We start from the raw sequence: 72,089 nt of genomic DNA, 5'->3' as shown, positions 1-72,089 counted from the left end.
ACTTCCGTTATGCGCAGGGTCCGGGGAAGATTCAGACAACAAGAAGTCTATTGTACGCAGGCTATTTTCACGGCTCAAACTTGTGACCTCCTGGTCACATAGCAACAACTTTACCAATTACACCAAGTTCCCCTTCAATTAAAAAAAAAATCTGATAGTAACAACAACCTAAAAATAGACTAAATTCAAATTCGTCTCGAAAAATCACACATTGAGGGATAAAGCGCTCGGCAACATGTTTGGTGGGAGTTAGTGAAAAAAACAGAAAAGCTAACAAGATCAGTCCATGAAGCTAAACCAAACTTGGTTTTAATGAATTAATTATAATTTTTGGGGGACAAGAAGAGTGGATTGAAGTGTAAATGAAAAAGAAAGAAGTAATGATCAAATTCGAAATTTGAAACATATCAATATGTGTGGGGGAAAGGTTGTTTTTGTCAGTGGTTATATGATTGGCCCTATCTGTTTAAATTTTCAAAACATTATTTCAAAAAATTCATTCAAAGGAGGCCCCATTTTTCTCTTTAATTGAAAATTTTCTTATAAAAATTCCTTTTTTTTCACCAGAAATTTTGTGAAAAGAAAATCAAAGCCTTTTTTTTTTTTTTTTTTCATTTTATAGTAGTTCTATAATTGTTGATGTCATGAGAAAGAGAAACATGCATGAATATTTTGGTGTATTTAGTGTTGCTATTTGTAACATTGTCATTTTTTTGAGATAAATTATTAAATAACATTAATATTTTCTTATAGGGGTGGCCAAAATTAATTGGCAGTGCACTTATTATGTTTGCTATCAGCTCAACTAAATTGGTCATTGAAATGATTATATTTGTTTCATTGCACTTTTGAAGACTAGAATTCAAAAGCTATTGATTTTATTGAGTGAAGTATACAAATAATCCTCACAGCGGATTTTTGAATAACCCTCCAATTTAACAAGTGTTGTCGTTCGTTTGCCTCGTAAAAAAGTGAATTCGGTACATAAAATATTTCATGTTCACGTAAGATCCGAGAAAGGATAACTTCCCACGAGGTGTGACTGTGATGGAGACAACCTACATTAATATCTCATAGGTAAGATATTTAATTTTTGACCTTAAAGTTATGTCCATGGGGCAAGCCGGTGTCAAAAGTTAAAGGCTACCTCAAAAAATATTACTATATTTTTGTAATATTTTGGATTTTAGTTTGGTTTTTGGAATATTTTCGGATAAATGTATTAGTTGGGCCTTATAGCCCAAGTTAGTGTGAAGAAGACGGACCGGGTCTACTAGGGCTGGACAGTGGCCCAAACTCGAGACAATTTGATGTATATGTCAAAATAATCAGCTAATTAGTAATAACATAATGGGTGAAAAATAAAAATATTCATATTTTCAATGTACTAGCAGGGTTATTTTCTAGAAATCAAAATAAAAACGCTGCTAACTTATATATATATATATAAGTATAAAAGATAAATCAATATAAACCGGCTAACTCTAATTCCTTGATCTGTTTCAATCGGACATATTTTATGTTTCACTAATAAATTTTGCATTTTTCCCCGCAAAAGTATCAGTTACGTCCATTTACAAGTAGCTTACTATAAAAATTGATAAATTCATTAAATATTACTAATATTAGTTAAATGTTATAAATATTAGCGAATTAACTATTTGTAGCTAAAAAATATCAAATCTTTGCTTTCTTTTGAGTGTTATTAGAATAGATTGGGTAGAAACATACAATTGGGAGAGGACCCACCGACACTCAGAAATTTTGACAAAAACTCCATGTATACTTGTAAATATCTTCAAGAAATAGTCAGATATTAGTATATAATCTCCCGTACCAATCTTTATGAGCAGTGATATAAATTTATCATGGTGCCCCGGCGAGTCTGCGACTGCCGAATTCTGGGTCCGCCTCTATTTCTGGTTCGAGCCTTAGGTATGAAAAAAGTCTATAAAAAGTGTTTTTTTCTTTAATGAGCCTTACGCAGCACGAATCCAAATTAATCGAGGCTTCAATGCGAGCATCGAATATCGAGTGAAAAACGAGAGAGAGCTTAGTTCTTGGATCCCTCTACCCTAATATCTCCCGTTAACTCCAAAAACAAGAAAATCATGGAAAAAGTGTCTACATTTCAATTCTCATGGTGGATATCATTATAGTAGGAACGTAAGAAGGCAGAACACAACAGGGTCGTTATCGCCGTCCAGCAGCTTGTCATTTACAAATGGTTCACAAATGCCATTAAGTTCAACGTGATGTGTTTCCAGAACCCAACAATTATTTATATATTATTATTATTATTATTATTATTATTATTATTATTATAAAAGTACTAGTCTCAAGATACACGCGATGCGCGTGTATTCTATTTCAATGAGTACTAATTTATTTAAAATTTGTGTTTAAACAATAAAATAAAAGAATAAGTTCCTAAAGATAATTATATATATTAAATGTGCATAATAACTAAATAAATAAAGAAGCTCTCGTAAAAATCCTTAATCATAAATCAATTATTCAACTTAAAATTTATTTCAGTTTAATAATATTATAACTTTAATTTCACAAGTTATCATGCTTCCCTTTTCAGTTTCACCAAGAACAAGTCCTTAAAAACCTTCTAACTTTAATTTCACAAGTTATCATGCTTTCTTTTTCAGTTTCAGCCAGAACAAATCCTTAAAAACCTAAATAGTGTTGAATGATAACTTAAAATATATAATCAGTTAGTACCGACTAGTCATGATCATATATATATATATATATATGTATATATATATATATAAAATCAAACAACTAATAATCTACAACTTTCATATGATCACAAAATCAAATTAAATAGCAATGAAAAAAATACATTTAAAAGGATACTAAAGCAAGCTTGTGAGAGAATTTATAATTGAAAGAAGACTTTTCCATGACATATAGAATTAAAAAAAAGGTAGTCCGATTGTCACGACCCTAAACCCGAACCCGGTCGTGATGGCACCTATCGTGAAGACAAGGTTTAAACCCAATTCACTTTTTAAACAGTTAAATAAGATAAAAACAGTCTAAAATATGATATAGCAATACTAAGTAGAGGATAATGTCAATAAAGTGCGGAAGTACAACCCAACACAGCCCTAATCGGGGTGTCACTAGTCATGAGCATCTATAAAACCCAATACAAGTCTGAAAGGTCTACAACTAGCAAAAGTCTGATATGAAATAGAAATGATAAAGAGGGAGAAACACGGGTCTGCGAACATCAAACAAATACTTCGTGAACTCCGAATGTCCGCCGGGAGCTCTCAACTCGCACTGGCAGGATCAGCAACGCCTGAATCTGCACACAGGGGTGCAAGGAGTAAAGTGAGTACTCCAACTCAGTGAGTAACAAATGTAAATAACGACTGAAAATAAGAAAACACGTAAGGCACAAGGCATTCTATAATGAAGCAGTAAAACCATTTAAAAGTAGTACAACAGTGGAAAGTCAAGTAAAATCCTCTTTCACAAATAAACAAGTAATTGACAGGTAATTAAGGTAGAGTAAACAAATGGAAGTTCGCCCCTCGGGCACAGTATCACCACATCCGCCCCTCGGGCAACATCTCAGAACAATAACAGCCCCTCGGGCTCAATCTCACATCACAATGGGTACCCGTGCTCACTGGGGGTGTGCAGACTCCTGGAGGGGCCCCTTACGGCCCAGGCGCAATAACAAGCCATCTCGTGACATCAACTAGGCCCTCGGCCTCATATCAATCAAGCCACCTCGTGGTGTACATATCTCAGGCCCTCAGCCTCATATCAGTATTTCCTCACAACTAGGCCCTCAACCTTACTTAATCAAAAATACTCACAAGACCCTCGGACAATAATAAAACAGTGTTTCTCAGCCCAAACATCATTTAAAATATCATTTAAGTCTTAAAACTGACTAAACATGGCTGAGTATGAAAACAATGAAAAATAACAGGACTGAGTTCAAGTGTAAAGTCAAAACAGTGAGGAAATATCAATAAAAATCCCCGAAGGGTTCAAATAGTTGGCACTAAGCCCAAATATAGCATTCAGCCTAAATAATGATGATAGCAAAAAGTTTTCAACCAAATGCGCAGTAAAATCATCAATCGGGACGGACCAAGTCACAATCCCCAATAGTGCACGACCCCACGCTCGTCATCAAACGTGTGTCTCACCTCAATATAGCACTATGATGTGCAATCCGGGGTTTCAAACCCTCAGAGTATCATTTGCAATTATTACTCACCTCGAACCGGCTAAATCTCTAGGTCGCTACACCTTTGCCCCTCGAATCGGCCTCCACGCGCGTCGAATCTATCCAAAATCAGAACGAGTACGTCAACATATGCTAAGGGAACAAAGCCCAAGCGAAACAATCAACAAAGGGCACAAATCCTGAAATTACCAAAACCCGACCGTTGGGCCCATGTCTCGAAATTCAAAATTTTTCACATCAGTAGATTCCTTATCTCCCCACGAGTTCATACATGTCAAAAGTTCTCAAATCCGACCCCAAATGGTCTTTCCAATCCACAATTGAAGGCCTAAATTCTCAAACTCTAGTTTCCCCAAATTTTAACCTTTGATTTCCATAATTTCTAGCCCTATCCATGAATTAATAGCATAAGAATGAGTTTTAGGTCCAAATTCCTTACCTCAATGAAGTTCTCTTGAAATCTCCTTCTCAAATCGCCCAAGAAGCTCCCAAGCCGAAGTTAAAAATGGTGAAATAGCTAAATCTCGCGAAATAAATAACTTATATGCTCTGCCCAGGATTTTCCACATCTGCGGTACTGCAAATGCATTCAAATCCTCCGCTTCTGCGGAATTCACTTACCCAGCCTACATCGCATCTACGACCCAACTTTCGCATCTGCGACATCGCAGATGCGGTCCCCATACCGCTTCTGCGGTCTCTGTTTATATGACCCTTTTTCGCTTCTGCGATAGATCATCCACACGTGCGGCACTGCACCTGTGGTCCCCAATCCATAGGTGCGAAAATACCAGAAGCAACAAATTCAGCTGCTGCAACAAAATTCCAACTTCTCCGTCAACCACCCGAAATCATCCCGATGCCCCCGGGACCTCAACCAAAAGCACAAGCATAACCCAATACCTTATTCAAACTTGTTCCAATTATCAAAACGCCTCAAATAACATCAAATCTACCAAATCACATCGGATTCAAGCCTAAGTTTCTAAAATTCTTCCGAAATACGCTTACGATCAAAAACCCAACCAAATCATGTCCGAATGACCCGAAATTTTACACACACATCCCAAATGACACGACGGAGCTACTACAACTCTCCGAATCCCATTCCGACCCCTATATCAAAATCTCCTCATCCCATTTTTTTCTCTTTGATCCCACGCTCTTATCTTCCATTCGTTCTCTGATCGCCTCAGGACGGATGGGAGAAGAATCATTTTTGGGCGATCAACCAACCCAACTCCAACACTGACTAGGCTCAGAGAGAGTTTGCGTATTAAGTAAATAGAACGAGAGTGCCTACCAACCGGAAATCGCCAAAATATCAACTTCGCCAATTCAAGCCTGAAACTACTCCAACCCTCCAAAACCCATTCCGATCACACTCCTAAGCCATAAATCACCTCCCGAAGCTGACCGAACCATCGAAACTCGCATCCGAGCCCTCTAACATATAAGTCAATATCCAGTTGACTTTTCCAACTTAACTTCCTTAAAAGAGACTAAGTGTCTCAAACCTTACCAAAATTATTCCGGGCTCGATCCGACCAACCCGATACCATAAAACACGGATAACGAAACATAAAGAAGTAGAAATGGGGGAAACAGAGTGGTAACTCATGAGACGACTGGCTGGGTCGTCACATCCTCCCCAACTTAAACAAATGTTCGTCCGCGAATGAATCAAGAAACGTACCTGAAGCCTCAAACAGGTGAGGGTATCTGTTACGCATCTCCCGCTCGGTCTCCCAGGTAGCCTTCTCCACTGGCCGACCTCTCCACTGCACTTTCACTGAAGCTATATCCTTTGACCTCAACTTTCAAACCTGACGATCCAAAATAGCTACTGGCTCCACATCGTAAGTCAAATCATCATCCAACGGAACCGTGCTGAAATCCAAAATATGAGACTGATCCCAATATACTTCCGGAGCATAGAAACATGAAATACTGGATGCACACTTGACAAGTTGGGTGGCAAAGTAAGCTCATAAGCCACCCCCAATCCTCCGGAGCACCTCAAAATGCCCAATGAACCACAGACTTAATTTCCCTTTCTTTACAAATCTCATAACACCCTTCGTGGGTGAAATCTTCAACAAAACCTTCTCGCCAACCATGTAGGACACATCTCGAACCTTCCTATTAGCATAACTTTTTTGCCTCGACTGTGCTGTACGAAGCCTCTCCTGAATCACTTTCACCTTCTCCAAAGCATCATGCACCAAGTCTATCCCTAATAGCCTAGCCTCACCGAGCTCGAACTAACCAACTAGAGATCTACACTGCCTCTCATACAAAGCCTCATATGGAGCCATCTGAAAACTCGACTGGTTGCTGTTGTTATAAGCAAACTCTGCAAGCGGTAGAAACTGATACCATGACCCTCCGAAATCAATGACACAAGCACACAACATGTCCTCCAATACCTGAATAGTATGCTCGGACTGCCCGTCTGTCTGAGGATGAAAAGCTGTTCTCAACTCCACCTGAGTACCCAACTCTCTCTACATGACCCTCTAAAACTGCAAAGTAAATTGAGTACCTCTATCTGAAATGATGGAAACTGGGACACCATGAAAGCGAACAATCTCTCGGAGATAGATCACTTCCAACCGCTCTGAAGAATAGGTAGTACACATTGGAATGAAGGGCGCGAACTTGGTCAGCCGATCCACAATCACCCAAATAGCATCGAACTTCTTCAAAGTCCGTGGAAGTCTGACAACAAAGTCCATAGTGATCCTCTCCCACTTCCACTCAAGAATATCCATCTGCTGTAGCAAACCACCATGTCTCTGATGCTCATATTTAACCTGCTGACAATTGAGACACCGAGCTACAAATCCCACAATATCTTTCTTCATTCTTCTCCACCAATAGTGCTGCCTCAAATCCTAATACATCTTCGCGGCACCCGGATGAATGGAATACCGCGAGCTATGTGCTTCCTCCAGGATCAACTCCCAAAGTCCATCCACATTGTGCACACAGATCCGGCCCTACATTTCTAACACCCCATCATCTCCAATGGTCACATCTCTAGCATCATCATGCTGAACTCTGTCCTTAAGGACAAGCAAATGCAGATCATCATATTGACGCTCTCTAATGCACTCATATAAGAAAGACCGAGAAACCACATAAGCCAATACCCGACTGGGCTCCGAAATATCCAATCTCACAAACTGATTGGCCAAGGCATGAACATCAACCGCAAGAGGTCTCTCACCAACTGGAATATATGCCAAACTCCCCATATTCACTGCCTTTCGTCTCAAAGCATCAGCTACCACGTTGGCCTTTCCCGGATGGTACAATATGGTGATATCATAATCCTTAAGCAACTCCAACCATCTCTACTGCCTCAAATTAAAATCCTTTTGCTTGAATAAATGCTGAAGACTGCGATGATCAGTGAACACCTCACAAGATACACCATACAAGTAATGCCTCCAAATCTTCAATGCGTGAACTATGGCAGCCAACTCCAAATCATGAACATGGTAGTTCTTCTTATGGAGCTTCAACTGAAGAGAAGCATAAGCAATAACTCTACCCTCCTGCATCAATACACAACCAATCCCAACTTTCGAAGAATCACAATACACGGTATATGAACCTGAAGCTGATGGCAAGACCAACACTGGAGCTGTAGTCAAAACTGTCTTGAGCTTTTGAAAGCTCTCCTCACACTCGTCCGACCATACAAATGGAGCACCCTTCCGAGTCAACTTGGTTAAGGGTGATAGGATAGATGAGAATCCCTGAACAAAACGGTGATAATAACCTGCCAAACCAAGAAAGCCACGAATCTCTGTGGTTGAGGACGGTCTAGGCCAACTCTGAACCGCCTCTATCTTCTTCGGATCAGCCTGAATACCCTCGCTGGACACCACGTGCCCCAAGAAAGCCACTGAACTGAGCCAAAACTCACACTTGGATAATTTTGCATAAAGCTTCTCCCCTCTCAATACGAGGCGAATGATACTTGTTCTTAATTGTTACCTTGTTCAATTGCCTATAATCAATGCATATTCTCATTGTGCCATCCTTCTTCTTCTTCACAAATAGAACCGGCGCATCCCTAGCTGACACACTGGGCCGAATGAACCCCTTATCTAGGAGTTCCTGAAGTTGCTCCTTCAATTCTTTTAACTCCGCTGGTGCCATACAATATGGCAGAATAAAAATGGGCTGAGTGCCCGGCACCAGGTCAATACCAAAATCAATATCCCTGTCCGGGGGCATGCCCGGTAGGTCTGCAGGAAACACATCGGGAAAATCCCTCACAACTAGGACATAATCAATACTGGGAGCCTCAGCTCCGACACCCCTCACAAACACTAGATATGAAAGACAACCCTTCCCAACCATACGCCGGGCTTTCAAGAATGAGATCACTCTACTAGGAACCTAATCAGTCACACCTCGCCACTCAATCCGTGGCACACTCGGCATAGCCAATGTGACTATCTTAGCGTGAAAGTCCTGAATAGCAAGGCACAGGGATAACCAATCCATGCCCAAAATGACATCAAAATCCACCATGCTCAATAGTAATAAATCCACTCAGGTTTCCAGACCCCCAATAGCCACCACACACGATCGGTACACACGATCTACAACGACAGTATCGCCTACCGGGGTAGATACATGTACAGGTAAAACAAGAAACTCATGGGGCATTCCCAAATAACGAGCAAAGTATGATGACACATAAGAAAAGGTAGAACTGGGATCAAATAATACAGAGGCATTTCTATGGTAGACTGAAGCAATACCTGTAATGACAGCATCTGAAGCAATGGTATCGGGTCTGCCGGGGAATGCATAGAAATGGGCCTAACCGCCCCTTGATCGACCTCCACCTCTGGGGTGACCCCTGGCTGACTAACCTCCACCCCTAGCTGGCGGAGCGGGTGGTAATGAAGCAACTGGCACTAAAGCCGATGACTGACCCCTCTGTTGGGATGAACTAGCAAAACGACGAGGACATTGCCTCCACATGTGACCCATCTCACCACACTCATAACAACTCCCAGGTGCTAGAGAAGGGGACTAAAGGGAACCCATCGCACCGGAGTGACTAGCAGATGCACTCGGCATAAAAGAGCCCTGAACTGATGGAGCACGGGATGAACTCTGAGTTGGAAGGGCACTAAGTGATGACCGGCTCTGCTGAGAACCATTATAACCATGACCCGAAGATGCCCCACGATAATCTGGGCGAGCTGACTGAGCAGGCCAGAATGAACGGCTTCTATTGTGCTAAAACTAGCTCCTCGGAGGAGCACCACTATAGTTGCCAGATCCTCGAGGCCTTTTGGCCTCCCTCTCCTCTCGCTCCTAACGACGAACAAACTCAATCTCACAAGCAATATCCACAACCTTTTTGAAAGTAGCACCCTCTCCCTGGGCATAAGAATACGGAGCTGATAAGTAAGACCATCAACAAACCTCCTAATCCTCGCTCTATCTGTCGGGACCAACCAGATGGCATGATGATCCAACTCAGAGAACCTCAACTCATACTACGACACGGTCATAATCCCCTGTCGCAACCACTCAAACTGCCTACGCAACTCCTCTCTACAGGACTACGACACATACTTCTCCATGAAGAGAACGGAGAACTGCTACCAGGAAAGGGGTGCTGCACCAACAGGCCTACGCCTCTCAAAATCCTCCCACCAAGTGAAAGCAGCTCCTGAAAACTGATAAGTGGTAAAAGCGACCCTGCTAGTCTCCAAAATACATGTTGTACGAAGCATACTCTAACACTTATCCAGAAAACCCTGGGCATCCTCACCCTCTACACCACTGAATAACAGAGGCTAAAGTCTACCAAACCTCTCCAACCTACGCTGCTCGTCCTTTATCATGGCAGGAACTACATAGTCCTGAGCAGCTACAACCGGTTGGGCTAGATGCGCCCCCGGCGCCTCGAGTTCCTGCACGACCTGCTCAGGTGTACGAGCGGCGGGAGTCTGATTGCCTCCCCCGGCCTGAGAAGTAGCTGTAGTTGTAGTGGATGAAACCGCCTGAGCCAGGCCAGTATAAACGGATAAGATATGTGCCAATGCCTCCTGAAGACCTGGAATCACGATGGACACAACTGGTGCTTGAACTGGTGCTGCTGGAGCATCCATAGCTGGAGCCTGATCCTGAGCTGGGGCAGCTGGTGGATCTACATGTGCTGCCCTCTCTACTCTGCCTCTGCCATGACCACGACCGCATCCTCGGCCTCTGGTGGCCACAACTGGTGGTATTGGGGGTCGTCCACCTCGACCAGTAGTGCGTGTCCTCACCATCTGTGAGAGAATAGAATAACAGAAGTTTAGTACCCGGATCAACAACTTCGCACGACAAGAATTTCAAGGATATGAAGTTTTTCCTAAAGGTTCTGCAGCCTCTTGAGGATAAATACAGACGTCTCCGTACCGATCCGCGAAACTCTACTATACCTGCTCATGACTTACGAGACCTATGTAACCTAGGCTCTGATACCAACTTGTCATGACCCTAAACCCGAACCCGGTTATGATGGCACCTCTCGTGAAGACAAGGCCAACCAGTTAAACTCAATTCACTTTTTAAACAGTTATATAACATAAAAGTAGTCTAAAACATGATATAACAATACTAAGTAGCGGATAATGTTAATAAAGTGCGGAAGTACAACCCAACACAACCCTAACCGGGGTGTCACTAGTCATGAGCATCTATAAAACCCAATAAAAGTCTGAAAGGTCTACAACTAGTACAAAAGTCTGATATGAGATAGAAATGATAAAGAGGGAGAAACACGGGTCTGTGGACGTCAAACAACTACCTCGTGAACTCCGAATGTCCGTCGGGAGCTCTCAACTCGCACTGGCAGGATCAACAACGCCTGAATCTGAACACAGGGGTGCAGGGAGTAAATGATTACTCCAACTCAATGAGTAACAAATATAAATAATGACTGAAAGTAAGAAAACACGTAACACACAAGACATTCTATAATGAAGCAGTAAAACCATTTAAAAGTAGTACAACAGTGGAAAGTCAAGTAAAATCCTCTTTTACAAATAAACAAGTAATTGACAGGTAATTAAGGTAGAGTAAACACATAGAAGTTCGCCCCTTCTGCCCCTCAGGCAAGATCTCAGAACAATAACAGCCCCTCGGTCTCAATCTCACATCACAATGGGTACTCGCGCTCACTGGGGGTGTGCAGACTCCTAGAGGGGCAAATTACTCGTGGCATCAACTAGGCCCTCGACCTTATATCAATCAAGCCACCTCGTGGCGTACATATCTCAGGCCCTCAGCCTCATATCAGTATCAGTGTTTTCTCACAACTAGGCCCTCGACCTTACTTAGTCAAAAATACCCACAAGCCCCTTGGGCAATAATAAAACAGTGTTTCTCAGCCCAAACATCATTTAAATCTTAAAACTGAGCAAACATGGCTGAGTATGAAAAGAGTGAAAAATAACAGGACTGAGTTCAAGTGTAAAGTCAAAATAGTGAGGAAATATCAATACAAATCCCCGAAGAGTTCAAATATTTGGCACTAAGCCCAAATATGGCATTCAGCCCAAATAATGATGATAGCAAGAGGTTTTCAATCAAATACGCGGTAAAATCATCAACTGGACGGACCAAGTTACAATCCCCAATAGTGCACGACCCCACGCTCGTCATCAAGCGTGTGTCTCACCTTAATACAGCACTACGATGTGCAATCCGGGGTTTCAAACCCTCAGAGCATCATTTGCAATCATTACTCACCTCAAACCGGCTAAATCTCTAGCTCGCGACATTTTTGTCCCTCGAAACGACCTCCACGCGCATCGAATCTATCCAAAATCAGAACGAGTACGTCAACATATGCTAAGGGAACAAATCCCAAGCGAAAAGAATCAACAAAGGGTACAAATCCCGAAATTACCAAAACTCGACCCCCTGGCCCACGTCTCGAAATTCAAAATTTTTCACATCAATAGATTGCTTATCTCCCCACGAGTTCATACATGTCAAAAATTCTCAAATCCGACCCCAAATGGTCTTTCCAATCCAAAATTAAAAGCCTAAGTTCTCAAGCCCTAATTTCCCCAAATTTTAACCTTTGATTTCCATAATTTCTAGCCCTAATCCATGAATTAATAGCATATGAACGAGTTTTAGGTCCAAATTCCCTACCTCAATGAAGTTCTCTTGAATTCCCCCTCTCAAATCGCCCAAGAAGCTCCCAAGCTGAAGTCAAAAATTGTGAAATAGCTAAATCTTACGAAATGAAATAACTTATATGCTCTGCCAGGTTTTTTCGCATCTGCAGTCCAAAACCCGCTTCTGCGGTACCGCATATGCAGTCAAATCTTCCGCTTCTGCGGAATTCACTTACCCAGCCTACTTCGCATCTGCGACCCAACTTCCGCATCTGCGACATCGCAGATGCAGTCCCCATACCGCTTCTACGGTCTCTATTCATCTGGCCCTTTTTCGCTTCTGCGATAGATCATCCATACGTGCGGCACCGCACCTGTGGTCCCCAATCCGTAGGTGCAAAAATACCAGAAGCAACAAATTCAGCTACTGCAACAAAATTCCAGCTTCTCTGTTAACCACCCGAAATCATCCCGAGGCCCTCGGGACCTCAACCAAAAGCACAAACATAACCCAATACCTTATTCAAACTTGTTCCAATCATCAAAACGCCTCAAACAACATCAAATCTACCAAATCACATCGGATTCAAGCCTAAGTTTCTAAAATTCTTTTGAAATACGCTTTCGATCAAAAACCCAACCAAACCACGTCCGAATGACCTGGAATTTTACACACACATCCCAAATGACACGATGGAGCTACTGCAACTCTCAGAATCCCATTCCGACCCCTGTATCAAAATCTCGCCTACCAATCGGAAATCGCCAAAATATCAACTTCGCCAATTCAAGCCTAAAACTACTCTAACCCTCCAAAACCCATTCCGATCACACTCCTAAGCCATAAATTACCTCCCGAAGCTGACCGAACCATCGAAACTCGCATCCGAGCTCTCTAACACATAAGTCAACATCTGGTTGACTTTTCCAACCTAACTTCCTTAAAAGAGACTAAGTGTCTCAAACCTTACCAAAATTATTCCGGACTCGTTCCGACCAACCTAATACCATAAACTACGGATAACGAAGCATAAGAAGCAAAAATGGGGGAAACGAAGCGGTAACTCAAGAGACGACTAGCCGGGTCGTCACACCGGTGTATAAGGTATCTCGCATAATTTAAGTGAATGATCTATATAAAGTAAAATTTTAATATTTTAAAGTTCTAAGTATTAGAAATTTTAGTCCAAATAATAAAAAAATTAATAAATAAATTTTTTATTAATTTTAAAATTCTAAAAAATATAAAAATAATTAAATAAAGTATTTTTTATATAATAATTAACATTAATTTGGAGGGACTTCAGATTTTCTTTTTTTCTTACAAAAATCAAGTTTAAAATGAAAAAAAACGTTAGTTTTAAATTTTAGTCTTTTATTGTAGGTATTTTATTAAATAATCTAGAATTGAAAATATAATAAGCACATTATCTCTTATTAATAAAAGAAATGGAAAACCAAACGTGATAAAAGTAAGTCCTATAAATTAGGATTCATACCTATTTTATACAAGGAACTATTTAATATACAAAATATAATTAATTTTAAGCCCTAAATTGAAGGCAAATAACTTAAATTACTATTTTATCCAATATATAATATATTTTGAAAGGGTAAAAAAGACGAATGACATTTTACTAAGGGCATTCGTGCTTTTAATATAGTATAGATAGATGAATAAAATGTTGGATTACAAAAATAAGCTTTTAATATTAAGCATAATAACTCACAATAAAAGGATATAATCGAAATTCGATCTAGACATTAGTCATATAATCCTATTAGTTTTAGGACATAATATTATACGTTAAGAATCTTACATGATTGCCTTTATGAATTAGATTTTATTCTTTTTATTTTAAAAAATTCAATATTTGTTACTACAAAAATTCATATATAAAGAATCGAATTTACACTGCGCAATGTCAGCACACTCCGTTTATGAAAAGTCCAAGAGTCTCCTTAACAAAACATTTAGTAAATGTCCAAAAGTCACTTTCTTTTATTTAAATATTATTAAATAATTAAATAAGGTACATTGCAATTATTTAGAAGGTTATTTCAATAATTTAACTTTTAATTTTTGGGGTTTTCACTTTTAAAATGACGCATGATGGTTTAAATATTTATTTATATGAATGAACAATAAAATTTAATTAATGAGAGAAATTTTATATATAATAATACAACAATCATCTAAAGCTAATAACTCACAATAAAAGGACATAACCAGAATTCTAGACATTAGCCTTGTAATCTTATTAGTTTTAGGACATAATACTACACGTTAGGAATCCTACATGATTACCTTTAGGAATCTCATTAGTATAATTATGTTCGGGCATAGATATATAATACTACATGTTAACATTTAAACCTAATACATTTAGCAACATGTTAAATTTTGTATTAATATAATTACTTTCCGGATATGGGCATATCTTTAGACATGTAATCCTATTACTTTTATGATATACTTCTTAAAAAATTTCTATTACTAATTTAATTAAAAACGTATTATATTGTCTAAATCCATTCAGAAACAGGAGTATATCATTATAAAAGCACAAATATAATATTTAATAGATCAAAATAGCCCTAAAATATTAAACAGATCAAAATAGCCCTAAAATATTAAACAGAAGAACTCACACAAAAAGGACATAGTTGTAATAACTTATTTTTTAAAACTACAATAACTTTTATATTAATTTTTTTAATATTTAAGATTTTAAAATTAATACAATCTTGTCTATTGAATTCTTATTAAAAATATGCAAGAAGGTTTCATAAAAAATAATTTCATAAGAATCCTCTATAGTGGTAATACATTACCACTCTATAATATTCAATACAAAAAAAATAAAAAAAATGTTAAATGGACTGCATAGAGCGTTGAAATTGAGAAAAAATCCATGCGATAATATATTATTATGTTATATCTGAACTGCTTTTCTACTCAAATAATATTTTTCTATTATTAATTTTTCATGTAATGTAGAAAATTCTTAAGAATATAAATGTGTGAGAGAAAAAAAGAAAAAGGTTACTAAGAGTCAACACTACTAATAATTTGCAAATCATATCCATATTTTTACTCTTTGAAAATAAATTTATGGTGGATAGAATTATAATTACGGTTAAATATTCAAACATGAGATGAATTAATATTAAGAATCTAAATCAACATAAAATAAATTATATTTTATGTTAAACCAAATAATCAAATCTTTCAATTAATTATTTGGCATGATAATCCAATTGAATTATTTTAAATTCTTCATACGAGTACAATTATTTTTCAAGATAAAAAAAGATCTTAGTGTACATAAATTTATTCCATAAAAAAAGTGTTAGAGGTTAAAAAAATAGATCACAAAGTTAATTATATAAAAAAGATTAGTATAATATTAAGAATGCCATACAAGTATTTGAAAAAGCACAGTCAAAGCTAAATCATGAACAAGAATAAGCTTTCAAGACTATATTATAAAAAATCGACTCTGGTATATCGAGATTATCCTTTGTAGATGCCTCCGGCAGAATCGAAATAATATTCTGTCATGATCCCAAATACTGATCGTGATGGCGCCTATCATATTACTAGGCAAGCCGGACCAACTATCAAACCACAACCCATTTTCACTTTTGATGAATCATTTGCTAACACAATTTAATTACCAATTATCATAATAAGTGTTTAAAACAACAAGATAGATATGCGGAAGTCAACAAGACATAGAAACTACACAACCCACACTGATCTGGTGTCACAAGTCTAGAGCCTATAATACAAGTCTGAACAACCTACTACATAGATAGTCTAGGAATGCGGAAAAGTAATAAGATAGAAAGGAGAAATCAGGGCTACGGACGCCATGCAGCTACATCGAAATCCCCGGCAATTGCTGAACGACTGAAAAGCTCTCACTCGGCCTCTGGGGCACCTGGATCTGCACGCGGGGTGGAGAGAGTAATGTGAGTACTTCTACCAAGTGAGTAATAAAGATAAATAATGACTGAAAGTAAGAAAACACGTATGCACAGGGTATTCTATAATGAAGCAATTAAATAGGTAATTTGTAAGCAGTAAACCAATGAAAAACAAAATAAAGTACTTCTACAACAAATAAACAGGTAATTAACAGACAGTTATGATAAAGTAACACATAGAGGTTCGCCCCTCGGGTATAGTACCAACAATTTCCGCCCCTCGGGATCAATCTCACACCACAATGGGTACCCGCCCTCACTGGGGTTGTGCAGACTCCGGGAGAGGCCCCTTACGGCCCAAGCGCAATATCAAGTCATCTCGTGGCATCAAATCTAGGCCCTCGGCCTCAAATCAATCAAGCCACCTCGTGGCGAATATATGTATCTCAGGCCCTCGGCCTCATATCAATATCAATGTTCCTCACAATATAGGCCCTCAGCCTTACTCAGTCCAAAAAAAATTATCACAAACCCCTCGGGCTATAGTAAAACAGTATTTTCAGCCCAACATCATTTAAAATATCATTTAAGTCTTGAAAAGTGAGAAAGAATGGATAAATAGTAAAAACAGTGGAAAAATATCATGACTGAGTTCCAATAACAAGTCAAAACAGTGAGAAAATATCACTAAATGACCCCGAAGGGTTTATTATAGTTGGCACTAGGCCCAATTATGGCATTCAACCCAAATAATGATGACAACACATAGTTTACAATCAAATACGCGGTAAAATCATCAATCGGGATGGACCAAGTCACAATCTCCAATAGTATACGACCCCACGCTCATCATCAAACGCGTGTCTCACCTCAATATAGCACTACGATGTGCAAATCCGGGGTTTCAAACCTTCAGGACATCATTTACAATCATTACTCACTCTCTAGCTCGCTTCGCCTTTGCCCCTCGAATCGGCCTCCACGCACGTTGAATCTATCCAAAATCAGAACGAATACGTCATAATATGCTAAGGGAACAAAGCCCAAGCGAAAACAAATCAAAAAATACTAAAAATCCCGAAATTAGCAAAACCTGAGCCCCGGGCCCACTTCTCGAAACTCAAAAATTTTTACATCATTAGATTCCTCGTCTCCCCACGAGTTCATACATATAAAAAATACAAGAATCGGAGTTCAAATGACCCCTTAAATTCTCAATTTAATCCATCTTGAACTCAAGCCATAAACCTCCATTTTTAGTCCTTTAATTCCTTAAATTTTAGTCTCAATCCATGAAATATTACCATAGAAGTGTGTTTTAAGTCCAAAATCCTTACCTCAACGAAGTCTCCTTGATTTCCCTCTTCAAAATCGCCCAAAGCTCCCAATTCCGAGTTCAAAAATGGTTAAACCCTTCAAAAATCGCGAAGGATGAAATATATACCTTATTCAAACTTGTTCCAATCATCAAAACACCTCAAACAACATGAAATTACCCAAATCTCATCGAATTCAAGCCTAAGTTTCTAAAATTTTCCGAAACACGCTTTTGATAAAAAACCCAACCAAACCACGTCCGAATGACCTGAAATTTTGCACACACATCTCAAATGATACAACAAATTTACTGAAACTCTCGGAATTCCATTCTGACCCCTATATCAAAATCTCACCTATCAACCGGAAATCGCCAAAATATCAACTTCGCCAATTCAAGCCTAAATCTACTATGGACCTCCAAAATCCATTCCGATCATGCTCCTAAGTCATAAATCACCCCCGAAGCTAACCGAACCATCAGAACTCACATCCGAGCCCTCTAATACATAAGTCAACATCCAGTTGACTTTTCCAACTTGAACCTTCTCAAAAGAGACTAAGTGCCTCATTTCTTACCAAATCCTCTCCGAACTCAAACTGATCAATCCGATCACATAAAACACGGATAACGAAGCATAAAGAAGTAGAAATGGGGGAAACGGAGCGGTAAATCATGAGATGACTAGCCGGGTCGTCACATCCTCCCCAACTTAAACAAATGTTCGTCCTCGAACGAGTCAAGAAACATATCTGAAGCCTCGAATAGGTGGGGATATCTGCTCCACATCTCCCGCTCGCTCTCCCAGGTAGCCTCTTCCACGGGCCGACCTCTCCACTGCACTTTCACTGAAGCTATATCCTTTGACCTCAACTTCCAAACCTGACGACCCAAAATAGTTACTGGCTCCACATCAAAGGTTAAATCATCATCCAACTGAACCGTGCTGAAGTCCAAAATATGAGACGGATCCCCAATATGAAACATGAAATATCGGATGCACACTCGACCAATTGGGTGGCAAAGCAAGTTCATAAGCCACCTCCCCAATCCTCCAAAGCACCTTAAAAGGCCCAATGAACCGAGGACTTAATTTCCCTTTCTTCCCAAATCTCATAACACCCTTCATGGGTGAAACCTTCAACAGAACCTTCTTGCCAACCATGTAGGACATCTCGAACGTTTCTATCAGCATAAATCTTTTGCCTCGACTGCGCCGTACGAAGCCTCTCCTGAATCATCTTCACCTTCTCCAAAGTATCCTGTACCAAATCAGTCCCCAATAGCCTAGCCTCACCGGGCTCGAACTAACCAACTGGAGATCTATACTGCCTCCCATACAAAGCCTCATATGGAGCCATCTGAATACTCGACTGGTAACTGTTGTTGTAGGCAAACTCTACAAGCAATAGAAACTCATCCCATGATCCTCCGAAATCAATGACACAAGCACGCAACATGTCCTCCAATATCTAAATAGTACGCTCGGACTGCCCGTCCGTCTAAGGATGAAAAGCTATGCTCAACTCCACCTGAGTACCCAACTCTCTCTGTATGACTCTCCAAAACTGCGAAGTAAACTGAGTACCTCTATCCGAAATGATTGAAACCGGAACACCATGCAAAAGAACAATTTCCTGGATATAAATCCTGCCAACCGCTCTGAAGAATAGGTAGTACACATAGGAATGAAGTGCGCGGACTTGGTCAGTCGATCCACAATCACCCAAATAGCGTCGAACTTCTTCATAGTCCATGGGAGTCCAACAACAAATTCCATAGTGATCCTCTCCCACTTCCACTCAGGAATAACCATCTACTGAAGCAAGCCACCCAGTCTCTGATGCTCATATTTCGTCTGACAATTGAGACACCGAGCTACAAATCCCACAATATCTTTCTTCATTCTTCTCTACCAATAGTGCTGCCTCAAATCCTAACATATCTTCGCGGCACCAGGATGAATGGAATGCCGCGAGCTATGGGCCTTCTCCAGGATCAACTCCCGAAGTCCATCCACATTGTGCACACAGATCCGGCCCTGCATTCTCAACACCCCATCATCTCCAATGGTCATATCTCTAGCATCATCATGCTGAACTCTGTCCTTAAGGACAAGCAAATGCGGATCATCATACTGGCGCTCTCTAATGCGCTCATATAAGGAAGATCGTGAAACCACACAAGCCAATACCCGACTGGGATCCGAAATATCCAACCTCACAAACTGATTGGCCTAGGCCTAAACATCAACCGCAAGAGGTCTCTCACCAACTGAAATATATGCCAAACTCCCCATACTCACTGCCTTTCGGCTCAAAGCATCGGCCACCACGTTGGCCTTTCCCGGATGGTACAATATGGTGATATCATAATCCTTAAGCAACTCTAACCATCTCCGCTGCCTCGAATTAAGATACTTTTGCTTGAACAAATACTGAAGGCTGCAATGATCGGCGAACACCTCACAAGATACGCCATACAAGTAATGCCTCTAAATCTTCAATGCATGAACTATGGCAGCCAATTCCAAATCATGAATGGGGTAGTTCTTCTCATGGGGCTTCAACTGACGAGAAGCATAAGCAATAACTCTACCCTTATGCATCAATACGCAACCAATCCCAACTCTCGAAGCATCATAATACATGATATATGAACCTGAAGCTGATGGCAAAACTAATACTGGAGTTGTGGTCAAAGCTGTCTTGAGCTTCTGAAAGCTCTCTTGATACTCGTCCGCCCATACAAATAAAACACCCTTCTGAGTCAACTTGGTCAAGGGCTATGCGATGGATGAGAATCCCTGAACAAACCGGCGATAATAGCCTGCCAAACCAATAAAGCTACGAATCTCTGTGGCTGAGGATGGTCTAGGCCAACTCTGAACCGCCTCTATCTTCTTCGGATCAACCTGAATACCCTCGCTGGACACCACGTGCCCCAAGAAAGCCACTGAACTGAGCCAAAACTCACACTTGGAGAATTTTGCATAAAGCTTCTCCTCCCTCAATCTCTGCAACACGACTCTCAAATGCTTTGCGTGCTCCTCCTGACTACGCGAGTACACCAGAATGTCATCAATGAATACTATGACGAATAAATCGAGATAAGGCCGGAACACGTTATTCATCAAATGCATGAACGCTGCTGGGGCATTGGTTAGCCCAAAAGAAATCACAAGGAACTCATAATGACCATATCTGGTCTTGAAAACAGTCTTAAGAATATCTGAATCCCTGATCTTCAACTGGTGATAACCTGAATGGAGATCAATCTTGGAGAACACCCTCGCTCTCTGAAGCTGGTCAAATAAATCATCAATGCGGGGCAAAGGATACTTGTTCTTAATTGTTACCTTGTTCAATTGCCTATAATCAATGCACATTCTCAATGTGCCATCCTTCTTCTTCACAAACAGAACCGGCGCACCCCAAGGTGACACACTAGGCCGAATGAACCCCTTATCTAGGAGTTCCTAAAGCTGATCCTTCAATTCCTTCAACTCCGCTGGTGCCATACGATACGGCGGAATAGAAATGGGCTGTGTGCCTGGCACCAGGTCAATACCAAAATCAACATCCCAGTCCAGCGGTATGCCCGACAGGTCTGCAGGAAACACATTGGGAAAATCCCTCACAATTGGGATAATATCAATATCAGGAGTCTCAGCTCCGACATCCTTCACAAACGCTAGATATGAAAGGCAACCCTTCCCAACCATACACCGGGCCTTCAAGAAAGATATCACTCTACTAGGGACATAATCAGTCACACCATGCCACTCGATCTGCGGCACACTCGGCATAGCCAAAGTAACTGTCTTAGCATGACAGTCCAAAATAGCACGACACGGAGATAACCAATCCATGCCCAAAATGACATCAAAATCCACCATGCTCAATAGCAATAGATCCACTTGGGTCTCCAGACCCCCAATAGTCACCACACTTGACTGGTACACACGGTTTACAACAATAGTATCGTCTACTGGGGTAGATACATGAAAAGGTAAAGCAAGAAACTCACAGGGCGTACCTAAATAATGAGAAAAGTATGATGACATATAAGAAAAGGTGGAATAGGGATCAAATAATACAGAGGCATCTCTGTGGCAGACTGAAGCAATACCTGTAATAACAGCATCTGAAACAATGGTATCGGGTCTGCTTGGGAGTGCATAGAAATGGGCCTAACCGCCCCCTGATCGACCTCCACCTCTGGGGCGACCCCTGGCTGACTGACCTCCACCCCTAGCGGGTGGAGCAGGTGGTGGTGAAGAAACTGGCACTGAAGCCGAAGACTGACCCCTCTGCTGGGACGAACTAGCAACCCGACGAGGACACTGCCTCCATATGTGGCCCATCTCGCCACACTCATAACAACTCCCAGGTACTGGAGAAGGGAACCCCTTGCACCGGAGTGAATAGCAGATGCGCTTGGCATAGAAAAAACCTGAGCCGTTGGGGTACGAGATGAACTCTGAGCTGGGAGGGCACTAAGTGATTACTAGCCTTGCTGAAATCCATATTGACCATGACCTGAGGATGCCCCACGATAACCTGGGCAGACGGATTGAACAGGCCTGAATGAACGACCTCTACCATACTAAAACTGGCCCCTCGAAGGAGCACCACTATAACCGCCTGATCATCGAGGCCTCTTGGCCTCCCTCTCCTCTCACTCCTGACGGCGAACAATCTCAATCTCCCGGGCGATATCAACAACCTCCTCGAAGGTAGCACCCATCACTCTCTCTGGTCATAAGAATACGGAGCTGATAAGTAAGACCATCAACAAACCTCCTGATCCTCTCTCGATCTGTCGGAACCATCCAGATGGCATGACGAGCCAACTCATAAAACCTCGACTCATATTGTGATACAGTCATATCCCTCTATCGCAACCACTCAAACTATCTACGTAGCTCCTCTCTGCGGGACTACGGTACATACTTCTCCAGGAAGAGAATGGAGAACTGCTGCCAAGTAAAGGGTGCTGCACCAACAGGCATACGCCTCTCATACGCCACCCACCAAGTGAAGGCAGCCTCGAGAATTGAAAGGTGGTAAATGTCACACCGCTAGACTCAAGAATCCCTATTGTACGAAGCATCCGCTAGCACTTACCCAAGAAAACCTGGGCATCCTCGCCCTCTGTTCCGCTAAAAGTCGGAGGCTTGAGTCTACCAAACCTCTCAAGTCGACGTTGCTCATCATCCGGCTTAACTGGCACAACAAACTCCTAAGCTGGTACAACCGGCTGGGCTGGAGGTTCCCCCGACGTCTGAAGTCCTTGCACTACCTGCTCAGGTGTGCGAGCAACGGGGGTCTGATTGCCTCCCCCCGCCTGTGAAGTAGCTGCGGCTGTAGTGGCTGAAACTGCCTGAGCAAGGCCAGTGCAAACTGATAAGATCTGTGCCAAGGCCTCCTGAAGACCCGGAATCTTGATGGGCACAGCTGGTGCCTAAACTGGTGCTGCTGAAGCATCTATAGCTGTAGCATGATCCTGAACTAGGGCAACTGGTGGGTCTACAAGTGCTGCCCTTGCTGCTCTGCCTCTGCCACGACCACGACCGCGTCCATAGCCTCTGGTGGCCTTCACTGGTGGCACTTGTGGTCGTCCACCCCATTCGGTAGCTCGTGTCCTCACCATCTGTGAGAGAATAGAATAATGGAAGTTCAGTACTCGGATCAACAAGTTCGCACGATAAGAATTTCAAGAATATGAAGTTTTTCCTAAAGGTTCTGTAGCCTCTCGAGGATAAATACAGACGTCTCCATACCGATCCGCGAGACTCTACTAAACCGGCTCACGACTCGCGAGACCTATGTAACCTATGCTCTGATACCAACTTGTCACGACCCCAAATACCGGTCGTGATGGCGCCTATCACATTACTAGGCAAGTCGTACCAACTATCAAACCACAACCTATTTTCACTTTTGATGAATCATTTCCTAACACAATTTAATTACCAATTATCATAATAAGTGTTTAAAATAGCAAGATAGATATGCGGAAGTTAACAAGACATAGAAACTACATAACCCACACTTATCTGGTGTCACAAGTCTAGAGCCTCTAATACAAGTCTGAACAACCTACTACATAGATAGTCTAGAAATGCAGAAAAGTAATAAGATAGAAGGGAGAATCAGGGCTACAGACGCCATACAACTACCTCGAAATCCCCGGCAATTGCTGAACGACTGAAAAGCTCTCACTCGGCCTATGGGGCACCTGGATCTGCACGCGGGGTGCAGGGAGTAATGTGAGTACTTCTACCCAGTGAGTAATAAAGATAAATAATGACTGAAAGTAAGAAAACGCGTATACACATGGTATTCTATAATGAAGCAATTAAATAGGTAATTTGTAAGCAGTAAACCAATGAAAAGCAAAATAAAGTACTTCTACAACAAATAAACAGGTAATTGACAGACAATTATGATAAAGTAACACATAGAGGTTCGCCCCTCGGGTACAGTACCAACAATTTTGGCCCCTCGGGCCCAATCTCACATCATAATGGGTACCCGCACTCATTGAGGATGTGCAGACTCTAAGAGGGGCCCCTTACGGCCCAAGCGCAATATCAAGTCATCTCGTGGCATCAAATCTAGGCCCTCATCCTCATATCATTCAATACAAAAAAAAAAATAAAAAAAATGTTAAATGGACTGCATAGAGCGTTGAAATTGAGAAAAAATCCATGCGCGATATATCTGAACTACTTTTCTACTCAAATAATATTTTTCTATTATTAATTTTTCATGTAATGTAGAAAATTCTTAAGAATATAAATGTGTAAGAGAAAAAAAGAAAAAGGTTACTAAGAGTCAACACTACTAATAATTTGCAAATCATATCCATATTTTTACTCTTTGAAAATAAATTTATGGTGGATAGAATTATAATTACGGTTAAATATTCAAACATGAGATGAATTAATATTAAGAATCTAAATCAACATAAAATAAATTATATTTTATGTTAAACCAAATAATCAAATCTTTCAATTAATTATTTGGCAAGATAATCCAATTGAATTATTTTAAATTCTTCATACGAGTACAATTATTTTTCAAGTTAAAAAAAGATCTTAGTGTACATAAATTTATTCCATAAAAAGAGTGTTAGAGGTTAAAAAAATAGATCACAAAGTTAATTATATAAAAAAGATTAGTATAATATTAAGAATGCCATACAAGTATTTGAGGAAGCACAGTCAAAGCTAAATCATGAACAAGAATAAGCTTTCAAGACTATATTATAAAAAATCGACTCTGGTATATCGAGATTATCCTTTGTAGATGCCTCCGGCAGAATCGAAATAATATTCTGTCATGACCCCAAATACTGATCGTGATGGCGCCTATCATATTACTAGGCAAGCCGGACCAACTATCAAACCAAAACCCATTTTCACTTTTGATGAATCATTTGCTAACACAATTTAATTACCAATTATCATAATAAGTGTTTAAAACAACAAGATAGATATGCGGAAGTCAACAAGACATAGAAACTACACAACCCACACTGATCTGGTGTCACAAGTCTAGAGCCTCTAATACAAGTCTGAACAACCTTCTACATAGATAGTCTAGGAATGCAGAAAAGTAATAAGATAGAAAGGAGAAATCAGGGCTACGGACGTCATGCAGCTACATCGAAATTCCCGGCAATTGCTGAACGACTGAAAAGCTCTCACTCGGCCTCTGGGGCACCTGGATCTGCACGCGGGGTGGAGAGAGTAATGTGAGTACTTCTACCAAGTGAGTAATAAAGATAAATAATGACTGAAAGTAAGAAAACACGTATACACAGGGTATTCTATAATGAAGCAATTAAATAGGTAATTTGTAAGCAGTAAACCAATGAAAAGCAAAATAAAGTACTTCTACAACAAATAAACAGGTAATTAACAGACAGTTATGATAAAGTAACACATAGAGGTTCGCCCCTCGGGTACAGTACCAACAATTTCGGCCCCTCGGGCTCAATCTCACATCATAATGGGTACCCGCACTCATTGAGGGTGTGCAGACTCTAGGAGGGGTCCCTTACGCCCAAGCGCAATATCAAGTCATCTCGTGGCATCAAATCTAGGCCCTCAGCCTCATATCATTCAATCCACCTCATAGCGAATATATGTATCTCAGGCCCTCGGCCTTATATCAGTATCAATGTTCCTCATAATATAGACCGTCGGCCTTTCTCAGTCCAAAGAAAATCATCACAAGCCCCTCGGGCTATAGTAAAATAGTGTTTTCAGCCCAAACATCATTAAAATATCATTTAAGTCTTGAAACTTGAGAAAGAATGGCTGAATAGTAAAAACAGTGGGAAAATATCATGACTGAGTTCAAGTAACAAGTCAAAACAGTGAGGAAATATCACTAAATAGCCCCGAAGAATTTATTATAGTTGGCACTAGGCCCAATTATGACATTCAACCCAAATAATGATGACAACACATAGTTTACAATCAAATATGCGGTAAAATCATCAATCGGGACGGACCAAGTCACAATCCCCAATAGTATACGACCCCATGCTCATCATCAAGCGTGTGTGTCACCTCAATATAGCACTACGATGTGCAAATCCGGTGTTTCAAACCCTCATGACATCATTTACAATCATTACTCACCTCGAATCGGCTAACTCTCTAGCTCGTGATGCCTTTGCCCTTTGAATCGACCTCCACGCACGTCGAATCTATCCAAAATCAGAATGAATACGTCATAATATGCTAAGGGAACAAAGCCCAAGCGAAAACAAATCAAAAAATACCAAAAATCCCGAAATTAGCAAAACCCGAGCCCCGAGCCCACTTCTCGAAACTCAGAAATTTTCACATCATTAGATTACTCGTCTCCCCACGAGTTCATACATATAAAAAAGACAAGAATCGGAGTTCAAATGATCCCTCAAATTCTCAATTTAAGCCCTCTTGAACTCAAGCTCTAAACCTCCATTTTTAGTCCTTTAATTCCTTAAATTTCAGTCCCAATCCATGAAATATTACCATAGATGTGTGTTTTAAGTCCAAAATCCTTACCTCAACGAAATCTCCTTGATTTCCCTCTTCAAAATCGCCCAAAGCTCCCAATTTCGAGTTCAAAAATGGTTAAACCCTTCAAAAATCGCGAAGGATGAAATATATATCTTATTCAAACTTGTTCCAATCATCAAAACACCTCAAACAACATCAAATTACCCAAAACTCATTGAATTCAAGCCTAAGTTTCTAAAATCTTCCGAAAAACGCTTTTGATAAAAAAAACCCAACCAATCCACGTCCGAATGACCTGAAATTTTGCATACACATCCCAAACAATATAACAAAGCTACTGAAACTCTCGGAATTCCATTTTGACCCCTATATCAAAATCTCGCCTATCAACCGGAAATCGCCAAAATATCAACTTCGTCAATTCAAGCCTAAATCTACTACGGACTTCCAAAATCCATTCCGATCACGTTCCTACATCATAAATCACCTCCCGAAGCTAATCGAACCATCGAAACTCACATCCGAGCCCTCTAACACATAAGTCAACATCCGGTTGACTTTTCCAACTTAAACCTTCTCAAAAGAGACTAAGTGCCTCATTTCTTACCAAATCTTCTCCGAACTCAAACTGATCAATCCGATCACATAAAACATGGATAACGAAGCATAAAGAAGCATAAATGGGGGAAATAGAGCGGTAACTCATGAGACGACTGGTCGGGTTGTCACATCTTCATATGTCATACATTACTTGCAAATATCATATCAAGAGGCATGATATTGTTAGAAATAAGAACCAGTGGTGCACTAGCAACGATTTTATTATGAGGGCGTACAACTCACTTTAGATTTGATATACCTCTTCAAATATCTGAAATAACCATCACAAATATATCAAAGCAGAGCAATAGTTCTAAATCTATAAGGAAAGCAAACATGATAATATGGGATGAAGTGTTTTTGGCTAAGCGTCAAACGATCGAAACAATCGCCCAGAATTTTAGAGATATATTGGATATTGATGAACCGTTTGGTGGAAAAGTAATAGTTTGGGAGGTGATTTCTGTCAAGTACGATCAGTAGTTCCAAAATTGACGAAAGCAGAAACTGTAAAAGTTAGCTTACCCAAACTATACTTATGACCTCAAATAAAAAATATTCAAATGACAAAAAATATAAAAGTAAGAACAGATCCTACATTCAGTGATTTCATGCTTCGTGTCGGAAACAAAGAAGAGTATCCAATAAAAGATTATTTGGTTCTTCTAGAATACTTGGTTATCAACCCCAATGGTAATAGTAGTGCATTTAATAAGGAGAATATTTTCATTATTGGATTAAAACCCAATTTATAAGAATTACATGATTGAAATTAAAGAGCTATCTTAGATAGCAGAAATGAATTTGTTGATCAACTAAATAAAAGGTTGATTGCTAAGTTTTATGGTAAAATAAAATATTTTTTAGTTTTGAATCATCAGAAGATGATACCAACAATTGCTACCAAGAAGAATACTTAAATACTTTAATACCAAATGGTCTTCTAACGTACATGTTTGTTGTCAAATTCATTATTTCTTACATATGTTAGTGTGACCATATATATAATAGACTAAGTTAAAATTGATCTTCCACTGCATATAGGTTGATTTTGAAGAAAAATATGCATGTCATGCTATTGAAAACTCAGATCCGCTGAATAGATTATGTGATAGTACACATACAATATATAAAAGTTTTGACAATAACGTCATACATGCAGAACTTATGATACTGATCAATGTGCTTCTAAGTATGTGTTTATCCTCGAATTCAACTTTCGTCTTCCGAAACTAAAGAATATCCTTCTAAATTTGTGTAAAAATAATTTTCAGTATGTTTATATTTTGTAGTTAATAAAAAATAAAGCACAAGGACAAATATCCTAAATATTGGACTATATTTACCACAATATGTTTTCTTACGCGAATAACTATATTGTGCACTTTCAAGAGAGATATCAATATCAATAATATGAATTCTGGTTATGACAAAATAATCAAAGTATTATAAGGCAACATATACAAAAACAACGTCTATAAAGAAGTGTTCGGTAAGATACCATCACATTAGATACCTTTAAACTACAATACATAATTATCTACTTAACAACTAAATTGATAATTTATGTAAGTTCTGGTGATGTCATTTCCTTTTGAATTCATATGCTAATGCAACAATATTTTCGGCATTTAGATGATTGTTGTAGTATTTTATATAAAATCTCTCATTAATTAAATTTTATTGTTCCTTTATACAAAATAAGTATTAAACCATCATGTGCCATTATTAACGTGCAACACACGTTTATAGATACTAGTATATTATAAAAGCACGAATAATTTATGCTAAATGTAAGCCACTGATGGAGTAACTTTCAAGGGGCATTTTCATTCCTCAACGTCAATTTCTCTCTCTAGGCTCTCGGCGCATATTATGCTAACGTACGCGCACCAGGAATAGCTATGGGGAGAAGGGGATGACCAAAACAACAACTCGTCACTGTTGGAAGCTCTGTAAGTGCAAAGGTTATAGCTGAAACACTAGAAAGAGGTAGTACACTAAAGCTCGCAACATCGTCGGGAAATCAATTTCCGTTAAGTTCATTGATTGTAAATACACCGCAGCTACCAAACGCAACAACAAAGTGATTAAACCTAAGTGGGATGTCAGTTGAGGAACACCACCAGCCAACATCACTGAAATCGTTAACTAGGGATAAAACCCAGGTGAATCTGGGAGAAGCATCAAGTAACAATCAAAGCAGATCTCAACAATATCATAAAGACATTCAACATTCATCATCTGATGATGGGAAAAAAGAGATTATAGTGGAAAATCAAGTAACTGACCAGCTTGGATCGTCTGGTAATAAAAGTAAACAAGTGGCGGGCAGTGAAATTGAAGACCGGGAAAAGCTTGAGACTAAGGCAACTGAAGTAGGAGGGCCTAATAGAACATAGGTTAATATGTTTGCAGGCAATAGAGCAGCTAAGAATGGCATGATGTTGACATATATGTCACCAGACATTGTTAATGGCAATGTAGTAGTGAAATTAGACAAAGAGGAGGTCGAGAAGGAAACCATAAAATGGAAGAATGCTCTGATTGTATACATTATCGGTGAGGCACCTGGATATAATTACATGAAACAGTTTGTTTCTCACACCTGGTGCAATGTGACTGAACCAATTCTTTACCTCCACGAAGAAGGTTATTACATTGTGAAGTTCGAAAATATAGAAGATCTTGGGGAAGTTTTGTATGGAGGGCCTTATAGTATTAATAGAAGACCTATGATTGTAAAGCAATGGGCACCAAATTTTGATATATCAAATGAATTCCTAACAGAAATTCTTTTGTGGGTCACTTTTCCCAAATTGCCAATGAACTGCTGGAGATATAAATCACTTAGTAAAATGGCTAGTGCAATTGGTAAGCCTCTATTTGCAGATCAATGTACAGCTAACCAAACTAGAGTATCATATGCTAGGATCCTAATTGAGGTGAATGTTACTAAAGAAATTCCAAGCGAGATAACAATGGAGGATCCATTTGGAAGACATTTTCAGCAAGCCATTTTGATGAGTGGAAACCAAAATATTGTGCTGAGTGCCTCAAACTTGGGCATGATTGCAGCAAGGCCAAGAAAGAAGTAACAACAGGGCAGGCACAAAGAGGCAGAAGACAAAGGAGAGCAATTCCAACTTGGATACCTAAGGGCACAATCACACAAAAGGAGAAAGAGGATACACAAGATCAGACACAACCAAATACTAAAGAGAATAGAGGATCTCATCAAGCTCAAGAGTACAACGGCTAGGCACATCATACACAGGACACTAACCAACAGGAGAATTGGCAATTAGCAAAGAAGGTGGTAGAGAGACCAAAGAAAACAACAATGCTTACACAAGGAGGAACGCAACACAATGAGGCAATTGATGGAGGATATGCTATAATAATCATGAATGGATTTCAATCACTACAAGCTGTGGAAACTAAGACAGGAAAAGCCAAACCTCCTGATATAGGAGGGAAATCACAACATCAACAATGACTTGGTTAATTTGGAATGTTAGAGGATTGAATAAGAGGTATAAACAAAAAGAAATAAAGCAGTATCTAAAAGAAAAATACATAAAAATAGCTGGGTTAGTGGAAACTAAAGTCAAGGAGAAGAATGTTGGGGCTATATCAAAATGGATTGCACCAGATTGGAAGATAATCAGCAACTACAACAATGCCTCTAATGGAAGAATTTGAATCCTGTGGGATGAGAAAGCATACAATGTGCAAGAAATTGAGAATGATGCTCAATTCATACACTGCTATATTACAGATACAAAAAGTACTTTTGCCTGCTATATGGCAGTGGTGTATGGATACAGTGCAATGGAGCAAAGGAAAGATATGTGGAAGAAGCTACAGAGTTTGGCACCTGGGAAACAACCATGGCTGATTAGTGGAGACTTCAATGCTATCCTAACTCCACAAGACAGAATTTCTAAAGTACCTGTGACTCTAGCAAATATTCATGATTTTGCAGAATGGTACCATAATCTATATCTAACTGAAATCCCATGTAGAGGTGAATACTGCACTTGGACAAAGAAGCAACAAGGAGATGATAGAGTCAGAAGCAGGCTGGATAGAACATTTGGAAATAATTGCTGGATGATGCAACATGGTCATCTTACTGTCAATTTTAAAGATCCCTTTATTTCAGACCATACACCAATGTTGATCCCTATTACTCAGCCCACCACCAACATCAAAGTACCCTTCAGATTTTTCAATGTTTGGGCTGATCACTCGGAATTTCCCCACATAGTGGCTGTAGGATGGAATCAAAATCACGTTAGGGGAAGAATGAAGAGTATCTGGTACAAGCTGAAAGAACTTAAACTAAGGTTCAAGCAACTGAATAAAGAGGAGTACAAAGGAGTTACAGAGAGAATTGATCAAGCAAGGAATAAGTTGAAGAGCATACAAGTGCAAATGCACAATCAGTATACTGATTCACTAGGTGACCAAGAAAGGGATTGCTTGCAACAGTTGGAATCCTGGTCCCTAATTGAGGAAAGCATACTACAGCCAAAAGCTCGAGCTAATTGGATTCAATTGGGAGATTGAAATAACAAATACTTCTCATCAATCATGAAAGAGAAGAAATAGAAGAAGCAGATCACTAAACTTAAATCACTAACAAGAAGGAACCTTAATGAAGCTGTTGATATCAAAGAGGAGCTGATGCAATTCTATAAAGCTCTAATGGGAACATCAACCAAACATCTTCCTATAGTTAATATAATGGTTATGAAAAAAGGGCCAACCTTGACTCATCAACAACAAATGGAGTTGTGTGACGAAGTGACAGATACAGAGATATATATAGGATTATGCTCAATAGGCAATGTGAAGGCTCCTAGAATAGATAGCTACAATGCAGTTTTCTTCAAAAAGGCTTGGCCAATCATTAAGGAGGAGGTTTGCAATGCAATTAAAGAGTTCTTCCGGACAGATATTATGTATAAAGCAATTAACTGTACAACCATTACTCTGCCCCCCCAAAGTACCTAATCCAGAAATAGTAAGAGAATACAGACCTATTGCTTGCTGCACAATACTATACAAGCTGATTGCTAAGGTGTTAGCCAACAGAATGCAAATAGTGATGCCATGTATTATATCTGAAGCACAAGCGGGCTTTATTCCTGGAAGAAGAATCTCTGATAATATCATATTAACTCATGAACTGGTGAAAGCTTATAATAGGAAACATATTTCTCCTAGGTGTATGATTAAAGTGGACATGATGAAAGCATATGACTAAGTTGAATGGGTATATATCGAACAACTAATAGAGACCTTACAATTCCTAACTAAGTTCATAAAATAGATCATGGCATGTGTGTCCTCTGTTAGCTACTCTATTTTGTTCAATGGTGAAGCAATGGAACCATTCCCAATAACAAAAAGCTTAAGACAAGGGGATCCAATATCACCTTACTTATTTGCTATAGCAATGGAGTATTTGAGTAGGCTATTGGGTAATTCAAGCAGAACAAAAAGTTCAAATATCACCCTAGGGAAACTGGGCATAACTCATCTTAGCTTTGCTGATGACTTGTTACTATTTGCAAGGGGTGACTTAGACTCTATACAACAATTGCAAGAATGTTTTCTAACCTTTTCTGGTGCTTCAGGGTTACAGGCAAATACCTCTAAGAGTGCAATATATTTTGGTGGTGTTACACCAAATATTCAGACAACCTTGTTACAGAGAACAAGGTATGATCAAGGGGAGATGTCCTTAAGATACCTGGGGATTCCTTTGGATACAAAGAAACTTACATTGGCACAATGGTTACCTCTCATAGACAAGATCATAGCAAAAATATCATCCTGGACAGCCAAGAAATTGTCATATGCTGGGAGAATTCAATTAGTGCAATCAGTATTATTTGGCATGCAAGCATATTGGGCCCAAATATTCATATTACCTGTCAAGGTAATCAAATTGATTGAGGCATACTGCAGAAGTTATGTGTGGTCAGGAGGGAATATCATCACATAAAAGACATTTTTGGCCTGGGAAAGAGTATGTCTACCTAAAGAAGCTGGAGGCTACAACATCACTAATATACAAGTGTGGAATAAAGCAGCAATAGCAAAGACATTCTGGGACATTGCACATAAGGCAGATAAAATGTGGATAAAATGGATTCATCTCTACTATATCAAAGGACAAAACATCTTCGAAATGAGCATACCAGACCAGGCAAGCTGGATGGTAAAGAAGATATTGGGGACAAGGGATGATATCAAGCAAATACAAAGGCCTATTGTACAGAAGAAAACTATTATCAGATACATCTATAGTCAACTGCTAGGGGATCATCCTAAAGTTGAATGGAGGAGATTGATATATCATAACAGAGCCAGACCTAAAGCTACCTTCACTCTATGGTTGCATTGTCATGGGAAACTTTCTACTACAGACAGACTTCGCAAATGGGGTATCAATGTGCAATCACTTTGTGTGCTGTGTCAAGTCTCAGATGAAAGTAGGGATCACCTCTTTGAGAATGTAGTTTTTCAAGAGGATTGTGGAGCAGACTACTACAGTGGTTGCAAATGCAAAGTCTAATAGGACAGACATGGACTGATCTCTTCACATGGATAATGCAGAAGACTAAAGGGAGAACAACTACATCAAAGATCATCAAAATGACATATACAGAGTTTCTACATGCAATATGGAAGGAAAGAAACAACAAAATTTTCAAAGGAGAAACTAGAGATCAAGAGAGCATAGCTAGAGAGATAGCATGTGTATGTAATATTAGAGGCACAAGTGATATAAGGAACCAGCTACAGAAGTTGAGCTTTTAAAGATACAATCCATAGCCTAGCTTACATATATAGAATTAGATTGCTGGATAGAAGAACCAATAGGAGGTAGGAGTTAGATTGTTTGTTTTCTCAGAGGAGCTAACTGTGTATAGCTATGCTTGATTTGTAATGACTTCACTGGTGATTAATATAATATTTTAATTACCAAAAAAAAATTATGCTAAATGTTGAATGACCAAAATATCCCCAAAATATTGATCGACTTTTTTTCCCTTAAGTATTTGTATAATTTAAGGATCTTATTGTAAATTATCAAATGATGAAATTCTTTTTCAATTTAAACTACACATACGCTAACCCTAAAAAGTTAATCCTACTTAGACTAGAAAGGCATGTCCATAATTTTCTTTAAAAAAAAATTATTATAACAAATAATAATTTTAACAAAAAATTATTGTTCCTAATTATAACAAGTACGTAATTTTAGTGGGAGGATAGGAGATTCCTTCTTGAAGAACGTTTTTTTTCTTATTCACATTATGAATCTTAAGAACTCTGTTTTACCTTTTTATTGGGTAAGAAACTTCATATAAATTTCATTCACTCCTGAAACGTGATTTGTTTTTATTTACGTGTTAGAAATTGTTTTATAAATGCTATTATTTTTCCTTCGAATAAAATATCATGATTCCTTCTCGAAAACGTATTTTTTCCTTTCACGATGGGATATCTAGAAAGTTCTTTGATACCTTTTATTTATTTAGTTAGAACTTACAAAATATAGATTCACGTGCTTTTTAACTAGAGATTGGATTAATCAGAATTGGAATTGAATTTAGAGATTGTATTGATTAGGATTGGAGTTAAATTATTTTCTAGAGGTAACATATAATTTTCTTTTGAATATTCGTATAGTTAAGAATTTATATTTTATTAAATATGACTTTTGTAATAATTGACATAGGATAACGTGCAACACAAGAAAAAAATGCCAACAGAATGTATGAATGACTAAATGAACTTTCTATTTTTAGTTTCTTTGTTACTAATGTATCTTGAGTAAATATGGGTTTTATGTATCTGAATCATTAAGGTTTAATTAAATAAAAAAAAATTTTTAATCAGAAAAATAATATTAAGTATTTTATATTCTTTAAGTAATTTTACAACTTTAATTGTATAATTCCATAATATTTAGTTCTATTTTGTCCTTTCATTGTGCCAAAACATTATTAATTTGTTCGAAGGAAACAGATTATTAAACTTTGTACATATTGAATTTCGTAAATATTCAGTTGCAGTTAATTGTAGAATATTATGCAATTGAAAGTTTATTTTTTTGTATGCATTTCATAATATTTGACATAAGATATTCGTGCATCGCACGAACGTAGAGACTAGTATATATATATATATATATATATATATATATATATATATATATATATATATCTAGTTTTCTGACATCGGGTTAAACTGAACCCACAACTTTCGACACGACATAAATTTATGTGTCCACTAGCAGATGTAGACTAATCGATTGTGTCCACTAGGATACGTAGCCTTAACGTTAGGGATTCAATTAACTTAGTATTTTTTTATACATACCATAATTATATATGTTTACCCATAAAATATTACAGTTGAATTTATATGTGGTTTATACACAAGTGAATTAATTTGATCCTAAAGTAATAGATGAATTAGACAAAAATGTAATACTTATCCTTGAAATGGAGATAAAACGGTAGAAATAGCAATTCCGAGAATAGGGATTCTAGGGGTAATAACAACGATATCAGTAAACAAAAAGATAAAATTATATTAAGATTTGAACAGGGTATAGCGTGTGTTTTCCAGAAAATTCGTGTCCTCTACAATAATAATAATATAGCTCACTATTTATAGCTGCACCTAGGGAACAAGGTCCTAGGATCAAGACCCTTTTTAATATTAATTATGAGGGCCATTGAAGAATGTCTAACGACAGGCAGTGAATGTCATTTGGGTCATCACTTGTTTTGAAAGTGAATTTTGTATTTCGAGGCCTTAAAACCTCTTTTAGCATCACCTCGATTTACGTTCGCAGTTGGACGCGTAGCCGGAAAGCCTATATGTGAAAATCTGTGGAAAATGATAAATTTTGACTATAAAATGAATTAATTTGACTTCGGTCAAAATTTTGGGTAAACGGACTTGGACCCGTAATTTGACGGTCCCGGAGGGTCCGTAGGAAAATATGGGACTTGGGCGTATGCCCGGAATCGAATTCCGAGGTCCCAAGCCTGAAAAATGAATTTTTAAAGAAAATTATTTTCTGAAATTATGAGGTTTGGAAATGAATTTTGATTAAAACTTGATAGTATCGGGCCCGTATGTTGGTTCCGGCACCCGGTACAGGTTCAATATGATTTATATGTGTTGTCGGTAAAGTTTGGTAAGAAACGGAATCCATTTGACGTGATTCGGACCTTAAATGCAAAACATGATGTTTAAAGAAGTTTTGAGAAATTTCATTGGTTTTGAGGTTTAATTTGATGTTCATGATGTTATTTTGGTGATTTGATTACACGAATAAGTCTGTAGGATGTTTTTGAGGTTGTTTGTATGTTTGTTTTGGAGCTCCGAGGGCTCGGGTGAGTTCTGGATAGGCCACGGGGTGTAATTTGGACTTAGAAAAATTGCAGATTTTTCAGTTGGGGTATCAGGTCTGCGAAGCCTGGCTCGCAAATGCGACAAACCATCGCAAATGCGAAAGAAGTGGACTGGCAGCCTGAGTCGCAAATGCGACTTCATCCTCGCAAATGAGACTTCATCCTCGCAAATGCGATTTCGCATTTGCGAATAGCCTCTCGCAAATGCGATGATGGCTGGAAGGCTAATGTATCACAAATGCGACATTTGTTTCGCAAATGCGGAAGTCCAAATTTCCTGAAGGGTTCGCAAATGCGAGACCTATTTCGCAATTGCTAACTTAGCAGAGGTCGGGGTTTGTAATTGCGAACCCCTGTTCGCATTTCCCACATCTGCAACCTGCAACTTTTATACTTAAACGAATTTTAAACCCATTTTTCACATCTTTTTAAAACACAAACTCTCTAGGGCGATTTTTCAAGAACAACTCTTCTACCAAAGAGATTGTAAGTTAATTTTAACTCATTTCCTTCAATCATTAACATCTTTTAATATGATTTCAACTCAAAATCAATGATTTTCATGGGGGAAAATTGAGTGTTTTGGTTAGAACCTAGGTTTTTTAAAAATTGGGGATTTGGACCTCGATTTGAGGTCCGATTTCAAAATAAATTATATATTTGGGTTCGTGGGGGAATGGGTAATCAGGTTTTGGTTTGAACCTCGGGTTTTGACCATGTGGGTCCGAGAGCGATTTTTGACTCTTTGGGTAAAACTTTGGGAAATTCATTTTCATGCATTCGAATTGATTCATTTAGCGTTATTGATGTAATTAAGTAACTTGTGGCTAGATTCGAGCGATTTGGTGGTGGAATGAAGGGGTAAAGCTATAATTGAAACGAATTTTGTGTTCGTGACATCGAAGTAAGTGTTTGGTCTAACCTTAGCTTGAGGGATTAGGAGTCGAGTCCTATTTTCTATGTGGTAATTATGGAGTACTACGTATAGGCATGGTGACGAGTATCTATATGTTGGTGTCTAGCATGCTCGTGAGTCTTATATTGTGATTTCATTTATTTTCCTTGCCCTATTGTTTGTGATTGTTGTTTGGGTGAGGAAGAGAGTTAAAGCACGAAGGGTGATGCCATGCATTGTTTTTGTGAGGAAAGAGTGTAAAGCACGAAGGGTGATGCAGTGTATGATTTGTAAGGAAAGAGTGTAAAGTACGAAGGGTGATTCCGGGCCGCACGATATACCGTTCTGTGCCGATTATATTGATTACATGGTGTGGAAAGAGAGTAAAAGCACGAAGGGTGATGTCGTGCACATTTTTGAATTGCATAGGTTATTTGGTAGTCTAGTCCTAGCCTCGTCACTACTTCGCCGAGGTTAGGCTAGACACTTACCAACACATGAGATCGGTTGTGCTGATACTTCACTCTGCACTATGTGCAGTTCTCGAAGCAGCTCTTGGACCGTATTTTGGAGGCTACCTTCAGTCCACGCGGAGATCCAAGGTAGACTTGCAGGCGTCTGCAGGCCCTGGCGTCTCCTCTATCTTTTATTTCCTGTTTCATCTTTTGTTCAGAAACAGTGTATCACTTATTTTATTCAAACTTTGTATGTAGTAAATCTTAGACCGTCTGTGGTACTGTGATACCAAGTTTTGGGTGATTAAGGCTGCATCAGTTGTAATAGATACAGATTTCAGATATTTTATTGGTTCCTTCCACTTAATTTAAATTTCAGCTGCTATTGCGTTATCGCTTTATGCTTGTTAAAAAGAAATAAGTGGATAAAGAAGTAATTAGTTTAAAGGATTGGCTTGCCTAGCTCACATTAGTAGGCGCCATCACGACTGCCGAGGGTGGAAAATCTGGGTCGTGACAAGTTGGTATCAGAGCTCTAGGTTACATGGGTCTCACGGTTCATAAACAAGATTAGTAGAGTCTGAGGAATCAGTACAGAGACGTCTGTATTTATCCCCCAGAGGCTACAGAGTTAGGAAAAATTTCACATTTATTCTCCCCTATCATGCGGTTTGGTTTCTCAATGCTAATTGAAGTTCTACTCTGTTCTTTCACAGATAGCGAGAACACACGCTTCCTCATCCACTAACCAGCAGCCCGAGCCCCCAGCAGCAGCTCCCACGAGGGCAGAGGGCGAGGCCGTGCTAGAGGCCGAGGTAGGGGCAATGCTCAGCCCTGAGCAGCAGCACCCGCAGTAAAGCCTCAAGTTGATTTTGATGATAAGGTTCCGGCTCCAGCAATTCCGGTGGGCCCAGCTCAGGTCCCAAAGGGGTTTATTGCTACCCCAATACTCCAGGATGCTCTGGTCCATTTAGTGAGCCTTATGGAGAGTGTCACCCGGGCAGGCTTGCTTCCTGTAGCACCAGCCGTCTCTCAGGCTGGAGGAAGAGACCAAACTCCTACTGCTCGCACTCTAGAGCAGGTAGCTCCCCAGTTGCAAACTCCAGCAGTTCAGCTAGTTGGAGCAGTTCAGCCGGGTATGGTAGCTCAGACCGGTGATGGAGCAGTTATGTCTGCCGATGCTTTGTGGAGGTTGGACAGGTACACCAAGATCTTCACTACTACTTTCAGTGGTGCATCTTCTGAGGATCCCCAGGATTATCTAGACAGCTGTCATGAGGTTCTCAGGAATATAGGGATAGTTGAGACCAATGGGGTTGATTTTGCCACTTTTCACTTGTTTGTATCCGCCAAGACTTGGTGGAGGGATTACTGTTTGGCTAGACCAGTCGGATCGCCAGCTTTGACTTGGGAGCAGTTTACTCAGCTATTTCTGGAGAAGTTTCTCCCCATCACTCAGAGAGAGGCCTATCGGAGGCAGTTTGAGTGTCTCCAGCAGGGTTTTATGACTATTACCCAGTATGAGACCAGATTCATCGACTTGGCTCATCATGCTCTTATCATACTTCCCACTGAGAGAGAGAGAGAGAGAGAGAGAGAGAGAGAGAGAGAGTGAGGAGGTTCATTGATGGACTTATTCAGCCAATTCGTCTTTAGATGGCTAGGGAGACTGGGAGTGAGATATCTTTCCAGGAGGCGACCAATGTGGCCAGGAGAGTTGAGATGGTTCTGTTGCAGGGAGGTGGTTAGGGGTCGGACAAGAGGCCTCATCATTTAGGTAGATTCAGTGGCACCTTGTTTGGAGGTAGGGATTCATATGGTAGGGGCCATCCTCCCAAGCCTTTGCAGTTAGCACTTCAGGTTTCTCATGGTGCTTTAGGTCGTCGTGGTTCCCATGTACAATATTCTAATTAGCAGTCCTACTGTGCACCACCATCTCATATCAGTGCATCGCCGCTTTAGAGTTTCCAGGGTCGTCAGCCCCAGCAACCGAGGGCTTGTTTTACTTGTGGCGAAATGAGGCACATTGCTAGGTACTGCTCGAGCATCGAGCAGCTCTCAGCATCAGGGTTCCCGTGCCATGGTTCAGGCACCGAGTGTTCCACAGTCCGTCCAACCAGCTAGAGGTGGGGGTAGAGGTGCTAGAGGTGGAGGTAGAGGTATTAGAGGTGGAGCTCAGGCCGTTATAGGTGGAGGCCAGCAAACAACAGGCCGTCCTAGAGATGCAGTTCAAGATTTTGGGGCCCAGCCCCAATGATATGCTCTTCCAGCCAGGCCCAAGGCTGAGGCTTCCGATGCAGTTATTACAGGTACGGTTCTGGTTTGTGATAGAGATGCTTTAGTGTTATTCGATCCAGGGTCTACATACTCGTATGCGTCATCTTATTTTGTACTGTATCTGGTCATGCCTAGTGATTCTTTGAGTGCTCCTATTTATATGTCTACACCGGTGGGTGATTCTATTGTGGTAGATCGAGTCCATCATTCATATATAGTCGTGATTGGGGGTCTTGAGACTCGTGTAGATTTATTTCTTCTAGACATGATTGATTTTGATGTCATATTGGGGATGAATTGGTTATCACTTTACCACGCTATCTTGGACTGTCATGCCAAGACTGTCACCTTAGCCTTACTGGGTTTACCTCGTTTAGAGTGGAGAGGGACTCCTGGTTATTCTACCTGTAGTGTTATCTCTTATGTGAAGGCTCGATGTCTGGTTGAGAAGGGGTGTTTGGCCTATTTGGCATATGTTCGTGATTCTAGTGCTGAGGTTCCTTCTATTGATTCTGTGCCCGTTGTTCGTGAGTTTCCTGAGGTATTCCCTTCAGACCTATCGGGTATGCCACCCGACAGGGATATTGACTTTTGCATTGATTTGGCTCTGGGCACTCAGCCCATTTCTATCCTGCCGTATCGTATGGCCCCGCCTGAGTTGAAAGAGTTGAAGGAGTAGTTGCAAGACTTGCTTGAGAAGGGTTTCATTAGGTCGAGTGTTTCGCCTTGGGGTGCACCGGTGTTGTTTGTTAAGAAGAAGGACATATCGATGAGAATGTGTATTGATTTCCGATAGTTGAACAAGGTTACAATCAAGAATAAGTATCCATTGCCGAGGATTGATGATTTGTTTGATCAGCTTCAGGGTGCCAATGTATTTTCGAAGATTGAATTGAGATCTAGCTACCATCAGTTGAGGATTAGGGCATCCGATGTCCCTAAGACAGCTTTCTGCACTCGATACGAGCATTATGAGTTCTTGGTGATGTCATTTGGGTTGACAAATGCCCCGGGAGCTTTTATGGATTTGATAAACCGGGTATTCAGGCCTTATTTGGATTCATTCGTGATAGTCTTCATTGATTATATTTTGATCTATTCCCGTAGCCGAGAGGAGCATGAGCAGCATTTTAGAGTGGTTCTTCAGACCTTGAGGGATAGTCAGTTGTTGTTAAGTTATCGAAGTGTGAGTTCTGGTTGAGTTCAGTTGCATTCCTGGGTCATGTTGTATTGGCATAGGGTATTCAAGTTGATTTGAAGAAGATTGAGGCAGTCAAGAACTGGCTTAGACCAGTATCAGCTACAGAGATTCGGAGTTTCTTGGGATTGGCAGGCTACTATCGTCGGTTCATAGAGGGGTTTTCATTTATCGCAACCTCGATGACCAGATTGACCCAGAAGGGTGCCCAGTTCAGATGGTCGGATGCGTGTGAGACGAGCTTTCAGAAGCTCAAGACAGCTCTGACTACTGCACCAGTGTTGGTTTTGCCCACAGGTTCAGGGCCTTATACAATTTATTGTGATACATCTCGTATTGGACTTGGTGCAGTGTTGATGCATGATGGCAAGGTCATTGCCTATGCTTCGCGACAATTGAAGATTCATGAGAAGAACTATCCGGTTCATGATTTGGAGTTGGCAGCCATTATTCACGCGTTGAAGATTTGGAGGCATTATTTGTATGGCGTGGCATGTGAGGTGTTCATGGATCACAAGAGTCTACAGTATTTGTTCAAGCAAAAGGAGTTGAATTTGAGGCAGAGAAGGCGGTTGGAGTTGTTGAAAGACTATGATATCATCATCTTATATCATCCGAGAAAGGCCAATGTGGTGGCTGATGCTTTGAGTAGGAAGTCAGCCAGTATGGGCAGTCTTGCTTATATTCCGGTCGATGAGAGACCGCTTGCTTTGGATGTTCAGGCTTTGGCCAATCAGTTTGTGAGGTTGGATGTTTCTGAGCCCAATCGTGTGTTAGCTTGCACGGTTTCTCGTTCTTTTTTATTGGAGCGCATCCGGGATCGGCAATATGATGATCCCCTTTTGTGTATCCTTAGAGACACGGTGCAACACAGAGGTGCCAAGCAAGTTACCTTAGGTGATGATGGAGTTTTGGGATTGCAGGGTCGAGTTTGTGTGCCTAATGTAGATGGGCTTCAAGAGTTGATTTTAGAGGAGGCCCATAGCTCCCAGTACTCTATTCATCTGGGTGCCGCGAAGATGTATCAGGATCTGCGGCAACATTATTGGTGGCGGAGAATGAAGAAAGATATAGTTGCATATGTGGCTCGGTGTTTGAATTGTCAGCAGGTTAAGTATGAGCATCAGAGGCCCGGTGGTTTTTTCTAGAAGATTGAGATTCCTGAGTGAAAGTGGAGCGTATCACTATGGATTTCGTTGTTGGACTCCCATTAACTCAGAGGAAGTTCGATGCAATATAGGTTATTGTTGATCGGCTGACCAAGTCAGCGCATTTCATTCCTGTGGCAGTCTCCTACTCTTCTGAGAGGTTAGCTGAGATCTATATCTGGGAGATTGTTCGTCTTCATGATGTGCCCGAGTCTATAATTTCGGATCGAGGTACGCAGTTTACCTCCCATTTCTGGAGAGCATTTCAGTGAGAATTGGGCACACGGGTTGAGTTGAGCACAACGTTTCATCCTCAAACGGATAGGCAGTTTGAGCGGACTATTCAGATTTTGGAGGATATGCTCTGAGCTTGTGTCATTCACTTTGGAGGCCCGTGGGATTGGTTTTTTGCCCTTAGCAGAGTTTGCCTACAACAACAACTACCAGTCGAGTATTCAGATGGCTCCGTATGAGGCTTTATATGGTAAGCGGTGTCGGTCTCCGGTTGGATGGTTTGAGCCGGGAGAGGCTCTGTTATTGGGTACAGATCTAGTTCAGGATTCCTTGGACAAGGTCAGGATCATTCAGGATAGGCTTCGTACAGCTCAGTCCAGGTAAAAGAGTTATGCCGACTGCAAGGTTCGTGATTTGGAATTCATGGTCGGTGAGCGGGTATTACTTCGAGTGTCCCCTATGAAGGGCGTGATGAGATTTGGGAAGAAGGGCAAGCTTAGCCATAGGTTCATTGGCCCGTTTGAGTTTCTTGATCGAGTGGGAGAGGTGGCTTATAGACTTGCATTGCCGCCAAGCTTATCAGCCGTGCATCTAGTGTTTCATATGTCCATGCTTCGGAAATATCACGGCGATCCATCTCACGTGTTAGATTTCATCAGGACTTGTCTTACGAGGAGGAGCCGGTAGCTATTTTAGACCAGCAGGTTCGTCAGTTGAGATCGAAGAGTTTTCCTTCTGTTCGTGTTCAGTAGAGAGGTCAGCCTGCTGAGGCATTGACCTGGGAGTCCGAGTCCGATATGCAGAGCCATTATCCCCATCGTTTCCCCAACTCAGGTACTTCCTTCTTCTGTCCATTCGAGGATGAATGGTTATTTTAGAGGTGGAGAATGTGATGACATGTTTTAAAAGTGAATTCTGACTTCGGTCAATTAGCCGGACAGCCTATATGTGAAAATCTGTGGAAAATGATAAATTTTGACTATAAAATGAATTAATTTGACTTCGGTCAATATTTTGGGTAAACGAACCCGGCCCCATGATTTGACGGTCCTGAAGGGTCCGTAGGAAAATATGGGACTTGGGCGTATGCCTGGATTCGAATTCCGAGGTCCCAAGCCCAAGAAATGAATTTTGAAAGAAAATTATTTATGAGGTTTGGAAACGAATTTTTATTAAAACTTGATAGTATCGGGTGGTTCCGGCGCCCGATACAAGTTCAATATGATTTATATGTGTTGTCGGTAAAGTTTGGTAAGAAACAAAATCCTTTTGACGTGATTCAGACCTTAAATGCAAAACTTGATGTTTAATGAAGTTTTGAGAAATTTCATTGGTTTTGAGGTTTAATTTTATGTTCATGATGCTATTTTGGTGATTTGATTACACGAATAAGTCCGTAGGATATTTTTGAGGTTGTGTGTATGTTTGGTTTGGAGCCCCGAGGGCTCGGGTGAGTTCTGGATAGGTCACGGGGTGTAATTTGGACTTAGAAAAATTGCAGATTTCTCAGTTGGTGTATCAGGTCTGCGAAGCCTGGCTAGCAAATGCGACAAACCATCGCAAATGCAAAAGAAGTGGACTGGCATCGTGATTCGCAAATGCGACTTCATCCTCGCAAATGCGATTTCGCATTTGCGAACAGCCTTTCGCAAATGCGATGATGGCTGGAAGGCTAATGTATCACAAATGCGACATTTGTTTCACAAATGCGGAAGTCCAAATTTCCTGAAGGGTTCGCAAATGCGAGACCTATTTCGCAATTGCCAACTTAGCAGAGGTCGGGGTTTGCAATTGCGAATCCCTGTTCGCATTTCCCACATCTGCAACCTGCAACTTTTATACTTAGATGAATTTTAAACCCATTTTCACATCTTTTCAAAACACAAACTCCCTAGGGCGATTTTTCAAGAACAACTCTTCTACCAAAGAGATTGTAAGTTAATTTTAACTCATTTCCTTCAATCATTAACATCTTTTAACATGATTTCAACTCAAAATCAATGATTTTCATGGGGGAATATTAGGTGTTTTGGGTAGAACCTAGGTTTTTAAAAAATTGGGGATTTAGACCTCGATTTGATGTCCGATTTCAAAATAAATTATATATTTGGGTTCGTGGGGGAATGGGTAATCGGGTTTTGGTTTGAACCTCGGGTTTTGACCATGTGGGCCCGAGAGCGATTTTTGACTTTTTTGGTAAAACTTTGGGAAATTCATTTTCATGCATTCGAATTGATTTATTTAGCGTTATTGATGTAATTAAGTAACTTGTGGCTAGATTCGAGCAATTTGGTGGTGGAATCAAGGGGTAAAGCTATAATTGAAACGAATTTTGTGTTTGTGGCATCGAGGTAAGTGTTTGGTCTAACCTTAGCTTGAGGGATTAGGAGTCGAGTCCTATTTGCTATGTGGTAATTGTGGAGTACGGCGTATAGGCATGGTGACGAGTATCTATATGTTGGTGTCTAGCATGCCCGTGAGTCTTATATTGTGATTTTCATGATTCTGTTGTATTATTCATGCCTTGGTGAAGATTTCTATTTGTTGTGTAAAGTTTGTGGGAGAAATTGTGACCTATAGACATTGAGGAGCATTGGCTTGAGTTGTGAAGTGAATTGTGGAAGTATAAGTGATAATTGAACCTTTAGAGCATTGGCTCGAGTTGTGAAGTGAATTGTGAAGTAAAAGTGAGAAAGAGAAGAGATCATTATATTGCCCCCCCTTGCCGGGCTATTGTTGCTTCATTTGTTATCTCTCTTGCCGGGATTTAGTTGTTGTTTTGATGTTGTCCCTTGCCGGGACTTGTTGTTGAATTATTGCTCCCTTGCTGCAATTACTATTGCAATTTCATTTATTTTCCTTTCCCTATTGTTTGTGATTACTGTTTGGGTGAGGAAGAGAGTTAAAGCACGAAGGGTGATGCCGTGCATTGTTTTTGTGAGGAAAAAGTGTAAAGCACGATGGGTGATGTCGTGTTTGATTTGTGAGGAAAGAGTGTAAAGCACGAAGGGTGATGCCTTGCCGTACGATGTACCATTACGTGCCGATTATATTGATTACATGGCGAGGAAAGAGAGTAAAAGCACGAAGGATGATGTCGTGCACATTTTCATCACTTGATTGCTTTGGTAAGGACGAGAGTAAAAGCACGAAGGGTGATGCCGTGCATATATATTGATTTCTGGTTCTTTTGTTGATATCCAAGATATATTGCTTCTTCATTTACCTGTTGTCTTTCTATTCGGAAATTGATATCTCCCCCGCAACATGCTCCCCCTCCCATACTTGACTGTTTATTTTTGTATTTCTTTTCCGCTGTATATATTTGTATTGCAGAGGTTTTTTTGTAGTCTGGTCCTAGCCTCGTTACTACTTCGCCGAGGTTATGCTAGACACTTACCCGCACATAGGGTCGGTTGTTGATCATAGGCTAAAAACTCGTGTTTTAATCGTTGTAACAACACTTTAATTATTGTATTTTACAAAGGTTTGAGCTTAAAGGATAATGAATTGTACTAATTTCATGCTTTATGCCTTGCAGGAAGCTAATCCGACTTAAGAATTAAATTTGGGATGAATTTGATTAATTTGGGGTTTTGAAGTCTGAGTAAAAGCTAAATAAATCAAGTCGGGATCGTGTTCGGGGGTCGCAAAGCAAGCCCGGATAGCAAAACAAATGAATAAACGAAGCAGTGCAAATATTTGCACTGCCGCGCGGGGGGGGGGGGGCGCAGCAGTGCACTTTTATAATTTTTTTTAATAAAGCCTTAAAATCTGAACCCCCTTCCCCTTATTTCATTATTTCACTTTCCAAACTCTCTTCTTCTCCAATACTAAACCCAAAAACCCCAACCAACTAATTTCACTCAAAAATCCATCCACAAATCCTTCTTCTTTTTGCAAGGTAAGTATTCTCTTCTCTCTTTTCCTTCAACCTAGTAGTATTTTATTTTGTATTTCTTTCTTATTTTCAAGTATATTTGTATAAACCCTAGCAAGAATTGTGTTCATAATTTTCTTTTAGTTTCTTTTGTTAACATTGTTAAAAATAGTATTAGAAACTTAGAATGTATATTCTCTTTGTGGTTATGGAGGATTTTAGGGTGTGTTGAGGTGAAATGGGTTGAGTTTCTTGTTGAAGATTGTTGAGGGGTATACTAATCCGAAAATACATATAACAAAGTGAAAAATTATGTATTGAATATTATTGTGAATATGTGATGATGTTATAGTTGTGATGAGAGGCATATTTGTGTTGTTGATATGGTGATTATGCCTCTTTTGAAGTTGAAATTTTAAGAATACAAGACATGCTTACAATGTGTTTGTTAAAATGCCTAAGTGACATGAAATTGAATAATGTTGCAAAATAAGAAACAAATTGCATTGTGAGATGTTATTATTGGTAACAACTATAACATTAGGCTAAACCATGATTTTTCGCTTTCTTTATGTAAAAATGAGATGTAAGATTCATGCTAATGTGCCTATGAAGTATATTTTGTATAATAATTTTGAATTTTGTAAAATAGACTAACCTTTTTTTTTTATGTTTATGTTTAATATTAATCAAGCTTAATTTTGTTTAATATTTATGTTTATGTTTAATATTAATCTAGCTTAGTTTTTGATTTTTTTTATTTTTTATTGTTGCAATTCTCTCTAATGATTGGGTACGCCAATAAATATTATATCATTCTAAATGAAGAACATGGTAGTCTGAATCCTTGTTACACATGTTAAGTGTCAACATGATAATACCATAAGTGTGGGGTATTTACTCCACTTGCTCTTAAAATGATTTTGTGACTTTTTAGCTAATATATCATATTGTGTAAGTATAATGTCTCGGTGCCCAAGCAAAAGATCAAACGCTGGCCTATCTGAGGCTGCTTCTACTAGCCGACGTGGAGGAAGAAAGGCACCACCTCCGGCACCAGTTGAGGAGGAAGAGGAACACTTTGACCCTGATGCAGATGCGGTGCCAGAGTGCAAATATGGCATCAGGGCTATTCCAGCCCATACAATACAATGGTTCCAATCCTTTGTTCCTACTATGCCACTAACTCCTGAAGTTGCCATAGATGAAACAAAGCTAGCTCGTAAGTATAATGCAATATATACTAACATTCGAGCTTTGGGTTTTGAACGGTTGTTTCGTCAAGGTGATAGTGTGAATATCAACTTGGTAAAAGAATTTTATGCCAATTGGCAACCAGGAGGCGATTTAGATGCAAGTTATCAAGTCAGGGTCAGAAACAGAGTTATCCCATTTTCTTCAAAGGTCATAAATCAAATAATGGGTTTCACTGAGCATTCACATAAGCTGTTTCAGAGGTTCCTTCGTAGACCAAATTACCCAGACATTCGCAAGCAGCTATGTGGTGCAGATTCCTTTGCCTTGTGGACTAGAGACTCAAATGAGTTTCACAAGGAGATGAAAAAAGGAACATTCCAGCGTCCTACACGAGTTATTTTGAAGATAATAAATGCCAAAATCATGCCGACACAAAGTTATACAGATATATCAAAACTAAAGGTTTGTTTGATTTATGCATTTTAAACAGGAATGCAGGTTGATCTTGGGAAAATTATGCTGGAACACATGTCAAAGGTGAGACCTTTTGGGGGACGCCGCCTACACTATCCAAGTATTATCACTCGGCTATTGCGGACGCACAGCATTGAAGAAGAGTATCACTATGATCAAAAGATAGAAGTAACATATCCTATCAGGGAGCTTGATGTCACTACTGTGATAGATCCCCCTGCAGCTGCACTTAATGCCGATCAAAGGTTTGTCCGGGTGGAAGAGACTTTGCATATATTATTTGCTGACATAGGCCTTGGCGCTTCTAGAGGGGAAGTGAACTTAGAAGAGTTACAACAAAATCACCCTCTATCTCCTTTCACTCAACAGTGGTTAGGAATGGCTCAACAAGGACAATTTCCACCGGATGAAGATGTGACCTCTATTCCCTCAGATGACGAGGAATATTTGTGCACTTTTGAGCATGAAGATGCTTAGGCCAATGGCCTCAGGGAGTCTCTTTTCTGATCTATTTTTGATCTTTTGCATTAGGGACAATGCAAGATTTTAAGTGTGGGGTGACTTTCCCCTATTGTAATGTACTTACTTTTGTATTTTTCGTATTTTTAGTTGTTTGATTTTGTTTAGACTGTTAAACTTTTTGGTTTGGTAGACTATAGAGTTTGTAGGTAGTAGTGGTACTAATTTCGATTTTTTCCCAACGATGGATTTTCTTGAGGGAAATGAAGTTGAAATAAAAAAAATGTTTGCTTTTTATTTCAATTTTGTGTATGCTAGTTTTGGTTTAAATTAAAAATTTCTCCTTGGTTTTTCTTTACGCCACGGTTCTTTTCCAAGGGTATATTTGAACCGGGCATAGTGTAATTTTTTAAAGTTCAACTGAATAAAAAATTCCTAACTCACAGAGTAAATCTCCTCAAATGCACATGCTTTAGAAGTGATATGTACCTTATTTGTGATGCTTAATCTCAGTTCTTGATTCTAAAGTAAGTGTCTTAAATTGTATATTTATAACTATACTTAACTGCTTTGACTAGAGAGTCGAGAAAGATCCAAGCTTAAATGAGTCGTGTGCCAATGTGTGAGTGAGGTTGTTGAAATATTCTGTGCATAACAGTTGATATCTAGAACTTACCCTCAAGTGTTCTGCAAAGCGAAATAGTAGCATTATTCAGTTTAGGAGATGATATAGACATTTCTTTGTTATACCAGTTTTATAATTGTTCCCACCTAGTTGTATATATCTTAGTCAAACTTTTTGAGCCGTTAATCTTATTTCTTTGGCATCCACATTATAAACCTTACCAATTTATGTAAATATATCAGTTGTTTGAACCTTTATCTCTCATGAGCACTTAGTGTTGTTGTAATGTTGTTAATGTTGTTCGAAGAAAAAATACATACATACATATATATATATATGTATGTATATATATATATATATACACACACACACACACACACACACACACACACACACACACACACACACACACACACACACACACATATATATATATATATATATATATATATATATATATATATATATATATATATAGGGGATGGATTTTCATTAGTAACATTCCCTAGCTTATGGTGCTTAAAGAGAATGAGATTTGTTGTTATTATGTAAAACCTCAAAAAACTTGGAGATGGTTTAACATAGGAGTAATGCTGAAATTGTGAAATGAAATGATGTATGTATGAAGTGTTCAAAGAGGTGTAGCTACTACATTCTATATTTATCACACCCTTCCTCAGCCGGCATTACAACCAATTAAAGTCCTAATTGATCCTTGACTGAATAAGCTCAATTAATAGAGTATTACACTATGGGCAAGCATATGGTATGTCATCTATTTCACATGAATTTCAATTCTAAGAGTGAGTTAATTCTTCCTATTTTGCGTTCCTAAATATTCGTGAATATTATGTTGAGAGGAACTAGTCTATATTAGTTGTGGGAGGGCACATGATTTGTAAAAGTAAGGAAACGTTTTGACCTTTGTGTTAGAGTAAGTAAGCAAGTTTTGAAAATGCATGGCACTTTTGAGTCATGTCTTGAGGTTGAACTATTATGCATTGGTACTTAAGTGTCAGCATGTGTTGTTAAGAAAATTGTTTGATAAGAAGGTCGTCCTTACGTGAAATGTATGTTAATTGCTCGAGGACGAGCAATGGTTTAAGTGTGGGGTGTTGATCATAGGCTAAAAACTCGTGTTTTAGTCATTGTAACAACACTTTAATTATTGCATTTTACAAAGGTTTGAGCTTAAATGATAATGAATTGTACTAAATTCATGCTGTATGCCTTGCAGGAAGCTAATCCGGCTTAAGAATTAAATTTGGGATGAATTTGATTAATTTGGGGCTTTGAAGTCTGAGTAAAAGCTAAATAAATCAAGCCGGGATCGTGTTTTGCAACCCCTGATAGCAAAACAAATGAAAAAACGAAGCAGCGCAAATATTTGCACTGTCGTGCCGCGTGGGGCGCCGCGGCAGTGCAAAAGTTTTCGCTGCATTGTTTTGCTCCGTTAAAATGTATTCTGCCTCTGTCCAATCCATGGCGTCGCACGAGGTGTCGCAGATGTGTAAAAATCGCAGAACTACTCTATTTCAGTCTAAAAAGGGCATAATTTCAAAACCCATTCTTACAGGATTAAAAAGGGGAAAGTAGCCATTATTGAAGGGCATACCTGTTTTGAGGGAGAAAAAGAGGAGGAGATCCATCTTGGAGGATCAAAATCAAGAGGAGACAACACTTTGGAGCAAGGATTAAAAGAGTTTTTCTAAACCTTCTTCTAGTGTCTATTCATTTTATGTTTAAGACTTATATTGTTGATGTTTGTATGAATATGAGTAGCTAAAAACCCAAATATTCCGAGGTTATGGGTGTTAGATGATTATGTTGTTTGAAGCTTAAATTGATGGTCTTGAATTTATTGTTAAGGGTTGTTTATTTGATTCTACTATTAATTATTTTACTGCGTAGCTAACAGTGAAATACTATTTACGAATCTTGAATTAAACTTGAAAAAGGAAATTCTTGATTGCATATAGAATCAAATAGAACAAGATCTGGATCCTAGGCATCAGGTGAAAGATTCGCGATTAAGATAGAAATATACTTAATTGCCTTGTTTGGTTGAAAAATAGGAATTGTAAATGCATTTGAGTTAATATTAATGTCATAGAAATATAGGTATTAATTTAACTTGAATAGGTGCATAAGAAGTCGACAGATTCTTATGGATATTATCAACCCTATAATCAATAACCCAGATAATTCAATAAATCATTTTAAGCGAAAAGAGTAGCATGATCTCTAGCAAGCCCATAACCCTGGAATATCTCTCTTATTAATTGTTAAAAGAAAATTTCAAAAGTGGCGTAGTAACTTTGCGTTTTATTATTGTTTGTCTACTAGTTAAATTGTAAATTGGTTATTTATGTATTTTGTGATGAATTAACTTGAATCGATAATTGTTTGCGTTTGCATCAGTCGATAAGTTGATCATAGGTCCTCGTGGAAATGATACTTTACTTATTACTATATTACTTAAAGATCGTGTACACTTGCGTGAGTGTTTTGGTCGCAACAGTTGTGCTAATACTACACTCTGCACTATGTGCAGATCCCAGAGCAACTTTTGGACCGTAGTTTGGAGGCTATCTTCAGTCCACGCGGAGATCTAAGGTAGACCTGCAGGCGTTCGCAGGCCCTGGCGTCTCCTCTATCTTTTATTTCCTGTTTCATCTTCTGTTCAGAAATAGTGTATCGCTTATTTTATTCAGACTTTGTATGTAGTAATTCTTAGACCGTCTGTGGTACTGTGACACCAGGTTTTGGGTGATTAAGGCTTCATCAGTTGTAATAGATACAGATTTCAGATATTTTATTGGTTCCTTCCGCTTAATTTAAATTTCAGCTGCTATTGCATTATCGCTTTATGCTTGTTAAAAAGAAATAAGTGGATAATTAAGTAATTAGTTTAAAGGATTGGATTGCCTAGCTCACATTAGTAGGTGCCATCACGACTCCCGAGGGTGGGAATTCGGGTCGTCACATTATTGTAACGGACCGTATACTTAATGCTGTAGAATATTCATCATTAATTAAATGCTACCGGGTGGCAGGCATTTACTTCATCTTTATGAGTATCATTCTCTTTGGTAACAAACAGGATCGTTGCCTTCGGATTCAACTATCTCCGGCTCAACGCGTCACCTCCTCATGCGAATCATTTAGTATAAACATATTTTACCCTATACAATATATAATATGAAAAAAAACTAATACTAGATTCTGAACCTATAATTTTGAAAATATAATAAGCTTAGTACTAAAAAAATTAAAGGTTGGAACCTCGTAACAAAATATTTGAATTAATCCATATAGCCGCTCATCCAACCACTTAATCAAAAAATAATCGGTGGATGTATAATATATTCATAATTTATGTATTATATATGTGTAATTAATGTATAATTTATGTATATGACTAAAAAAAGTAAACAATAAATATGACCGGCTATTTGTGTAAAAATCCCAAAAAAATACTAAAGAGATTAATAATAGGGATTTTTACACAAATAGCCGGCCATATTCATTGTTTATTTTGTATATATATATATATATATATTCAGCTATTATTTTGGGAGTAACTACAATGTCATTTTTCAAACAAAAAAAAATTGACGAACTCTGATTGGCCTGCAATTTTGTAGGTCCATAGGAAACGGACTAGTGACCAACACTCATTGCTTCACTATGACTTTCGGGTCATTTTATGGCGTTTCATCGTCATGAAACATGAAAAAATCCTAAACATTGTGTCATTTGCTTCTCCGTGATTATGATAATTCACTTTTGGTACTAGATATCAAATTGCGCGTGGTTGTTGATTTTGAGCATAGTGACTTGAGGTGTTTCATGTTGATCAGTGTTTGGATAGAGTCGCGCATTGCAACAAAGTTATGTTGGGATATGATCCTTTGGGTTAGATTCGTGTGTTCTGGTTCTACGGTGCGTGATGGGTTCTTAGCATAGTGCTGACGTGGTACTGGTGAGCTTACGATACAGCTTTCTCATTTGACTCATTTTCCTTGATTTGAGTACATTTGGATTGTTGCTTATTGGTGCACGGATTGCATGGATTGTGGCTTTAGATCGTATTGAGGTTTCATGTTACCAGAGTAGTTGTGTTGGATGAGATGAGGTCATTGAACCTAGAATGAATACTATCAGATTCGATTTCAGCATGTTGGAAGGATAATATCGAAATTCGGCTTAGAAATTTACTATAGTCCTTGCCGAAGGATAGGGAACTCCATGACTGGTTGATCTGAGGAATTGTTATGATTTCTGCGTGTTTCATTCATCATTGGCAGCATGCGAAAGTGTTGGAATGAGGCTTTGTTTGATAAGGCACTTATTACCGGTATTGGGTTGTTTGAGCAGCTGTTGTGATTAGAAGTTATCGCTACGAGTATTTGAGTTATGTGGTATGTCATGTGATTACATCTTGGGTTATGGATATGGTTTGTTACAGCTTGTTCGGTCTTATACAATGTATAGATGTGAGATTTTGATCTTATAGATAATTTCGGAAATGGAAATTTGGTTCTAATGTTATTGTTGATACCCAATTTTCCCCATAATATTTTAAAGTACATATATACCTTCAAAACTATGCATTAGCATCAATGGATATTTATCCATAATCTCTACATTTTTAAATTAATTTATTCTAGTATTTTATTTATATAAATAATTATAAAATTCTATCACAAATGATTTTAAAATATTTCTTGATTTAATATTACTATTTATGGTCCTATTAAGTCCAAATTATTTCACAAATAGCCAAATTGGCACCTTTTGATTATAATTGCAATAACTTTGCAATTACAACTCATGCATTCAATTTTTTGCTTTATTTTACCAGAAATTCGTCCATTATATTTCAAAATACTGGAAATTATTTTTAAAATATTTCTATGCATGAAAATTATTTTTCATAATTCGTTAATTATTTTATAAATTAATTTTATTCAATTGCTTGAGTATGTAACAAATAACCCTTTTTGTTTTCAATTTTAAACCAAGTGACCAGCCCAAAAATTTAGTCTGCCCGACCCAATACCATGGCCAATCCTGGCTGTTGATCATTTTTGATCAACAGTCCAGATTTTCCCAACCATAATTAAACCCTAATGACCAACCTTACACGCTCTCATTTTCCAACCTTTCCCCCGTCGGCACCCTATCTCTTCTCTCTCAAACGCTCTCTACCTAAACCCTAATCCTCAGGCGCCATCACCGGCTTAGCTTCCGTTCTATGATGTTTCTTTGTCGTCTCAGGCCTATAATGGACTCCTACTTGCTATGGTTCATCAGTTTCACCCTCTCATCTTGAGAGAAGCTTTTGCAATTTTAAGCGATCTTGAGGCGACTATAGAGGGAAACCTCTTCCATGGCCGCGCCGGCCGCTGCCTAGCCTTCAATGGAGGTTGGGTAGTCGTCTTCTCCACCCTTAACATCTCCTCAACCATCTACAACCCAAAATTCAATCCAAAACTACGCAAATCTACTTAAACCTAGTGCATTAAATGCTCCCATGCAGCCTGTCCCAAGCGTAGACCTAATACCAATCGAATATCTTCATGGAGAACCAATTGTAAGATGGAAGAAGCAAGAAGTAAGGCAATCCATTGCACAGCAGGGATTAAACTTGGCAGTCTTGGGAAAGTTTTCATATGGTAAGCTTGGGATTCATGAGCTACGTAAAGTACTGCCTATTCAATGTGAATTAAAAGGTCCATGCTCAGTTGGTCTTATTGAGGATAGTAATGTTTTTATCAAGCTCTCATTGATGGAGGATTACATTCATCTACTATCCAAACCTTCTTATTATTTGAAAATTCTAAACGATATGTGGCAGATGAGGTGGACCAAGTGGAATCCATGGTGGAAAGTTAATGAAGAAACTCCTATTGCTATAGCTTAGATATCGTTTCAAGATTTACCTCCTAATTCTTTTGGGAAGGAGTTTGTATTTTCCCTAGCTAGAGTAGTAGGGAGGCCATTAAACGTGGACTTGGCTACTCAAAATGGTACAAGACCAAGTTGTGCCAAGGTAAAGGTTGAGGTGAATTTGTTAGCTAATTTACCCTCAAACGATCAAGATAGTTGATGAATAAGATGAAATTGGGCCTGAGGAGTTCAAGTGGATCAAGATCAGGTATGATTATATGCCTAAGTATTATAAGACATGTAAAAAAAGCAAGGCCACAAAGAAGATGAGTGCTGGGTGATTAATCCAGACATGAGGAAGGTTGAAGACCAAGCCAATGAGATGAGGAATGAACAAAGTATTGTAGGCACAACTACTGCAACTACCAAGGTACTTACAAGTGGTAAGGTTGTAGGGAAAGAACTTGGAGGATGCTACAGTAAACCCTAGCAGTTCTAAAACTAGGGTTCATGATAGATTGCCATCAACTGTGGATCAGGGCAATGTTTCAGCTGGAGGTGATCATGAAAAGGGTATAGAACTAGAAAAACAAAGGTCTTCAGCTACTGCACCATTAGCCAAAGAACAAGCCAATGGAACAGTAAAACCTAGTTTTCTTGGGGAAATTTTGGCCCATGTTGATGGGGTCCCAGTATATGAATTGATGAAAGAACAGGTTGGGAAGGATCATATGGATGTTGTGAAGGATACAATGTCCAAAAATCAACAAACTACACATGGGAAGGGGGTTGATCTCGAACAGTAACTTAGGCAGTTTCTGCCAGTTTTGCCACAGTGATCCCTAATATGGGCTCAGTGTATAAGCTATAATTTAAAATGATGCATGAGAAGCTAGGAGATATGGATGGTAATTTTGAACAATATGAAGCAGCATTAACACACTTTGAACCAGGGGCACAAGCCATAATGTCCAAAGATGCTGGAGAGAGTGAAGCATTGCCAATGTCATGTTCATCTGGAACTGGATCCCCTTTACAGATAAAAGTCAATGTACCTTTGAAGTCTCCTAATCAGGTACTACATGATGTCATAACTCATGAGAAATTGCCATTAGATATTCGGAATTCTTTGGTGGATCAATAAAAGCAATTTGAGGAGGAAGGTGATGATGAGTCTACAATAGAGAATTTTATAGGAGTGATGAGGGAAGGGGATGTATCTCCTACATCAGCTAATAGAACTGGGAAGAGAGAGAAGAAAAATCAACCCAAAGAGCCACAACAACCTATAAGAATCTTGCCTAGAAGGGCAGCCTCTACAGCTTCAAGATGATGATTAAAACTTTCATATGGAACATAAGGTCTGTTAAGATTCAACAGGCCTTTTAGAGAGTTATAAATATGCAAAAGGAACATGGTTTATTCATTGTTGCACTCATGGAGCCATTTCAAAAGAAGAGATTTATCCACAATTATAGAAGAAGGCTAGGCATAGATGATGCAATTTCCAATGTGAATAGGAAGATTTGGCTATTTTTTTATGCTGTTGTGGAATGAGATTTGTTGATTGAAACTGTGCAGAAAATGACAATCAGAGTTTATCATCAAGATATAGGTAAGCATATTATGCTGACCTTTGTATATGCTAAGTGTTGTGCCTTGGAGAGACTAGAACTCTGGGATAATCTTTATTACTTGGCTAGTGATATGGAGCTACCTTGGATAGTTGTGGGTGATTTCAATATTGTTATGAATGAGGAGGAAAAGATAGGAGGTTTGCCGGTATATCCTCCAGAATATGAAGATTTTGCTTTTTGTGTGAATTCTTGTGGCCTGTTTGATTTAGGCTATAAGGGTAGCCCTTTTACTTGGTGGAATGGGAGGCCAAACGAGGAGTGTATATTCAAGAGGTTAGATAGAATTTGTGTGAACTTGCCTTTTCAAAATCTATTTCCTAATATAGAGACTGAGCATCTTATTAGAACAGGTTCAGATCATGCTCCACTCTTGATGAGTTGTGGGGAGACATCATAGGGTGCTCCACTCTTGTTCAGATCAAGCCCTTCAAGTTCCTGAATTTCTGGACAAAACATGATACATTTATGGAAGTGGTGAAGCAAAGCTGGATAGCTGACTTCATAGGGGATCCCTTCGTTATGTTTAAGCAGAAATTAAAAAGGGTTAAAATTGCTCTATCTAAATGGAGCAAACTAACTTATGGGGATATTTTCAAGCAGTTGGTCATTAGGGAGGATGTGGTGAGGATCAAGGAGATGCTGTTTGAAGAAGATCCCTCTGTGGAGAATAGAATAGTACTTCAACAAGCTCAGGCTGAGCTAAAGAAGTACTTCAGTATAGAAGAGCAATACTGGAAACAAAAGACTGGTATGAACTGGTTTGAAGAAGGACTTACATCCCGCACTTTAATATTAGGATAAGTCGTAATAATCCATATGAGCTTGAAGGGATTAAGACCCCGTAAGTTTACCAACCTTGATAGCGTTAGATATTATGTTAGTGTAGTGTTTTCTTTTAAGTGGAGTATTTTAATAAAAGTTTTATAAGTATAATTTTGGATAATTACCATTATTACTATTTTCGGATATGATAAATTATAAATATAATATGAGAAAGTTTATGAGATTTTCTTTATTGTAAAGATAGAAATTATTTTCTCATAAGAAAAGAAGGTCATCCTTTTACCATTTTAAGAATTAAGCGTACGGAAATTTTTACTTTTTATATGAGATTAGGAAAATTAGAAGTTAAGAAAATATGTATTTTTTAACATGGATATTTTAATAAAATAAAAATGTATGTATTAATTTTATATGGTACCACGTGACCATGTTTGTAAGGTGTATAAAGTGTATTAAAAATAAGTAGAATTTTAAGTAAGTTGGGATAATTCTTAATTGTGTGGATGATTTGGTTAGTTAATGATTGTTGTGCAAGATTAGTCAGTAATTATCCAATTTTGGATAAATTTTGAGCCCCCGCGTGCAGAGGCGGATTTAAGATTTGAAGGTTTCGGGTGCCATATTATTTTATACATAGATATATTATTATTTATACAGTCCAAATGGGATAAATATATAGTCGGTTTGATCAACTTTGTGCTTCGATTCTAGTTATTCATCTTTTCGATTTATATAGATAAATATATCGAATGAAAATAAATTATGACAACTTAGCGCACATCATAAAATTTTCAGCAGTAATACCAATATCATAAAATTTCTTCCACATGAAAAGTACAAAAAGACAACTTCTTTCATGTTTAAATATCTTCCAATTAACAAAATACTACCATAATCAGTTGGTCACTATAACTAATAAGTAAGACATACATAATTCTTTCATCCTTAAGTAAACAAAAACATACATGTCATATGCATTTTTGGTATAAATTTGAATTAAGACTGAAAATCTAAACTTCCAATGAACGCCATCAAGGAATCAACAACAAGAGCAAAACAAATAATGAAAATAAAAATCTGACAACAAAATACTGTAAAAAGCTTATCTGACAACAAAATGCAAAAGCTAATACAATCAAAAATTCAAGAGAACAATATGCACAATAACACAATAAACTATAAATTAAAGATTGGAAAAGAGAAAAAAAATCAATTTTGAATTGAATAAAAGAAAAACAAGGGAGAAAATGAAAGGATCAAAGGGGTTTAGCAACTTGTAATTCTATATTCTTAAATATTAACTATACCATCAAAAAAATTATTTTCAGAGAAACCCAACATAAAAAAAAATTTAAAAAAGAAGCAAGAGAATAAGAGAGATTTACAGTCAAATTACAAAGCAGTGGTGCAGCAACAAGGTGAAATGGAAAATTGGACACCAAACGGTGGTGGCCAACTGCCGGTGAGTGACGGACTAAAACAGTAAAAATCCAAGAATCCCCAAATTTGGGGCAGTAGCGCAGTTGAAGAGAAAGGTTTTGGGACGGAAAAGTTTTTGGGGAAATAAGGTAGCTTTTGTATTTTAGTGGATAAAGAAAGCACAATAGAAAAGTCAAATAATATTAAATAAGTTAAAAAGTCACAACAACAACAACAACAATCCAGTATAATCCCACTTAGTGGGGTCTGGGGAGGGTAGTGTGTACGCAGACCTTACCCCTACCCTGGGGTAGAGAGGCTGTTTCCAAATAGACCCCGACATCCTTCCCTCCAAGAACTTCCCACCTTGCTCTTGGGGAGACTCGAATTCACAACCCCTCGATTGAAAATGGGAATTGCTTACCATCAGAGCAACCCCTCTTTTCAAAAAGTCAAAAAAGTAAAACAAAAAATAAATAAGAAAGCAAACAAGTAAACTGTCGTACACCTAACATTAATTGTCCAATAGTACGTACTAATAGAAGTTCCAAAAATTTTATGTGTTGCCATGGACTCGAACTTCCGCTGGCAGAGAGATATTTTCAGGCCTTTACAACTGGCACCCAGTGGCTGTTTTGTCCATTAGGGTGCCATTTTATTATATGTACAATATTTTTTCTATACATATAGATATATACACAGAGTTCCGGCCGAGGTTTCGGGTGACGGCGCACCCTCTCGGCTCTATGTAGATCCGCCCTACCCACGTGGCAGCCTTGCATCACTAAGTGATGACTCTTCATTTTAGACAAAGGTCATACAAGTACTGCCTTATTTACCATTAATCTTCTTTATGACACCAATATATCATTTGTAATTTTACACCATTTTACATTTGCACATTAATTCTTCATGTTTGAAACTTTCTTAAGTTATGTTCATTCCAGTTCTGTCGCTTCGCTAAGTGTTAGCTTTTTCGAAGTTTTGTCTGTGGCATATTGACAAATTTATTCCCATACTTCCGACTTCTGACCGTTTGTCTGCTAATTTAAATCCCAGCAGTTGTTTTCATGGATGTTGATATGAATAATCTTTGAATCTTGAAAAGAAAAACAACAACAACCCAGTATAATCCCACTTAGTGGGGTCTGGGGAGGGTAGTGTGTACGCAGACCTTACCCCTACCCTAAGATAGAGAGACTGTTTCCAAATAGACCTTCGGCATCCTTTCCTCCAAGAACTTCCCACCTTGCTCTTGGGGAGACTCGAACTCACAACCTTTCGGTTGGAAGTGGAGGTTACTTACCATCAGAGCAACCCCTCTTGAAAAGAAAAAGACATAACAAAAAAAGAACTCTTAGAAGCAACTAAATTGCAAACAAAATTGAAAAAGGAACACCTTGACTACGGCAGTTTGTTCCTTTTACCCAAGTTTTTGCTAATTTAATTTTTATTTCCTTTAATTTAATTGGCATATACTGGCTATTAGCTGGAGTCATTTTTACGCAAATTCATTGTTAAGAGTAATTAGCCCATGATCAAATAGTTTGAAGAGGCCTATCTGCTGAAAAAGCTATTTTGTTATAGATTAGATTTACTTGAGAGTTTATTTTACAGTGCAGTCTATATTTTAAGAGAACATTCAATATATTCAGGGGATCGGGGAGATCGACGAGGATGTCACCCACTGTATAGGGGTGGGGTGGATGAAGTGGAGGTTAGCGTCGGGAGTTCTGTGTGACAAGAAAGTGTCACCGTTACTAAAAGGTAATTTTTATAGACCAGTGATTAGGCCTGCCATGTTGTATGAGACTTAGTGTTGGCCGGTTAAGAACTCACACATCCAGAAGATGAAAGTAGCAGAGATGTGGATGTTGAGGTGGATGTGCGGGCATACAAGGATGGATAAGATTAGGAATGAAGAAATCCAAGAGAAGGTGGGCGTGGCCCCATGGAGGACAAGATGGGGGAAGCAAGACTCAGATGGTTCAGGCACATTCAGAGGAGGAGCACTGATGCACCGGTGAGGAGGTGTGAGTGACTGGCTGCGGTGGACACGAGGAGAGGTAGAGGGTGACCTAAGAAGAATTGGGGAGAGGTGATCAGACAGGACATGACACAACTTAGGATTGCTGAGGACATGACCCTTGACAGGTAATTATGGAGGTCAAACATTAAAGTTGTAATAGGGGGAAGTTGTGAATATTTCTACAGCACACTAAAGTGAGATTAGCCAGTTAGGAATTAGTTTTAGTATGCTAGTGGTCATCTACTGATGCAGGGCTTTATCTGTTGGTTATTATTATACCTTCCATCTATTTCGTATTTCTTATATTGCTGTTATTTTATTATGATACTAATATGTCGTCTCTTGTTGCTTTCTTGAGCCGAAGGTCTTCTGGAAATAGCCTCTCTGCCCCTCGGATTCGACTTGTGGGATTATATTGAGCCTTTGTTGTTGCTTCAATATATCACGTTGTTCTCTTTGAATCTCGAATTTGACAGAGATATATATAGTGAGTCAAAAAAAAAAATCTCTCACCACCTATTGTTCTGTTTTCCAGTAATAAAAAAGACGAAGCTTAATTTCAAGGAAAGCAGTAAGATATATGAGCAATTTCATGATAAACCCGTAGAATATTTTTTACAAGTATGATTATGCTATTCACCAAACACTTATTTCACTACTAAGTTTGTCATGATTCATTAAAGAACTGCACATGCTGGAAACTACTGGATCCAAGGGATTTTACATCTCAAAACTTAGCTAGCATTGTTCAAAATTTTATTGTAATAAAGTTTATCTTAAACTCTTTTATTAGGTTGGAATATTTGGTTAATTCCTTGCATTATTACATGAAAGCTTCCATTCATTTTCCAAGATGTTACCTTCTGGAATCAAACTTCAATTTTACTTTTAGAAAATTTATGTGTCACAAGTTCAAATATCGTCTAAAGTGCGAACATAGAAAAGTATGGCACTAAATGCAGCAAGAATATCATACGGATTTTTTCCTAATTCAGGTATGTTAAGGCTATCCCTTTTTTCTTTTTGGCATGATTTATACGATACGAATAAAACGAGCAAACACACAAATTCCATGAATGAATCTATTCATAGAAATATTAAAGATGTCTATATTCTTGAATTCACATATGTCTTATTATTCTATCATCTATTCATGGTTCTCAGAAAATACGTAAGTTGATAAAGTTTATTTCATGATATTAATTAGAGATATAATGGTCTTATGACGTACCGAGAGATTTTATTAACGTATTTCATATACATTTCATGCATTTATACATGCACATCGACACATGACCAGATGGCGTTATATATGCGTATATGTATATATATGGGATATGGGAAAGGTTATGGTGTTATATACGCACCACCACCTGATCAGCTGGTATACGTCGATGATTTGCCCATAGTGGTCGAGATGATATGATAGGATGCCCTCAGAGGCGTGATGATGTTATGGCGTTATATACGCGTATATATCTATATTATTATAAAAGTACGAATAAAATGTTGGATTACAAAAATAACCTTTTAATATTAAGCATAATAACTCATAATAAAAGGATATAATCGAAATTCTAGACATTAGCCTCGTAATCCTATTACTTTTAGGATATACTTCTTAAAAAATTCCTATTACTAATTTAATTTTTTTACAAATATATTATATTGTCCAAATCTATTTAAAAACAGGAGAGCTCATATATGATTATAAAAGCACGAATATAATATTGATAAATTAAAATATCTAAAATATTAAACAGAGAACTCATAAGGAAATGACATAGCTGTAATAACTTATTTTTTGGACCACAATAACTTCTCTGTTAATTTTTTTAATATATAAAATTTTAAAATTAATACAATCTTGTCTATTGAACTCTTATTAAAAATATGTAAGAAGGTTTAATAAAATCAATTTCATAAGAATCCTCCATATTGGTAATACATTACCACTCGATAATATTCAATACCAAAAAAATATTAATGCTAAACGGACTGTATAAAGTATTGAAATTGAGAAAATATTCCCACGATAATATATTATTATATTATATCCGAACTACTTTCCTACTCAAATAATATTTTTTTGTTATTAATTTTTTGTTTAGTATAGAAAAATATACCCAATTATTAAAGAACAACTATTTTTTTTTTAAGAATATAAATGTGTGAGAAAAAAAAAGAAAAACGTTGGTAAGAGCTAATACCATTAATAATTTTGCAAACATAAATATCTAAAAGTGGAATGTTATCGATCTTTTTATTCTTTAAAAATAAAATTTATGGTAGATAAAATTATAATTACGGTTAAATATTCAGAAAATGAGATGAACTAATATTAAGAATCTAAATCAACAGAAAATAAATTATATTTTATGTTAAAACCAAATAATCAAATCTTTTCATTAATTATTTAGCAAGAGAATCCAATTAAATTATTTTTTAAATTCATCATATGAGTAAAATTATTTTTCAATTAAAAAAAATCTTAGGGTACATAAATTTATTCCATAAATATTTTAAAAAAATAGATCACAAAGTAAAAAATATATTAAGAAGGTCGTACAAGTATTTGAAAAAGAACAATCAAAGCTAAATCCTGAACAAGAATAAGCTTTCAAGACTATATTATAAAAAATCGACTCTGGTATAGTGGGATTATCCTTTGTATATGCCTCCGGCGGAATCGAAAAATATTTCTATGTCATACATTACTTGCAAATATCCGATCAAGGGGCATGATATTGTTAGCAATAAGAACAAGTGGTGTACCAACAATGATTTTATTATGAGGTCGTACAACCCATTTTAAATTTGATATACTTCTTCAAATAACTGAAATAACCATCATAAATATATCAAATCAGAGCAATAGTGCTAAATTTATAAGGAAAGCAAAAGTGATATTATGGGATGAATCGCTTTTGGCTAAGCATCAAACGATCGAAACAATCACCTAGAGTTTTAGAGATATGTTGGATATCGATGAACCGTTTGGTGGAAAAGTAATAGTTTGGGAGGTGATTTCTGTCAAGTACGATTAGTAGTTCCAAAATTGACCAAAGCAGAAACTGTAAAAGCTAGATTGCCAAAATTATACTTACGACCTCAAATGAAAAATATTCAAATGACAAGAAATACTATAAAAGTAAGAACAGATCCAACTTCAGTGACTTCTTGCTTCGTGTCGGAAACGAATAAAAGCATCGAATAAAAGATGATTTGGTTCTTCTAGAATACTTGGTTATCAACCCCAATGGTAATAGTAGTGCATTTAATAAGGAAAATATATATTTTCATCATTAGATTAAAACATAATTTATGCAAGTTACATGGTAGAAATTAAAGAGCTATCTTAGCTAGCAAAAATTGAATATATTGATCAACTAAATAAAATGTTGATTGCTAAGTTTTATGGTAAAAATAAAATATTTTTCAATTTTGACCCAACTGAAGATGATACCAACAATAACTATTAAGAAGAATACTTAAATACTTTCATACCAAATGACCTTCCGCCGTACAAGTTTGTTGTCCAGTTCATTATTTTTTACCTATATTAGTGTCGCTATATATATATATAATAGACTAAGTTAAAATTGATCTTCTATTGCATATAGGTTAATTTTGAAGAAAAATATGTATGTCATGCTACTGAAAACTTAGATCCGATGAATAACTTATGTAATAGTACACATATAGTATATAGAAGTTTTGACAATAACGTCATACATGCAGAACTTATGATACTGTTCAATATGCTTCTAAGTATGTGTTTCCCCGAATTCAACTTTTGTCTTCCGAAACTAAAGAATATCCTTTTAAGTTTGTGTGAAAATAATTTTAAGTATGTTTATATTTTGTAATTATAATAAATAAAGCACAAGGACAAACATCCTAAATATTGAATTGTATTTACCACAATATATTTTCTTATGAATAACTATATGTTGCACTTTCAAGAGAGATATCAATATCGACAACAATAATTCTGGTATAGCATAGTAACCAAAGCATTAGAAGGAAACATATACAAAAAAATATTGTCTATATAGAAGTATTCGATAGGATACCATCACATTAGATACCTTTAAACTACAATACATAATTATCTACGTAATATGACTAAAATTGATTATTTATGTAAGTTCTTTTGATATCCTTTAATTTTGAATTCACGTATTATGCTAATGTAATAATATTTTTCAGCATTTAGATGATTGTTGTAATATTATATATAAAATTTCTCTCATTAATTAAATTTATTATTCTTTCATATAAATAAATTTTTAAACAATCATATGTCATTATTAACGTGCAACGCACGTTTATAGATACTAGTATGTATATATATATGTATATGGGATATGAGAAAGGTTATGGCGTTATATACGCACCACCACCTGATCAGCTAGTATATGATGATGATTTTGCCCACAGTGGCTGAAATGATATAATGGGATGCCCTCAGAGGCTTGATGATGTTATGAACACATGTACCTATGCACGACATGACATTCATATGCATATGCATGATACTATAAGTATTAAATGACATACAGAGTTATCCAGACTTATAGGTTGAGTCATGTACTCCATGTTTTCTTTCATGCCCTTTATATATCGATTTACATGCCTTACATACTCGGTACATTGTTCGTACTGACGTCCTTTTGTTGTGGACGCTGCATTCATGCCTGTAGGTATAAGTAATAAATTTTATGAACCCTCATTGCAGACAAGGTTAACATTCATCGAAGGATCAGTAAGACTTCACCTCATTTGGAGTGTAGTCAAATTTATGAGCCATCACGTCAGAGTTTTACTTCAGACTTATGGGTAGGCCGGTACCCTATCCCATTTGATATTAAATAATCTTAGAGGCTTTGTAGACAGAGATTCAGATTATACAGTATGGTAGAAGCCTTGACGTCTCATATGTATTCATGTTTTAAACGAAAAATGGTTAAGTGATACAGTGTTTCCACTTACAATTTTATATTATGAGTTGTGGCCAAGTTGGCCCAGGATAATTATCAAAAGGAATTGAATGAGTTACAGAGTGGTTCGCTCGGGCCACTACGACACTGGGTACCAGCCACGCCTCCCTAGGTTCGGGGCGTGACAGAGACGGAAACACTGATTCTTTCATAACCATGTCAATGGCAAGAGGCAAAAGCTACAATTGAAAAGAATTCGGGGTATGGATTGAATCACAGGAGTTGATGTCTAATGCTGCAGTGGAGTTTTTTCAGAAGCAGTTCACTAAGGAAGATGATCCTACAAGCTTTGATTTGTTGAACAATGTGCCTACAATGGTGACAAGGGAGCAGAACATAGAGTTGTGTAGATTGCCTACTAGAGAGGAGGTGAAGGCAGTTGTGTTTGCATTGAGCAGTGAGAGTGCAAGTGGACCCGATGGCTTCTCTGGTTTGTCCTTTCAAGCATGTTGGGACATTGTAGGGGAAGATATACATAGGCTGCTGACTTTGTTCTTTGATGGCAGTCCTTTGCCTAAGTCAATAACTCACACAAACCTTGTTTTGTTGGCCAAAAAACCTAGAGTACAAACATTCTCTGATCTTAGACCTATAAGCCTAAGTAATTTCATAAATAAGGTGTTCTCAAGGATGGTTCATGATAGGCTGGAAAAGATACTACCAGCTTTGATCTCTTCAAACCAATCAGGCTTTGTCAAGGGAAGAAGTATATTTGAGAACATTTTGTTGACTCAAGAGATTGTCACAGATATAAGATTTTGAGGAAAGCCTGCTAATGTTGTTATCAAGCTAGATATGGCTAAGACATATGATAGGGTGTCATGGAAATACCTGATGGATGTGTTAAGGAAGATGGGGTTTGCTGAATGCTTCATCAACATGGTGTGGAACCTTATTGCAAACATTTGGTACTCAGCCATGGTTAATGGTCAAGCTTCTGGGTTCTTTCATTTATCAAGGGGTGTGAAGCAGGGGGATCCTTTATCCCCAGCCTTGTTCATTCTATCTGCTGAAGTGTTGTCAAGATCATTGAACAAATTATTTAAAGATAAGCAATTTAGAGGTTTTGGAATGCCAAAATGGACTGATCCATTGAACCACCTTGCCTATGCTAATGACACCATTATTTTTGCATCTACTGATCCTTATTCCTTGCAGAAGATTGTTGATGTTTTGGCTCAGTATGAACATACTTCTGGACAGTTGATTAACAAGTCAAAGAGTTCTTATTACATGCATGCCAATGTGGCTGGAGATATGACAAATGCAGTAGCTTCTATCACAGGATTTACAAAGGGAACTTTCCCCTTCACTTACCTTGGATGTCCAATCTTTTATACAAGAAGGGGAAAGGAATACTACAATGATTTGATCTAGAAAGTGAAAGCAAAATTACAATCTTGGAAGGGGAAATTACTATCATATGGAGGAAAGGCAACATTGATTTCCAGTGTGTTGCAAAGTATGCCTACACACATACTCTCAGTTCTTGATCCACCTGACAATGTGCTGGAGCATTTACATAAAACTTTTGCACGGTTTTTCTGGAGCAACAAGGAAGAAGGAAGGAGCATGCATTGAACAAAGTGGCAAAATCTATGTCTTTCATAAGAAGGAGGGAGGAGTAGGTTTTAGATCTTTGATTGATGTCTCAAAGGCATTATTTGTTAAGTTGTGGTGGAGGTTTAGAACTACCAAATCTCTATGGTCCAACTTTATGTGGATCAAGTATTGTAAGAAAGAGCTTCCAATTGTAGTTCAATTCAAGGAAGGGTCACATGTATGGAGGAAAATGCTAGAGGCAAGAGAGGCAATTGAGCATGAAATCTTATGGGAGATGAATAGAGGGTCTACTAATGTGTGGCATGAATACTGGATATGATTGGGGGATCTGTATCATGTTTTGCCTCCAGAATTCCCCATCAATGAAGATTTGCAAGAAGTATCCGATTTGAGAGAGGAGGAACAATGGAATGATCAACTTCTGGATCAAAATTTCCCTCAAAACATAGCAGACCATATTAGAAAAGAGTTTCACTTTGCAGATGCTGATAAATATTGGGACACCCCAAGATGGATGCCTACACCCTCAGGTAAGTTTACTGTTAGTAGTGCATGGAGGATTCTAAGGCACAGAGAACCAAACAATCCTGAGTTTGCTAAGATATGGACCAAGGGATTGCCTTTCAAAAATTCTTTCTTATGGAGAGTTTGGAAGGGGAAGGTTCCTACTGATGATTTATGGAGGAGAGGGGGTCACATAAAGACTCATTTCAACATTTATTTCTAACAAGTGAAACTGCAACCAAGGTGTGGAGGACATTCATACAACCTGCAGGTTTGGGATCAATTTGGTACAGGTTCATCAAGTTATAAGGTCATGGTGGGGGGCAAAGTGTTGTCCTAAACTAAAGCCTTTGTTTCAGGCTGCTCTAGCAGTGATCCTCTGGGAGCTTTGGAAGAGGAGCAACACAATGAGGCATGGTGGGGTAGTGTCTTGTAGTAGGGTGATTCATGAAATTAATAAAATCTTATACTATCTTGCAAGGCTTAGATATCCTTGGTTGCCTAGCATTCCTCTCTTATGGCCTGAAATGATCATATTTTTTGAGAGTTGCAAGCCCTATGTAGTCAGTAAGAGAGTCACATGGCAGCTTCCATATGAAGGGTGGTACAAATGTAATACTGATGGAGCTTCTAGGGGCAATCCGGGTCCTAGTTCCTATGAATTTTGTGTGAGAGACCATGAAGGGGACTTGGTGTTTGCTAAGGCTAAGGAGATAGGCGAGACAACTAATATTGTAGCTGAAGCTAAAGCAATTGTTGAGGGGTTGGCATTCTGTGTGGAAAGGCAGCTTCACCCTTTGATCACGGAGACTGACTCTCTAGTGATGAGGAAGATTATTAATGATGAATGGGAGACATCATGGTGTATAGGGGTAGAAGTGAGGAGGATCAAGGAGATAAAGAGTACATACAATGTACTCTTTCAGCATGTGCTAAGAGAGGGCAACACATTTGCAATTTTTTTAGCTAACCTTGTTTTCTCTTTTGCAGGTACAATCACTTCTCATTCTTTTCATGAACTTCCATCTAGAGGAAAGACCTTGATAAACATAAATAAAGCTAAAATCCCAAATCTTAGGTTTAGAGTTGCAAAGAGGAAAGCTCTAGACTGATGAACACAATATCCTTAGTACTGCCTAAACCTCAATTTATGTGTTTCTGGACATTGTTGAGTAACTTCCCAGTGGTATTAACATGGTATCATGATCAATATGGGGGTTGTTTAGCTGTGTTTAGAAGGTATTATTTACCGGTTATGGTAGTTAAGTCAGTAATTTCACAAAGTAGATCTCTACACTGTATAAAAACAAGGAGAAGTCATGTTTTGTGTACCATATTTGATTGTTGTATATTTATTGATTCTTTACATGCTTCTTTCCTTAATTAGACCCCAGATTATTTACTCCTTTATTTGGTCTGATTTGAACCTCTTGCCTTAATCAATCCTGTTATTACGTTGGCTAATTGCCCTTAATTAAGGGAAAACTATCTGAACTCTTTGTATGATTGGATTCTGAGATCCCTTAATTGTTGATTATTGATTCCTTTACCTTATTTTCTCCACTATTAAACTATCATATAAAATCTCTTATTTAACTTCTTAAGACATGAACACAAGTTCAAAAGAATACACACTCACACTCAAACTCTGTTTTCTTTCTCTATTACTTGTGATAATTACTGGTCTAGCCGACTGAAAGCTAAGGCTAAACATTGGAACTGCATATGCTTTACATTTTGTACTTTATTCTTCAACTGGTATATCTCTAGTTCAATTTTGAAACTCAATTCTGTTGTTCCATGTTTACTCTTGCACTAGTTGGATTGGTTATACATTCATGTTGTCCTTTTGTTTACTGTTTTACCCTGCATATCTAAATTATGTATCCTTTTATTCAAGCATGTAATTAGTATGTCCTGACTTCATTTAATGGTTCGATACTGGCTAAGCATGTTTCTGTTGCTCCCTTAGATTTACGTGAACATGATGAGTAGCTTAATCTCCTAATGAACTTAACTGTATGTCTAATACTGTCTAAGACACCCTTGTTTTCCACATGATTTTACTACATCTTTGCTCTATGTCTTAATTGCCTATTATCATGACTAGCCTATTAAGTCTCTAAGACTCCTTAGTGTCCTATGCATTTGTGGTTTATATGTCTTCCCTGTACCTTGTTCAAGTGGCCCCTTAATGTGATTTTTATATGTTCCCAACCCCCTTCATCCTTTGAGATCTGCCTGTCTCTAAATCTGGGTAATCTATGATTGATTGCTTGTTTGCTGAATTTGCTCTCTTCAGAACTAATTTCAAAATGTTCTTAGTATTCTTTTAAAAAATGGTTTTCATTCTTAGAATCTTCTTAAAACTGGCCTATTTTAAAAAATCTTTTTCACTCCTAAAAGTTGTCTCCACACTATTTTTCACTAAGTCTTTCAAAACTATGTTAAGCACTCTCACTTTACTCTTAGATTATTAAGTACTACCCCTATGGTATGTGTACTGCTTAGGGATCCTTGAGAACTCTCTGAACTCTAGCATACTAGGGTTTGCTCTTCCACATTGCACATAACCAGTCCCTATTTAAGAAAGGTCTTGGTGTGAGCATTGCCCGGGATCCTTGAGGTCCTTAGGGAACTCTGACACACCTGGACACAAATTGGCTCTTAGATTTCTGGGCATTTGAGACTACATTGAAGGCCTGGTACTCCCAGGTTTATTTTGGGCCTGTTTCAGGCTCCCTATAGTTCAGTTTACATCTCATTTATGTAATTTACTCAATCCTAGTCTGTAATAATCCTTTGTAAATAGATATTGAGGTAACTAGTAAAAATGGGAAGGTAGCTATATGATTCTGTAGGGTAAACTGGGTAGAAATCATGTTTTGGGTTTTATATTATGTTGAGTTGCTGTAGAAATCATGTTCTAGGTTTTTGTGATGCATTCGATATCATGCTTTAGGATTTCTATGCTCATTCGCATTAAACCATGCTAAATTTGTGAATTAGATACCCTATCTTAGGACACTCATGTTTACTGCTTCTGCATATTACATGTTGTAGTTCATCACTTCATTTCTAATTCTACATAAGTCACTATCACTTAGAAATCCTACCCTTAAGTTAATAATACTGTTTAATAAAATAACCTTCTCCATGTGCATTAAAGATCCTGTTTTAGGACTGCGCGTGCATTTGCCTTGAAACATGTCGCTTAAATAAATAGGTTAAAATAGCCCTACACATAGGTATCATATTTTGGTATAAATCAGTATAAAATCACCTGCTATAATATTCATCACTTAGACCATCATACCTATAGGATGAAATAACTTCGAATTGTTTAAACGTCCCCTATAACTATAATTGCATATAGCCTCACGCCTAGGCAAACCTTAGGTGATTAATATCCTTGTAAAAACTGAGAAAATATACTCTGATTATTTATAAACTGCTCAGGTTTAATAGGTTTTTAAAATTAGTAGTCAAACTAATTAAGGTTCTGCAATTTCGTTTTAAGAGCAATGTTGCACATTCTGTGTATTGATGCTCACCTAGATACCCTTTTTTAGGATCTCTAAAATTACCTAAATATTTTTGTTTGAGATGTGCTTCTTATTTGACTATGTATATGTGGAGGTAAACTTGAGCCTTTTATCTTCTTCCTATTTGATAGTCCCACGTGTTATTTGTAGTCGCCTA

General features: G+C 38.2%; 2 protein-coding genes across 2 annotated transcripts; both read left to right on the top strand.

Annotated features, from left to right (window-relative positions):
- Positions 1-29,365: 29,365 nt before the first annotated feature.
- LOC138884262 (uncharacterized) lies at positions 29,366-30,358 on the top strand. Its single transcript, XM_070165336.1, has 2 exons — positions 29,366-29,567; positions 29,679-30,358. The coding sequence occupies exons 1-2, from the start codon at positions 29,366-29,368 to the stop codon at positions 30,356-30,358; spliced, it is 882 nt and encodes a 293-aa protein (XP_070021437.1).
- A 709-nt stretch (positions 30,359-31,067) lies between these two features.
- LOC138884261 (uncharacterized) lies at positions 31,068-31,835 on the top strand. The gene has a single exon (XM_070165335.1). It carries the CDS (start codon positions 31,068-31,070, stop codon positions 31,833-31,835), a length of 768 nt encoding a protein of 255 aa, XP_070021436.1.
- The last annotated feature ends 40,254 nt before the right edge of the window (positions 31,836-72,089 follow it).

Source organism: Nicotiana sylvestris, chromosome 12 (assembly GCF_000393655.2).
Source record: "Nicotiana sylvestris chromosome 12, ASM39365v2, whole genome shotgun sequence".
In the NCBI taxonomy this organism is placed as follows: domain Eukaryota; kingdom Viridiplantae; phylum Streptophyta; class Magnoliopsida; order Solanales; family Solanaceae; genus Nicotiana; species Nicotiana sylvestris.
This window is presented reverse-complemented; position numbering and strand designations above follow the sequence as displayed.

Coding starts and splice junctions, on each gene's coding strand:
- LOC138884262 (XM_070165336.1), top strand. CDS start 29,366: ATGTCAGTTGAGGAACACCACCAGCCAACATCACTGAAATCGTTAACT. Junction 29,568..29,678: donor TGACCAGCTTGGATCGTCTG/GTAATAAAAGTA, acceptor ATATGTTTGCAG/GCAATAGAGCAGCTAAGAAT.
- LOC138884261 (XM_070165335.1), top strand. CDS start 31,068: ATGGCAGTGGTGTATGGATACAGTGCAATGGAGCAAAGGAAAGATATG.